Here is a 70,622-nt window from a genome sequence, read left to right as displayed (position 1 = left end):
CTGTCCTCAAGTTTCTCAAGCAGGATACACTGTTGTTATATAACCCTTACTAAGGAATGTAGGGAAAAAAACATTTGTCCTTTCCTCCTCCTTGAGAATTCCAGACCCCTATCTCCTCTTTGAGAGCCCCAGATCCCTCTCTCCTCCTCAGGGACCCCAGACTTCTTATTAACCTGCCTAGGAATTGACTTTCTCACCATCTCATACCAGACACTGGGCGTCCTCCAGAGTGAGCGCTCTAATCATATTTCGTTGTTGTTGTTCATTCACTAAGTCATGTCCGACTCCTTGCGACTCCATGGACTGCAGCACGCCAGGCTTCCCTGTCCTCCACTGTCTCCTGGAGCTTGCTCAAACTCATGTCCATTGAGTTGGTGATACCATCCAACCATCTCATGCTCTGTTGCCCCCTTCTCCTCCTGCCTTCAACCTTTGCCAGCATCACGGTCTTTTCCAATGACTTGGCTTTTGCATCAGGTGGCCAAAGTATTGGAGCTTCAGCATCAGTCCTTCCAAAGAATATTTAGGGTTGATTTCCTTTAGGATTGACTGGTTTGATCTCCTTACAGCCCAAAGGACTCTCAAGAGCCACAATTCAAAAGTATCAATTCTTTGGTGCCTGGCCTTTTTTATCATCCAAGCATACTTAGGAATTGATGAGTTAGAGGAAATGTTTGTGTTTCAGGTCAGTGGGAGCTTATCTAGAAGAAGAGTGGGTAGCTAGTTGTCCCTTGGTCAGAGGGTAATGGGTCACTGAGGGGATCCTGTTCTCCAAAAGAATACAACCTTGTGGCCTTGACCTGCTCCTTCTCATTGCCTCCCACCTGCTTTCTGCTGTCTGCAGCTTGTTGCCTAGCTGAGAGCCATGTCACCCTATGGGAACAGAACCCTCTCAGTGGTGCCTCTGCAGAAGTTTGTGCTGGATGGGTTTGGGGGTGGCCCACACACCCAGGCCCTGCTCTTTGCTCTGTTCCTGGCCCTGTACGTGGTGGCCGTCCTGGGGAACCTCACCATGATGGTGGTCATCACCCTGGATGCCCGTCTGCACTCCCCGATGTACTTCTTCCTCAAGAACCTCTCCTTCCTGGACTTGGGCTACTCATCTGTCATTTACCCCAAGGCCCTGTTTGACTTAATGTCATCGACCAAGGTCATCACCTTTGCAGGCTGTGCCACCCAGTTCTTCTTCTTCTCCACCATGATCACCACTGAGGGGTTCCTCTTGGCTGTGATGGCCTATGACCGCTTCGTGGCCATCTGCAGCCCCCTGCACTACCCCATCTCCATGCGTCCCTCAGTCTGTGCCCGCCTGGTGCTGGGCGCCTACTGTGGGGGCTGCCTCAACTCCATCCTGCAGACCAGCTTCACATTCAGCCTCCCGTTCTGCAGCTCCAACCACATTGACCACTTCCTCTGTGATGTGCCGCCTCTGCTCAAGCTTGCCTGTGCCGACACAACCGTCAGTGAGCTGGTCATGTTTGGCCTCTGTGGCCTCATCATCGTGGGCACCATACTTGTGGTCCTCGTCTCCTATGGCTATGTCACAGTGACCATCCTGAGGATGCACTTAGGAGGAGGGAGGCACAAGCTCTTCTCCACCTGCGGCTCCCACATGACAGCCGTGTCCCTCTTTTATGGGACCGTTTTTGTCATGTATGCCCAGCCGGGAGCTGTGGCGTCCATGGAGCAGGGCAAGGTGGTCTCTGTCTTCTACACCCTGGTCATCCCGATGCTCAACCCCCTCATCTACAGCCTGAGAAACAAGGACGTGCAGGATGCCCTGAGGAGACTGGGGCAGAGACACTCAGCCACGTGACGGAGGGTGGCCGGAGAGACTGGTTTTCCTGAGGGCAGGATAACAGGGCTTTAGGGGAGGCACTGGGTTTAGTTTGAGCAATTAATCCCTCATTCATTTAATTTATTCTTTCATCCTATATTTTATCTAATCCTTCTCGGAAGCATATCCTGGACAAAAAAGTACTGCAAGTGTGAGATGCAAAATGAATAAGGCATTTACTTGCCAACAGAAAATTAATATCCTTCAAAGGTAAGACTCCAATCTCAAAGTCTGGGTAACAGAGTGGGCAGAGTGGTGAGCAGAGAGTCTCTGAAATAGCATATGTGTCCAAATTCAACACCCTTCACTGAAAGACATGAAACTACACAAACTCTGATGCCTCCTCCTTCACTTCACTTCACTTCACTGAATCCATGTAAATATGTGCTCTGCATTCTTCCCTCGTCCACCTAGAAGGGCAGCATTGGTAGGCTCAGCCTTGCCCGTCCTAAGTGATAACATGTGGGTCAGTTACAGGGCATTAGGAAGACCATACTTCCCCTCAATCCTGAAGCAGGCTGTTCCTTACCTCCCCCTTCTGTGCACTGATTCTACCACCCAACAAGACAGTAGGGAGCACCTGTGCTCCTGCTTTAGGTGCTCCTAGTGCTCCCTGTCCTGGGTTTCTCCCCTCAGGAGCCCCAGGGATGCCCAACATCCATAGTTCTACTGATCCTCCACAACCCAGCCTGGCAGGTGACAGTGTCCTGGCTAGTTAAGACCACAGAAAACGGTGCTTTGTTAGCACAGGTATCTCTGAGTAAGGAGGAAGGTCCTGGTATCTATTGCAGAGGCAGGAGTTAGAGAGGGAAGGTGCTCCCTGCTCTCTGTCCCACTCTCCCCAGGGTAGCCTGGACCCTCAGTCCTGACTTGCCTATTCAGAACTCCATCTTCATTGCTCCCTGGACTCAACACACAGCCTGGACTCAGAGCCCAATGGCCTCCTTGTCATTTCTCCCTAAGTCATCCACTCCCATGGTCACTACCAGAAGGTGGTCTCCTGGACACGGTATGGTCTGCACCCTATACGATCAGTGGGGTGTGCCCTGCCTCTGATCACAACTCTCCATCTCTCTGCTCTCCTGCTCAGAACTGTGGGCGAGGGGCTAGAACACCCAAGTCATCTGACTGTGGATCATTATTGCTGAACGGATAGATAATCCAAGGTCTCACTGGATTCTTGATCCCATTGTCTCATCTTCGGGCTTCAAAATTAATTGTAAGTCTTCCATAGATTACTGTATTCCTCTCTCATAATGTCTTCACTCTGAAGAGTGCCTAAATTTTCCATTCTCAAATGACATGCCTCCTTATCAGCTCATGTTATTGAGCTACACTGCGTCCTAGGCCAGGGGCAGCAGCTGGGAGGAGCCATCCCATGCCCGAGGCCAGGGGCAGCAGCCAGGAGGAGCAATCCCACGTTGAAGGTCAGGAAGGGTGGCAGTGAGGAGATACCCCTCATCCAAGGTAAGGAGCAGTGGCTGCACTTTGCTGGAGCAGCCGTGAAGACATACCCCACACCCAAGGTAAGAGAAACCCAAGAAACACGGGAGGTGTTGCAAGAGGGCATCAGAGGGCAGACACACTGAAACCATACTCACAGAAAACTAGTCAATTTAATCCCACTAGGACCACAGCGTTGTCTATTCAATGAAACTAAGCATGCCCATGGGACAATCCAAGACAGGCCCGTCATGGTGGAGACTTCTGACAGAATGTGATTCACTGGAGAAGGGAACGGCAAGCCACTTCAGTATTCTTGCCTTGAGAACCCCATGAACAGTATGAAAAGGCAAAATGATAGGATACTGAAACAGGCACTCCCGAGGTCAGTAGGTGCCCAATATGCTACTGGAGATCAGTGGAGATCCAGAAAGAATGAAGGGATGGAGCCAAAGCAAAAACAATACCCAGCTGTGCATGTGACTGGTGATAAAAGCAAGGTCCGATGCTATAAAGAGCAATATTATATAGGAACCTGGAATGTCAGGTCCATGAATCAAGGCAAATTGGAAGTGGTCAAACAAGAGATAGCAAGGGTGAACATCGACATTATAGGTATCAGTGAACTAAAATGGACTGGAATGGGTGAATTTAACTCAGATGACCATTATATCTACTACTGTGGGCAGGAATCCCTCAGAAGAAATGGAGTAGCCATCATGGTCAACAAAAAAGTCAGAAATGCAGTACTTGGATGCAATCTCAAAAACAGAATGATCTCTGTTCATTTCCAAGGCAAATCATCCAATATCACAGTAATCCAAGTCTATGCCACAACCAGTAATGCTGAAGAAGCTGAAGTTGAATGGTTCTATGAAGACCTACAAGACCTTTTAGAACTAACCTTAAAAAGATGTCCCTTTCATTATAGGGGATTGAAATGCAAAAGTAGGAAGTCAAGAAACACCTGGAGTAACAGGCAAATTTGGCCATGGTATGCAGAATGAAGCAGGGCAAAGACTAATAGAGTTTTGCCAAGAAAATGCACTGGTCATAGCAAACACCCTCTTCCAACAACACAAGAGAAGACTCTACACATCAACATCACCAGATGGTCAACACTGAAATCAGATTGATTATATTCTTTGCAGCCAAAGATGGAGAAGCTTTATACAGTCAGCAAAAACAAGACCAGGAGCTGACTGTGGCTCAGATCATGAACTCCTTATTGCCAAATTCAGACTTAAATTGAAGAAAGTAGGGAAAACCGCTAGACCATTCAGGTATGACCTAAATCAAATCCCTTATGACTATACAGTGGAAGTGAGAAATAGATTTAAGGGCCTAGATCTGATAGATAGAGTGCCTGATGAATTATGGAATGAGGTTCATGACATTCTACAGGAGACAGGGATCAAGACCATCCCCATGGAAAAGAAATGCAAAAAAGCAAAATGGCTGTCTGGGAATAGCTGTGAAAAGAAGAAAAGTGAAAAGCAAAGGAGAAAAGGAAAGATATAAACATCTGAATGCAGAGTTCCAAAGAATAGCAAGAAGAGATAAGAAAGCCTTCTTCACTGATCAATGCAAAGACATAGAGGTAAAGAACAGAATGGGAAAGACTAGAGATCTCTTCAAGAAAATTAGAGATACCAAGGGAACATTTCATGCAAAGATGGGCTCGATAAAGCACAGAAATGGTATGGACCTAACAGAAGCAGAAGATATTAAGAAGAGGTGGCAAGAATACACAAAAGAACTGTACAAAAAAGATCTTTACAACCCGGATAATCACGATGGTGTGATCACTCATCTAGAGCCAGACATCCGGGAATGTGAAGTCAAGTGGGCCTTAGAAAGCATCACTACGAACAAAGCTAGTGGAGGTGATGGAATTCCAGTGGAGCTGTTTCAAATCCTGAAAGATGATGCTGTCAAAGCGCTGCACTCAATATGCCAGCAAATTTGGAAAACTCAGCAGTGGCCACAGGACTGGAAAAGGTCAGTTTTCATTCCAATCCCAAAGAAAGGCAATGCCAAAGAATGCTCAAACTACCGCACAATTACACTCAGCTCACATGCTAGTAAAGTAATGCTCAAAATTCTCCAAGCCAGGCTTCAGCAATATGTGAACTGTGAACTTCCTGATGTTCAAGCTGGTTTTAGAAAAGGCAGAGGAACCAGAGATCAAACTACCAACATCCGCTGGATCATGGAAAAAGCAAGAGAGTTCCAGAAAAACATCTATTTCTGCTTTATTGACTATGCCAAAGCCTTTGACTGTGTGGATCACAATAAACTGTGGAAAATTCTGAAAGAGATGAGAATACCAGACCACCTGACCTGCCTCTTGAGAAATCTGTATGCAGGTCAGGAAGCAACAGTTAGAACTGGACATGGAACAACAGACTGGTTCCAAATAGGAAAAGGAGCACGTCAAGGCTGTATATTGTCCCCTGCTTATTTAACTTCTATGCAGAGTGCATCATGAGAAACACTGGACTGGAAGAAACACAAGTTGGAATCAAGATTGCCGGGAGAAATATCAATAACCTCAGATATGCAGATGACACCACCCTTATGACAGAAAGTGAAGAGGAACTAAAAAGCTTCTTGACGAAAGTGAAAGAGGCGTGTGAAAAAGTTGGCTTAAAGTTCAACATTCAGAAAACGAAGATCATGGCATCCTGTCCCATCACTTCATGGGAAATAGATGGGGAAACAGTGGAAACAGTGTCAGACTTTATTATGGGGGGCTCCAAAATCACTGCAGATGGTGACTACAGCCAGGAAATTAAAAGACACTTACTCCTTGGAAGAAAAGTTATTACCAACCTAGATAGTATATTCAAAAGCAGAGACGTTACTTTGCCAACTAAGGTCCATCTAGTCAAGACTATGGTTTTTCCTGTGGTCATGTATGGATGTGAGAGTTGCACTGTGAAGAAGGCTGAGCACTGAAGAATTGATGCTTTTGAACCGTGGTGTTGGAGAAGACTCTTGAGAGTCCCTTGGACTGCAAGGAGATCCAACCAGTCCATTCTGAAGGAGATCAGCCCTGGGATTTCTTTGGAAGGAATGATGCTAAAGCTGAAACTCCAGTACTTTGGCCACCTCATGCGAAGAGTTGACTCATTGGAAAAGACTCTGATGCTGGGAGGGATTGGGGACAGGAGGAGAAGGGGACGACCGAGGATGAGATGGCTGGATGGCATCACGGACTCGATGGATGTGAGTCTGAGTGAACTCCGGGAGATGGTGATGGACAGGGTGGCCTGGCATGCAGCAATTTGTGGGGTCGCAAAGAGTTGGACACGACTGAGCGGCTGAACTGAACTGACTCTTTTTCTCCATCTCTTTTATTCTACTCACTCTCCTCCTCTTTTCCTCATCTTTCTTCCGTCCTTCTTTATCTCTCTCTCATCTATTTCATTGTTGTCCTTCCATGGAATGCTTCATTTAAATTTGTAAATGAAACAAAAATCACAATGTGTTGTATGTGACTCTAGATTTCTCATCCTTATGTCAGTTTAATGGTACTAACAAAAAGGAATCTGTGGATCTTAGAAGATCCTTAATTCTAAATTTGACTAAATCAGGAAAGCTTGTCTGGTTTTAGATTGAGTAGAACCCTACAGGTTGGCTTTACCCCTGGTTGACCTTTACGCTGAAGATCACTGTACAGTGTTAGAAGTGGTTTATTTGGGGTTTTATCCTGTTAATGCTTTGCATCCTGCTGGTACACAGTTGGTTCTTAGTTCACACCTAACCTACTGCCTGATTACAATTTGAGTTCAGTGTTAACTAGTCACTGAACCCAAAAATATGCATGCTGCTGCTCTAGTATTTTTATTGTCCTTAAGTGGAAAATAAACCCATTACATTTCAAGACCGTACTGTAGTTTTGACGTTGATTCTATACTAACTTTTATGTTTCTACCTTTTAATAAAAAAGGTAGAAAAAATAGCATTTTTTGTTGTAACTAATTTTGAGAGTGCAGTTCAGTAGTGTTTAGCATATTCATCTTGTTGTGGATCAGATCTCTGAACTTTTTGTGTCTCAGATCTCTGATCTTGCAATCCTGAAACTCCATGCCCCTAAACAATAACTCCCTGTTTCCCCATTACCTCCACCACTGGCAGCCACCATTCTACTTTCTGTCTCCACAAATGTGACTTTTTCAGATGCACGAGATAAGTAAAACCTACAGCATTTGTCTTTAGGGGTTTGGTTGTTTCGCTTAGCATAGTGTCCTCAAGATTTAGCCATTCTGCAGCATCTGACTGTATTTCCATCCTTTTTAAGGCTGAATAGTATTCCATCGCATGTGCATATTTTGTTTACCTCTTCATCCACCAAGGAACACTTGGGTTGCCTCCACTTTTCTATGCAGAAGAGTGTTGCTATGTAAATGGGCATGGAAATATCTCTTAGAGAGACTACCTCTTTTCTTTCTTTCTTTTTTTTTAAGTATCTATTCACATGTTTGGTTGCATCATATAGTAATTCTTTTTCAATTTGGGGAGGAACTCTATATTACTCTTCATAGCAGATGCACCATTTTTCTTCCCATCCACAGTGCAAATCATTGCAACTTCTCCACATAATAGCCAACACATGTTCTTTTCTCTTTCATGTCAGCCATTTAATGATTGTAAAGTATTATCTCTTCATTGTTTTTATTTCACTAATGATTAGTGATTTGAGCATCTTCTTATATGTTTGTTGGCAATTTGTAGATCATCTTTAGAGAAATGCCTTCAAGTAATATGAAAATTTTAAATATGGTTATTGGCTTAACTGGAGTAATTTTCATGTATTCCAAATATTATCCTCTCATTGGACATTTGCAAACATTTTCCCCATCCCACAGGTTGCCTTTCCCCACTGTTATTAATATTCAAGTCTTTAATACACACATTGTTAAGTCTGACGTCATCCCACGTGTCTATTTTCTCTTTTGTCTCATATGCTGTTAGCGTCATATCCAGGAAACCATGCCTAAATCTATGATTATTAAGCTTTTCTCTTATGTTTTTTCCCACGGATTTAAGAGATCAGGTCATCCATTTAGGTTTTTATTCCATTTTAAGGTAGTTTTTGTTCATGCTGCAAGGTAAGGGACCAACTTTATACTTGGGTACTTACACAGCTAGTTTTCCAATGACATTTGATGAAGAGGCTGTGTTTTCTCCATGGGACATTTGTTGAAGGTCATTTGACTAAAACCATGAAGGTTTATTTCTGAGCTCTCTATCCTGCCCCATTGTTCAACCAGTCTGTCTTTGTGCCAATACCATACTGTTTTGATTACTGTAGCTTTTATGTTAAGAAATGAAGAAGTTTGAGACCCCCAAATTTCTTTTCAAGTTGGTTTGGGGCTTCCCTGGTGGCTCAGTGGGTAAAGCGTCTGCCTACAATGCGAGAGACCCAGGTTCGATCCCTGGGTCGGGGAAGATCCCCTGGAGAAAGAAATGGCAACCCACTCCAGTACTCTTGCCTGGAAAATCCCATGGACTGAGAAGCCTGGTGGGCTACAGTCCATGGGTTCACAAAGAGTTGGACACGACTGAGTGACTTTCCGTTCCTTCCCTTTGGTCATATAGCCTCCCTGAGACTCTATATGAATTTAAAATGTATTTTCATTTTCTAGAAAAAAATAACATTGTGATTTTGATAAGGGTTTCATTGAATCACAGAACACATTGGTTAATATTGTCATCTTCCAACTCAAGCACTTGGGATATCTTTCATTTATGTTGAATACCTTTAATTTCTTTCAGCTGTGATTTCTAGTTTTATATCCCTAAGTCTTTTGTCCCCTTGGCTAAGTTTAGTCCTTAGTATTTTATTCTTTTTGGTATTTTTGTAAATGGATTGGCTTTATTAATTCCTTTTTATGTAGTTCATTAATAGCGTATATTAGTGCTTCTCATTTTAATGTATTGATTTTATATATTGACACTGCTAAATTTTGTATTTCTAACAGATTTTTCGTGGATATTTAGGGTTTTGTATATATAATATCATGTCATCTGTAAATATAAGTATTTTAAAATTCTTTATCAACTTGGATCTCTTTTATATCTTTTTCGTGCCTACCTGCTCTAGTCAGGACCTCCAGTACTATGTTAAATAGAGGTGGCAAGAGGCATTCTTATTTTGTTCCTAATCTTAGAAGAAAAGCTTTTACTAGTGAGTATGATGTCAGCTGTGGGAGTTCATACCTGGATTTCATTTAGTTGAACTTTTTCTTTCATTTTCTTTTTTTTTTTTAATTTTAAAATCTTTAATTCTTATATGTGTTCCCAAACATGAACCCCCCTCCCACCTCCCTCCCCATAACATTCTTTCATTTTCTATTTGTTTTTTAATATACAATTAAAGGGAATTGAATTTTTAAAACATTCACCTGCATTAATTGAGCTGATCTTGGGATTTTCCCCCAACATCCTCTTAATACACTGAGTTATAGTCTTTGATTTCCAAAACCTCACAAGTTTTCATAGTATTAACTTACATGTAGTCAGTAATACTATTTTCTCTTTCCTCCCCCCATATTTTTATGTATCATGCACATTAATGTTTGTTGTCATCAAAGCAGTCATTTGATAGGAAACAGAATAAATATCTTGTTGTATCACCTTGACTCAAACTTCACACAGAAAAAAAAAGAAAAACCCTAACACCTTCCCCATACTCTTTACCATTCATCCTGAGCCCACGCAGATGCAGGGCTTTGCCACCTCCCATCAAGCAGCGATAAGCATTGACTGAAGGGACCCATTGCCTCCACTTGGCCTCTTGTCAACTCACCTTCACTACCATCATCAAAGAGCATTGTTCAAGAAATAATCAAAGTACACAGACAAATCTCCACCTGGAGAGACTGATTTCAGTGAGAATAGGTTTGGCATCAGTGGCTCAGATCTGAAAACTGTCTCTCGTGGAGGAGCCAGGTCAGTCGTCTGATGAGAATGCGGTGGTTCCTCTTGTGTCAGATGTTTCCAGGGTTCCTGCCCCACCACACCAAGGCCATGGGTGACACTGTCACCAGAGATGATGATCCAGACCTCTGGCCACAGCATCCGCCTTCCTAGTCTCAGAATGGAAGACAAGAACATTTATATTTATACTAACATTATACTTACTTTATGATATACTTATATTTATACTTATGAATACTTACAGTTATAACACAAGTATCATATAATATATAGAATACTAAAATAAAATCCACTTCTGGAACTTTCCATCACCCAAACACAAAGAAATTTTTCTAAATCCCATTTCTTGTCCTCCAAAGTTAAATACTATCTTGACTCTAAAATCAATGCCATTAATTCTTGGTAGAATTTATATACCACAGAACAAATTGATTCTAAAATAGGATCAGTTCAGTTCAGTCACTCAGTCTGTCCAACTCTTTGCAACCCCATGGACCACAGCACTCCAGGCCTCCCTGTCCATCACCAACTGCTGGAACTTACACAAACTCATGTCCATTGAGTCAGTGATGCCATCAAACCACCTCATCCACTGTCGTCCCCTTCTCCTCCTGCCCCCAATCCCTCCCAGCATCAGGGTCTTTTCCAATGAGTCAACTCTTCGCATCAGGTGGCCAAAGTACTGGAGCTTCAGCTTCAACATCAGTCCTTCCAATGAACACTCAGGACTGATCTCCTTTAGGATGGGCTGGTTGGATCTCCTTGCAGTCCAAGGGACTCTCAAGAGTCTTCTCCAACACCACAATTTAAAAGCATCAATTCTTCGGTGCTCAGCTTTCTTTATAGTCCAACTCTCACATCCATACATGACTACTGGAAAAACCATAGTCTTGACTAGATGGACCTTTGTCGGCAAAGTAATATCTCTGCTTTTTAATATGCTGTCTAGGTTGGTCATAACTTTCCTTCCAAGGAGTAAGTGTCTTTTAATTTCATGGCTGCAGTCACCATCTGCAGTGATTTTAGAGCTCAAAAACTAAAGTCTGACACTGTTTCTACTGTTTCCCCATCTATTCACCATGAAGTGATGGGACCAGATGCCATGATTTCAGTTTACTGAATGTTGAGCTTTAAGCCAACTTTTTCACTCTCCTCTTTCACTTTCATCAAGAGACTCTTCAGTTCCTCTTCACTTTCTGCCATAAGGGTGGTGTCATCTGCATATCTGAAGTTATTGGTATTTCTCCCGGCAATCTTGATTCCAGCTTGTGCTTCTTCCAGCCCAGCCTTTCTCATGATGTACTATGCATATAAGTTAAATAAGCAGGGTGACAATATACAGCCTTGACGTGCTCCTTTTCCTATTTGGAACCAGTCTGTTGTTCCATGTCCAGTTCTAACTGTTGCTTCCTGACCTGCATACAGATTTCTCAGCAGGCAGGTCAGGTTGTTTGGTATTCTCATCTCTTTCAGAATTTTCCACAGTTTATTGTGATCTACACAGTCAAAGTTTTTGGCAGTCAATAAAGAAGAAATAGATGTTTTTCTGGAACTCTCTTGCCTTTTTGATGATCCAGCAGATGTTGGCAATTTGATCTCTGCTTCCTCTGCCTTTTCTAAAACCAGCTTGAACATCTTGAAGTTCACAGTTCACATGTTGCTGAAGCCTGGCTTGGAGAATCTTGAGCATTACTTTACTTGTGTGTGAGATGAGTGCAATTGTGAGGTAGTTTGAGCATTCTTTGGCATTGCCTTTCTTTGGGATTGGAATGAAAACTGACCTTTTCCAGTCCTGTGACCACTGCTGAGTTTTCCAAATTTGCTGGCATATTGAGTGCAGCACTTTCACAGCATCATCTTTTAGGATTTGAAGTAGCTCAACTGGAATTCCATCACTTGCACTAGCTTTGTTCATAGTGATACTTCTTAAGGCCCACTTGACTTCACTTTCCAAGATGTCTGGCTCTAGATGAGTGATCACACCATCGTGATTATCTGGGTTGTTAAGATCTTTTTTGTATAGCTCTTTGTCAAAGAATATGTAGAGGACTTTTCACAAAGAGAAAGCAAGAGGGACCATTCCTGAAAAAAAGCTAGATACATTCTAGTGCAAACAGTTGAAACTAGTTTTGTCAAATATCTAAAAAAAAAAAACCAATAAGAAAGGAAACTCAAATGGCCAAAATAATTCAGAAAGTTACTAGAATTCATTGTGAATTTAGGAAACTCAAATTAAAACAAAGCAACATGTATTTAACACACCCAGAAAATGAGGGAATATGGTGAAAACAAAGACTCCCACACTGCTGATTGCAGCCCATTAGTACAATCAGTTTGAGAGAAAAGTGGTCAGATAAGTGTTAATGTAAGAAAGAAGTTTATGCGATGCAGTTGCTCACCAAGAAGAGCAAAATGCTAGAACGATTTATAGGAAGAATAAGTCACCGTCCTTTTGCTTTGGATGTTACAGAGGTAGACAAACCATATTTCTGGAGAACTAGAGAGAAACGAGAGATTGGCAAGGGTAACCTCTCTGCTCACCTTATTAGACAAGACCATGGTCATGGAACACCTTATAGACTGCTCCAGGCCCATGGAACAAGGACCTGTTAAAAGGGAAGCCTTATCTTTTCAGTTGTGTAGAGTAAGGGGATGGCAAAATGATAAGAATAGAAGAAAAGGAGTCTCGATAATGTAAAATTAACATGAAAATTAATGAAACTGAGAAAAAAATATGTCTTTATACTCAAGAATCCTTTTCTAGATATACACTTTAGAGGGGAGTAAAAGATCCATTGTGTAATATGCACTATTGAAAAAACAAATAAAAATGAAGTAACCTAATTGTCTCTTTAAAGAAGATTCTGCTTGTATATTTTTGAGATTCGTTGTTTGTCAGTTGCTTCATTTGCTATTATTTTCTCCCATTCCAAAGGCTGTCTTTTCACATTGCGTATAGTTTCGTTTGTTGTGCAGAAGTTTTAATTTTAATCAGATCCCATTTGTTTATTTTTGCTTTTATTTCCAGTATTCTGGGAGGTGGATCATAGAGCATCCTGCTGTGATTTATGTCAGAGAGCGTTTTGCCTATGTTCTCCTATAGGAGGTTTATAGTTTTGGTCTTACTTTTAGATCTTTAATCCATTTTGAGTTTATTTTTGTGAATGGTGTTAGAAAGTGTTCTAGTTTCATTCTTTTATAAGTGGTTGACCAGTTTTCCCAGCACCACTTGTTAAAGAGATTGTCTTTAATCCATTGTATATTCTTGCCTCCTTTGTGGAAGATAAGGCATCCATAGGTATGTAGATTTATCTCTGGGCTTTCTATTTTGTTCCATTGATCTATATTTCTGTCTTTGTGCCAGTACCATACTGTCTTGATGACTGTGGCTTTGTAATAGAGCCTGAAATCAGGCAGGTTGATTCCTCCAGTTCCATTCTTCTTTCTCAAGATTGCTTTGGCTATTCCAGGTTTTTTGTATTTCCATACAAATTGTGAAATTATTTGCTCTAGCTCTGTGAAAAATACTGCTGGTAGCTTGATAGGGATTGCATTGAACCTGTAGATTGCTTTGGGTAGCATACTCATTTTCACTATATTGATTCTTCTGATCCATGAACATGGTTTATTTCTCCGTCTATTAGTGTCCTCTTTGAGTTCTTTCACCAGTGTTTTATAGTTTTCTATATATAGGTCTTTAGTTTCTTTAGGTAGATATATTCCTAAGTATTTTATTCTTTTCGTTGCAAAGGTGAACGGGATTGTTTCCTTAATTTCTTTTCCTACTTTCTCATTATTAGTGTATAGGAATGCAAGGGATTTCTGTGTGTTGATTTTATATCCTGAAACTTTACTGTGTTCATTGATTAGCTCTAGTAATTTTCTGGTGGAGTCTTTAGGGTTTTCTATGTAGAGGATCATGTCATCTGCAAACAGTGAGAGTTTTACTCCTTCTTTTCCAATTTGGATTCCTTTTATTTCTTTTTCTGCTCTGATTGCTGTGGCCAAAACTTCCAGAACTATGTTGAATAATAGCGGTGCATGCAGCTCAATTCCAGAAAAATAAACGACCCAATCAAAAAATGGCCAAAGAACTAAACAGACATTTCTCCAAAGAAGACATACAGATGGCTAACAAACACATGAAAAGATGCTCAACATCACTCATTATCAGAGAAATGCAAATCAAGACCACGATGAGATACCACTTCACACCAGTCAGAATGGCTGTGATCCAAAAGTCTACAAGCAATAAATGCTGGAGAGGGTGTGGAGAAAATGGACCCCTCTTACACTGTTGGTGGGAATACAAACTAGTACAGCCACTATGGAGAACAGTGTGGTGATTCCTTAAAAACCTGGAAATAGAACTCACTTATGACCCAGCAATCGCACTGCTGGGCATACACACCAAGGAAACCAGAACTGAAAGAGACACATGTACCCCAATGTTCATCGCAGCACTGTTTATAATAGCCAGGACATGGAAGCAACCTAAATGTCCATCAGCAGACGAATGGATAAGAGAGCTGTGGTCCATATACACAATAGAGTATTACTCGGCCATTAAAAAGAATACATTTGAATCCATTCTAATGAGGTGGATGAAACTGGAGCCGATTATACAGAGTGAAGTAAGCCAGAAAGAAAAACACCAATACAGTAAACTAACACATATATATGGAATTTAGAAAGATGGTAATGATAACCCTGTATGTGAGACAGCAAAAGAGACACAGATGTATAGAACAGACTTTTGGACTCTGTGGGAGAGGGAGAGGGTAGGATGATTTGGGATTGGAACATGGCATTGAAACATGTATACTATCATGTAAGAAACGAATCGCCAGTCGAGGTTTGATACAGGATACAGGATGCTTGGGGCTGGTGCACTGGGATGACCCAGAGAGATGATATGAGAAGAGAGGTGGGAGGGGGCGTTCAGGATTGGGAACTCATGTACACCCGTGGTGGATTCATGTCAATGTATGGCAAAACCAATACAGTATTGTAAAGTAAAATAAATAAATAAATAATTTTTTAAAAAGAAGATTCTGCAAGTAATTAGGGTATGTTTCCATGTTTAAAGCAATTGAAATAAGTGAACTAGAACATGGAAAGATTGGGAAAGGTGATCAAGGTCCCTGCAGAGTGCATTTTGACATAGATCTGGAGAGGTGATACACCCCTGAGATAGGAGAGTGAAAGTTTATTGCTGACCTTGCCAGGGAAAAGCAAACTCCCTCACTTCTCTCTTGTGTCAGTCATCAGGGCCACTGCAACTAATTAACACCAAGTTGGCAACTTAGAGCGAGTGGAACCTACTCTCTCGCGGGTCAGGAGGATAGATGTCCAAAATCAAATTTTCAGCAGTTCCTGCTGCCTTTTAAATTTCTTTAAAGAAGTTCTTCCCTGCCTTTTCCTAGGTTCTGGAGACTCCGGGTATCCTTGGCATTCCTTCCCCTATTGCTGTATTGCTCTAACCTCTGCTCAGTCTTTACACGCCCTTTGTCTTTATGTCTCTGTGTCTTTATGTCTCTGTGTCTTTATGTCTCTGAGTCCTTTCCTCCTCTTATAAGGAAATCTGTCACTGGATTTACAGTCCACCTAATCCAGCATGACCTCATCATAACACATTCATTTTGAAAGACCCTATTTTCAAATAAGATCAATTTCTGGTTTGGGGGGTGGACTTCTTTTTTGGAGGGAGACACTATTCACCTTATCATAGCGATGTTCTCTATGCTTCAGGGGAATTTACACTCTACAGTTTCTGAGTAGAGTGTTCTATCTATACCCAATAATCTCATTTAGGTAACATATTGAATCAAATCTAACATATGACTACAATTTTTCTGTTTGCTTATCAGTTACTGAGACAGTATGATAAACCATGATTTGGATGTTTGCATTTCTTTTTAATTCTGTCAGATTTTTCTTTATATACTTAATCTTTTTCAGTTTCATACAAATTTAAAATTTTCACATCATCCACTTGAATATTGAGTATTGAAAACTGAATATTTCATTATGAGTCAGTCAGTGCTAGTCACTCAGTCACATACAACTCTTTGTGACTCTGCGGACTGTAGCCTGACAAGCTCCTCTGTCCATGGAATTTTCCAGGCAAGAATGTTGGAGTAGGTTGCCATTTCCTTCTCCAATTTCATTACAATATGTCCTTTTAATGAAAAAGGCACATGTACCCCAATGTTCATAACAGCATTATTTACAACAACTAGGACATTTTGGGGGGCTCCAAAATCACTGCAGATGGTGACTGCAGCCAGGAAATTAAAAGATGCTTACTCCTTGAAAGAAAAGTTATGACCAACCTAGATAGCATATTGAAAAGCAGAGACATTACTTTGCCAACAGAGGTCTGTCTAGTCAAGGCTATGGTTTTTCCAGTGGTCAGGTATGGATGTGAGAGTTGGACTGTGAAGAAGGCTGAGCGCCGAAGAATGGATGCTTTTGAACTGTGGTGTTGGAGAAGACTCTTAAGAGTCCCTTGGACTGCAAGGAGATCCAACCAGTCCATTCTGAAGGAGATGAGCCCTGGGATTTCTTTGGAGGGAATGGTGCTAAAGCTGAAACTCCAGTACTTTGGCCACCTCATGCGAAGAGTTGACTCATTGGAAAAGACTCTGATGCTGGGAGGAATTGGGGGCAGAAGGAGAAGGGAATGACCAAGGATGAGATGGCTGGATGGCATCACCAACTCAATGGACATGAGTCTGAGTGAGCTCCAGGAGTTGGCGGTGGACAGGGAGGCCTGGCGTGGTGCGATTCATGGGGTCACAAAGAGTTGGACACGACTGAGCGACTGAACTGAACTGAGGACATGGATGTAATCTAGATGTCCATTGACAGATGAATGGAGAAAGAAGCTATGGTACATATATACAATGGAAAATTATTCAGTCATAAAAAGGAATGCATCTGAGTCAGGGATAATGAGATGGATGAACCTAGAGCCTATTATGCAGAGTGAAGTCAGTCAGATAGAGAAAACCAAGGATCATATATTAGTCCATATATATATAATCTATGAAGATGGCACTGATGCATGTATTTGCAGTGCAGCAATGAAAACGCAGATGAGGAGAACAATCTTATGGACATGGGGTCGGGGGGAAGGAGAGGGTAGGACAAAGGGAGATAGTAGCATGGAAACATATTCACTACCATGTGTAAAATAGACAACTAGTGGGAATTTGCCCCGTGACTCAGGGAACTCAAACCAGGACTCTGTGACAACCCAGAGGGGTGGAATGGAGTGGGAGATAGGAGGGAGTTTCGAGAAGAAGGGGACATGTGTGTACCTATAGCAGGCTCATGTTGATGTATGGCAGAAACCAACACAATATTGTAAAGCAATTATCTTCAATTAAGAATAAATCAAAAATGTTTAACGGATTTTAAAATGTCCTTTTATGAGCAAAATTTTCTCCTGAAATCCACTTTTTCTAATAATTATTGAAATATAGCAGCCTTGGCTTTTTCAGGATATTTATGATACTACATTTTTCAACTTTTTACTTTCACACTTCCTATATTTTAATATTAATTATATATCACCTTTATACTTTGTTTTGGGGTTTCTGTCCAGGATTAAAATATTTTGTTTTAATAGATATACTTACTCAACCTGCATTGAGGGAAGGGCCACATTATAAATGAGATAGCGTTTTGCAGCTTCTGCAGACATGGAGTCCTGCCCATCGCTCTTTATCACACCGACATACAAGGATGAAGCAGAGGAGGGAGGGCTGCAGGCCAGGAGGTCACACCTGTGGTCCTGAGGAAACCTTTCCCAGATGGCCACTGGTCCTTCTAAAATGACTTGCTTCTTCTCCGGTGGACCACAGTGCTCCCACGGGGATTTCTGGCTTCCTGCCCCTTCTGGTTTGGACAGAGATGTATCAGAGGAAGTTTGGCCACAGGACTGCATCTTCCTGGGATCCAGGGAATTGGGGGTCCCAGTGCACTCCCAGGCCGTCTCACCTAATTGGCCAATTGAGGATGAGAGTCCCAGCTGTGCCCAGTGGAGAGCATCTTCCCCAGAAGAGGGACCAAAAGATGCAAGTGCCATGAATACTATCCAGCTGAGGGGGCAAGACAGAGCAACAGGTGAGCTGAGCCAGTCTTCTGCTGATACCAAGAGCCAAGCACTTCCTGCTGCAGGCACTGGGAGCACATGGCCTGCCTGTCACTGTGACCTCAGGTACTCCCTTCTGTGCCCTCCCCACTCTCACTTCCCTGCACAGGAGGCCAGAGCTGAACAGGGTGGAGGAGGGTGCTCAGCACCACGTCACTATCATCAGCACAGACCTGGGTCAGGAGTCCTCCCCAGGAGCACAGGGTCCTGGGTGGGTCATGCCCCTCCTGACATCACAGGAGCAGTGTGATCATCACTCAACAGATTGTGGTCAGCATCACTGACAGGTGAGTCCTGGGAGCCTGGACCTGGACACATCACCACCTAAAGCCCCATGGACTGGGCAGGGCCAGTCAAGGCAGAAGTTCTGGACTTTAACGACAGTAGAAATAATTAAGGGGTCTTGTATCACCATAGGTTTAAGTTCAGTCACCTGAGATCTTGCATTTCTGGCCAGCTTTAGGTGATGCTCTTTCTATCAGACCTCAGACCACACTTGATAAGCTACGGTTTACAAGGAATAGATGCAGAACACAGTCTTTAAAAACAGAGGCTTGTAGACAACACTGGATTCTTCTGCTTCCCCCATTAAGGCATTTATCAGGCTCAACTCACAGGCAGGTTTACTGGGGCCAGCACTACAGTCACACTGAGTTATCTCAACAACCAAAGGAATGTGTGAGTTTATTTTTTTAAAAAAACCAAGAGCTTGACTTCCCAAATGAAGATGTTGACCTCTGTTCTTGTGCTTCCCCAGGCATCCTAAGGGTCACTGTTTTGATGACCTAGGGCCACTGAGGTGGATGAATGGTCTTGGGAAACAGAACAGAAACAGGAAGCTGGGAAAACTAGTGGACACAGGAGCAAGACAGCCAGCCTGTCTTGAGTAAAATGGGGGTGGAAGATGCAGGATTAGATATTTGAGCAGGTGCGGGAATGGCACAGCTCAGGACCATCCCCATGGGAAGGGAGAGCATGTCCTGCAAAACAAAGACAAGGAGATGGAAGCCGTCCTTACGCTGGAGACTCTCAGCTCAGCAGGACCCCTGGGGCCATCTCATAGAGTGACTGTTTCAAGCATACTCAGGATTAGTAAATCAGAGGAAATGTTTACATTTCAGGTCGATCTGGGCTCATCTGGAGAACTGTGTAGCTGGTGGTCTCTTCGTCAGTGAACACTAAGGTGCTGAAGGGCCCCTGTTATCCAAGAGAAAATGACCTGGTGACCTAGACTGACTTCCCCTTGCTGTCTCCACTTGCTCTCTGCTGTCCAACCCTTGTTGCCCAGCGCGGGGCCATGCAATCCCCCCAAAATGGAAACCTCTCAGAGATGCCTCTGCAGGAATTTGTGCTGGAGGGATTTGAGGGAGGTCTGCAGACCCAGGCCCTGCTCTCTGCTCTGTTCCTGGCCCTGTACGTGGTGGCCGTCCTGGGGAACCTCGCCATGATGGTGGTCATCACCCTGGATGTCCGTCTGCACTCCCCGATGTACTTCTTCCTCAAGAACCTCTCCCTTGTGGACCTGTGTTACTCGTCTGTCATCGCGCCCAAGGCCCTGGCCACCTTCCTGTCCTCCTCCAAGCTCATCACCTTTGCAGGCTGTGCCACCCAGTTCTTCTTCTTCTCCATGATGGGCACCACTGAGGCATTCCTCCTGGCCGTGATGGCCTATGACCGCTTCGTGGCCATCTGCAGCCCCCTGCGCTACCCCATCTCCATGTGCCCCTCGGTCTGTGCCCGCCTGGTGCTGGGCTGCTACTGTGGAGGTTGCTTCAATTCCATCCTGCAGACCAGCTTCACATTCAGCCTCCCGTTCTGCAGCTCCAACCACATCGACCACTTCTTCTGTGATGTGATCCCCCTGCTCCAGCTCACTTGTGCCAACACGGCCATCAACAAGCTAGTCATGTTTGGCCTTTGTGGCCTCATCATCGTGGGCACCACCCTTGTGGTCCTCACCTCCTATGGCTACATCACAGTGACCATCCTGAGGATGCGCTCAGGAGGAGGGAGGCACAAGCTCTTCTCCACCTGCGGCTCCCACATGACAGCTGTGTCCCTCTTTTACGGGACTGTCTTTGTCATGTACGCCCAGCCGGGGGCTGTGGCGTCCATGGAGCAGGGCAAGGTGGTCTCTGTCTTCTACACCCTCATCATCCCGATGCTCAACCCCCTCATCTACAGCCTGAGAAACAAGGATGTGAAGGATGCCTTGCGGAGACTGGGCCAGAAGCACACAGCCACGTGAAGGAGGGGGACCAGAGAGACCCAGTGTCCTGAGGGCAGGACATGAGGGCTGGGGGAGACAGAGGTTTGGTTGGAAGTATTTGCTCTTCATTCATCCAAGTGATTCTTTCATTCATTTCATTCAACGCTGTGGCATGGACCCCACATGCAAGTGTGAGGTGAAGAGATCAGATAAGGAACCAGAAAAATGATGGTGAGTGATGGGGCAAGACCCTAATCTTAAAGTTTGAATAACACAACTGTCAGAGCAGTGAACAGAATATTGAAACAGAAGTTATGTCCCAAGTTCAGCAACTTCCAGTGAAGGTATGTAAGTAGATAAAACTCTCAGGCCATTCCTATCCCTCCTTCCCTAAATCTACTGTAAATATGAGGTTGGTAATCTCCCCTGAACCACCTAGAAGGGGAACCTGACGACACTCAGCCTGGCCCCTTTCTTGGTGATAGCCTGGGTCACCACAGCCAATTAGGGGGAGTTAGGAAGAGCGTGCTTCCCCTCAATCCTGCAGTGGGCTGTTCCTCCCCTCCCCTCCCTCTTCTGTTCACTGATGCTGCCACCAAACAGGGCAGCAGGGAGCACCTGTGCTCCTGCTTCAGACGCCCCTAGTGCTCCCTGTCCTGAGTTTCTCCCCTCAGACAGCAGCAGGGAGTCAACGTGGATGTCTCATACCCAAGGATCCAGTGACATTCTGCCACACAGCCAGACTACTTCTGACCACAGAAAATGGTGCTTTGTCAGCTCAAACATCTCTGAAGGTTCTAATGGCTGCCCTAGAGACAGGAGATGGAGAGAGAAGATGCCTTTTCTCGGCAGAGAGCACAGCTCCCTGCTCTCTGTCCCACACTCCCTGGGAGATCCTGGACCCTCTGTCTTGACCTGCCCAGTCAGAGCGCCACCCTCATGCTCCATGGACGCAACACACTGCCTGGATCCGGAGCCCAGTGGCCTCATTACGCCTCCCTTTGGGGGGTCATCCACCCCCATGGTCACCATGAGGAGGCAGCCCCGTGGACACAGGGGTGCTCTCTACCCTGGATGGTCAGTAGGGATGTGCCCTGCCTCTCTAACCACAACTCTCCATCTCCTTCTCTGCCCACTCGGGAGGACTGTGGGGAGAGGCTGACAGCTGACTTATCTGATTGCTGCTCACAGGTGCTCAGTCGGAAGCTACTCCAAGGTGTCTGCTTGATTCTTGTCCCATTTGTCTCATCCCTGAGCATGCTGACATATATTACTCTGTTCCTCTGATATAATGCATTTCTTTCCTTGAGAAGTTCCCACAGTGTTCTGCTCCGTGTCTGGCATGCCTTGGCATCTTCTCATGCTACACGACTGTTCCTTCTTCCAAACTCTGCCCCTCGTTCTCCGCTAGTCGCCCTCCTCCTCTTCCTCCCAGCCTTTCCCCTCCTCCTCCTCCTTTCTCTTCTTACATTTCTCTTCCTCCTTCTCCTTTTTCTCTATTTCTCCTTCTCCTCCTTCTTCTCCCTTCTCCTCTCTTATTCTTCTTTCATTCTGTGGATTTTCAAAAGGATGTTCCTGGATTTATAATATCTTAATCTTAATTCCTGGACTTATAATATCGTAGGGCCTTCCCTGGTGACTCAGCTGGGAAAGAATCTGCCTGCAATGCAGGAGACCCCAGTTCAATTCCTGGGTCAGGAAGATCCCCCAGAGAAGAGATAAGTTACCAACTTCGATATTCTTGGGCTTCCCTTGGGCCTCAGACAGTAAAGGATCTGCCTGCAATGAGGGAGACCTGGATTTGATCCCTGGTTGAGAAGATTCCCTGGAGGAGGGCATGGCAACCCACTCCAGTATTCTTGCCTGGGAAATCCCAAGGATAGAGAAGCCTGGTGGGCTACAGTCCATGGGGTCACAAAGATTCGGACATGACTAAGTGACTAAGAACAGCACATAGAATCTGAATCCAAAATGAGAAAAGGAAACACATTTTTTCTCTTACAGAATAGTACAATTATCATTGCTACGTAAATTTAATTATACATATGATAAGGGATCAGTGGTTCTAGTAGAAGAGCATTAATTCTGACTTTGGAATAAATTTAGGAAGTTCATCAGATAGTCCATGGAGTAGAAATTCTCCAGTAGTCTGGGAAACATGACTTCTAAAAGCCCTGCACATCCCCACTTGTCTGTGTCACCCAGATTTCAGATTGTAGTGACCATCTCTTTACAATTTTACCAGCAGTTTATTTGGTTTGTTCATCCTATACATGCATGGCATCCTGTGCCACATTGCAGGTTCTCAGCACATATCTCCTGGCTGATTATAACTTGAGTTCAGTGCTAACTAGCCATTGTACTCTGAAATACACCTGACATAGCTCTAGTTATCTTAAGTGTAGAATAAACATCTTAAATTTGAAGACCATGTTGTAGTTTTAATTGTTTCCTTACTTTTTTAAAAGATTCACAATTTTTATTGTGTTTAAAATAACATTTCTGTTGTAACCAATTGTAAGTGTACAGCTTGTTGGTGATGTTCAGTTGCTAAGTCACGTCCGACTCTTTGTGACCCTGTGGACTGCAGCACACCAGGCTTCAGACTTTCCTGTCCTTCACTATCTCCCTGAGTTGGCCCACGCTCATGCCCATTGAGCTGCTGATGCCAACCATCCAACCATCATAGGTGTACAGTTCAGTATTGCTCAATGTATTCAGCTTGTTGTGTAACAGATCTCCAGAAATTTTTCATCCTGCAAAACTGAGCTGCATGCCCCTTCAGCAACAACTCCTTATTTCCCCCTAACTTCCACCACTGAGAGCCAACATTTACTTTCTATCTCTAGGAAAGTGCCTACTTTAAATTCCACAGGCAAGCAAAACACAGAATATGCCTTTTTCTCTCTGGTTATCTTACTTGGCATAATTTTTTCAAGGTTCATTCATATTGCTGTAAATGAACATATTTTCATATTTTAAAGGTTGAGTAACATTCCGTCCTGTATATACACCACATTTTGCTCATCTATTCATCTATCATTTTGTTTATTCAACACCTAGGTTACTTCTACCTTTCACCTATTGTCAAGAAGGCTGCTATTGTTGTCCAAATATCTCTTATAGAGACTGCTTTCTAAGTTCATACATGCAGTTACTGGATCATATAGTAAATGTTTTTTAATCTGGGAGAAAATCTCCAAAGTACTTTCCATAGTAGTTGTATCAATTTACAGTCCCATCAACAGTGCAAAAATCTTCCAATTTCTCCACTTCCTAGTCAGCCTATCTTCTCTTTGTTTCTTTTTAAGAGTAGCCATTTTAATACTTGTGAAGTAGTTATCACATTGCTGTTTTTTATTTTAATGTCACAGAAAATCAGTAAGGAAACAGTGCTTTTAAATGACTTATTATACCAGATAGAATGAATTGCTATCTACAGAATATTTTATCCCGAAATAGCAGAATACACATTCTTCAAAGTGCATGTGGAATATCCTCTAGGGCAGATCACATGCAAGGCCACTGGATAAGTCTCAAGAACTTCAAGAATACTGAAACCATAACATGCCTTTTTTCTGACCACAAAGGTATGAAACTAGAAACCAACTACAAGAGAAAAAAACTGCCAAACACCCCACAAACACAGAGGCTTAAACAATACGTTCCTAAACCACCTATAGGTCAGCGAATTAATCAGAAGAAATTTTTAAAATACCTGGAGTCAAAGGAAAAGGAAAACACATCCATAAGTAATATATGTGATGCCCCTAACACAGTTCTAAGAGTGAAGTTTGTAGCAATACAATCTGATTCATAAAATAAGAAAGATATCCAACAAACAATCTAATCTTACACCAAAAGAGAATAGAAAAAGAGAATAAACAAAATCCAAATTTACTAGAAGAAACAAAATAATAAAAGTCAGACCAGGGACTTCCTTGGAAGTGCAGTGGTCAAGACTTCATCTTCCAATGCTTAGGGTGCAAGTTTGATTCCTAGTTGGGGAGCTAAGATCCCACATGCCTTGGGGCCAAAAAAAAAAAAAAAAACCCATAAAACAGAAGCAATGTTGTAGCAAATTCAATGCAGACTTTACAAGTGGCCCACATCAAAAAAAATCTTTTTAAAATATCAAGCCACAAATAAATAAATCAGACTTTAAAAAAATAGAAAAGATCAATGAAACCATAATTGATTCTTTGAAAAGATAAACTAAGTTGATAAGCCTTTAGCCAGATACATTAAGAAAACAGAGAAGGCCCAAATAAATAAGCTCAAGTATGAAACATGGAGAAGGCAATGGCACCCCACTCCAGGACTCTCACCTGGCAAATCCCATGGACGGAGGAGCCTGGTGGGCTGCAGTCCATGGGGTCGGTAAGAGTCCGACACGACTGAGTGACTTCACTTTCACTTTCCACTCTCATGCGTTGGAGAAGGGAATGACAACCCACTCCACTGTTCTTGCCTGGAGAATCCCAGGGACTGGGGAGCCAGGTGGGCTGCCGTCTATGGGGTCGCACAGAGTCGGACACGACTGAAGCGATTTAGCAGCAGCAGCAGCATGAAACAGGAGAAGCTACAACCAACACGACAGAAATGCAAAACATTTTAAGAGATTACTATGACCTGTTATAAGGCAATACAACTGGCAGCCTGCAAGAACTGGGCAAGTTCACAATCGTGTGACTTCCAAAGACTGAATTAGGAAAAAACAGAAAATCTAAAAAGGTCCAAAATGAATAAGAAGATTGAATCAGTAATGAAAAACCTAAGAAAAAAAAGCCACAGGCCAGATGGTTTCATGGCGAATTCTACCAAACACTAAAGAATTATCAATGCCTATACTTCTCAAACAATTTCAAAGTACCGAAGAAGAGGGAACACTCTCAAACTCGTTAAGTCCAGCATTACCCTGATACAAAAGCCAGATAAGGTCACAACACGAAAATGAAACTACCAACTACTATCTCTAATGAGCATAGATGCCAAAATTCTCAACAAATTACTATAAAACTGAATTAAGCAATTAAAATTATCAGTCATATACCATATTCAAATTGGATTTATTCCTGGGGTACACACAAATAAAACAAAGTGATACAAGACACTAGCAAGTTGAAGAATACAAACTGGATGATCATCTCAGGCCCTCAGCCAGAACAGTGAAGGTATTTTGCCGACCGAGCGACTGAACTGAACTGACTGAACTGCCAGGTGAAAGCAGACGGCTTCACCGCCCTCCTGTGTCAGACCCACCATAACAAATTAACACGAAGCGTGACTAAGCACGGCCGAGAGGAGCTACCCAACGTCTGAGGTCAGGGGCAGCGGCCTAGAGCGCAAGGCTACAATGGCACAGGAACGGCCGAGAGGGGCTACCCCGTGTCCGAGGTCAGTGGCGGCCAGGAGGAGCTATCCCACATCCGAGATCAGGGGCGGCAGCCGGGAGGAAATACCCCGCGTCCGAAGTCAGGGGCGGCGGCCGAGAGGAGCTATCCTGCTTCCAATGTGAGGGGAAGCCGGGAGAAGCCACCTCGCGCCCGAGGCCAGGGGCAGTGACCCTGAGGAGCCACCCCAAGCCGAGGCCAGGGACGGCAGCTGGGAGAAGCCACCCACGCCTGAGGCCAGGGCCGGCGGCCAGGAGGAGCAACCCGAGGAGCGGTGGCTGAGCAGGCACAGGGGGCCCTAGAGGAGCTATCCCACGTTGAAGGTCAGGAATGGCAGCAGTAAGGAGATACCCCTCATCCAAGGTAAGGAGCAGCAGCTGTGCTTTGCTGGAACAGCCGTGAAGAGATACCCCAAGCCCAAGGTAAGAGAAACCCAAGTAAGATGGTAGGTGTTGCAAGAGGGCATCAGAGGGCAGACACACTGAAACCATACTCACAGAAAACTAGCCAATCTAATCACACTAGGAATACAGCCTTGTCCAACTCAATGAAACCAAGCCATGCCTGCGGGGCAACCCAAGACGGGCGGGTCATGGTGGAGAGGTCTGACAGAATGTGGTCCACTGGAGAAGGGAATGGCAAGCCACTTCAGTATTCTTGCCTTGAGAACTCCATGAACAGTATGAAAAGGCAAAATGATAGGATACTGAAAGAGGAACTCCCCAGGTCATTAGGTGCCCAATATGCTACTGGAGATCAGTGGAAAAATAACTCCAGAAAGAATGAAGGGATGGAGCCAAAGCAAGAACAATACCCAGCTGTGGATGTGACTGGTGATAGAAGCAAGGTCTGATGCTGTAAAGAGCAATATTGCATGGGAACCTGGAATGTCAGGTCCATGAATCAAGGCAAATTGGGAGTGGTCAAATAAGAGATGGCAAGAGTGAACGTCGATGTTCTAGGAATCAGCAAACTAAAATGGACTGGAATGGGTGAATTTCACTCAGATGACCATTATATCTACTACTGCAGGCAGGAATCCCTCAGAAGAAATGGAGTAGCCATCATGGTCAACAAAAGAGTCTGAAATGCAGTACTTGGATGCAATCTCAAAAACAACAGAATGATCTCTGTTCATCTACAAGGCAAACCATTCAATATCACAGTTATCCAAGTTTATGCCAGAACCAGTAACGCTGAAGTTGAACGGTTTTGTGAAGACCTACAAGACCTTTTAGAACTAACACCCCCAAAAGATGTCCTTTTTATTATAGGGGACTGGATGCAAAAGTAGGAAGTCAAGAAACACCTGGAGTAACAGGCAAATTTGGCCTTGGAATGTGGAATGAAGCAAGGCAAACACTGAACAGTTTTGCCAAGAAAATGCACTGGTCATAGCAAACACCCTCTTGCAACAACACAAGAGAAGACTCTACACATGGACATCACCAGATGGTCAACACCGAAATCAGATTGATTATATTCTTTGCAGCCAAAGATGGAGAAGCTCTATACAGTCAACAAAAACAAGACCAGGAGCTGACTGTGGCTCAGATCATGAACTCCTTATTACCAAATTCAGACTCAAATTGAAGAAGGTGGGGAAAACCACTAGACCATTCAGGAATGACCTAAATCAAATCCCTTATGATTATACAGTAGAAGTGAGAAATAGATTTAAGGCCCTAGATCTGATAGATAGAGTGCCTGATGAACTATGGACTGAGGTTCATGACATTGTACAGGAGATAGGGATCAAGACCATCCCCATGGAAAAGAAATGCAAAAAAGCAAAATGGCTGTCTGGGGAGGCCTTACAAATAGCTGTGAAAAGAAGAGAGGTGAAAAGCAAAGGAGAAAAGGAAAGATATAAGCATCTGAATGCAGAGCAAGAAGAGATAAGAAAGCCTTCTTCAGCGATCAATGCAAAGAAATAGAGGAAAACAACAGAATGGGAAAGACTAGAGATCTCTTCAAGAAAATTAGAGATACCAAGGGAACATTCCATGCAAAGATGGGCTCGATAAAGGACAGAAATCGTATGGACCTAACAGAAGCAGAAGATATTAAGAAGAGGTGGCAAGAATACACGGAAGAACTGTACAAAAAAGATCTTCATGACCCAGATAATCATGATGATGTGATCACTCATCTAGAGCCAGACATCTTGGAATGTGAAGTCAAGTGGGCCTTAGAAAGCATCACTACAAACAAAGCTAGTGGAGGTGATGGAATTCCAGTGGAGCTGTTTCAAATCCTGAAAGATGATGCTGTGAAAGTGCTGCACTCAATACGCCAGCAAATTTGGAAAACTCAGCAGTGGCCACAGGACTGGAAAAGGTCAGTTTTCATTCCAATTCCAAAGAAAGGCAATGCCAAAGAATGCTCAAACTACCGCACAATTGCACTCATCTCACATGCTGGTAAAGTAATGCTCTAAATTCTCCAAGCCAGGCTTCAGCAATACATGAATCGTGAACTCCCTGATGTTCAAGCTGGTTTTAGAAAAGGCAGAGGAACCAGAGATCAAATTGCCAACATCTGCTGGATCATGGAAAAAGCAAGAGAGTTCCAGAAAAACATCTATTTCTGCTTTATTGACTATGCCAAAGCCTTTGACTGTGTGGATCACATTCAACTGTGGAAAATTCTGAAAGAGATGGGAATACCAGACCACCTAACCTGCATCTTGAGAAATCTGTATGCAGGTCAGGAAGAAACAGTGAGAACTGGACATGGAACAACAGACTGGTTCCAAATAGGAAAAGGAGTACGTCGAGGCTGTATATTGTTACCCTGCTTATTTAACTTCTATGCAGAGCACATCATGAGAAACGCTGGGCTGGAAGGAAACACAAGCTGGAATCAAGATTGCTGGAAGAAATATCAATAACCTCAGACATGCAGATGACACCACCCTTATGGCAGAAAGTGGAGAGGAGCTGAAAGGCCTCTTGATGAAAGTGAAAGAGGAGAGCGAAAAAGTTGGCTTTAAACTCAACATTCAGAAAACGAAGATCATGGCATTCAGTCCCATCACTTCATGGGAAATAGACGGGGAAAGAGTAGAAACAGTGTCAGACTTTATTTTTTGGGGCTCCAAAGTCACTGCAGATGGTGGCTGAAGCCATGAAATTAAAAGACGCTTACTCCTTGGAAGAAAAGTTATGACCAACCTAGGTAGCATATTCAAAAGCAGAGACATTACTTTGCCGACTAAGGTCCATCTAGTCAAGGCTATGGTTTTTCCTGTTGTCATGTATGGATGTGAGAGTTGGACTGGGAAGAAGGCTGAGGGCCAAAGAATTGATGCTTTTGAACTGTGGTGTTGGAGAAGACTCTTGAGAGTCCCTTGGACTGCAAGGAGATCCAACCAGTCCATTCTGAAGGATATCAACCCTGGGATTTTTTGGAAGGAATGATGCTAAAGCTGAAGCTCCAGTACTTTGGCCACCTCATGCGAAGAGTTGACTCATTGGAAAAGACTCTGATGCTGGGAGGGATTGGGGGCAGGAGGAGAAGGGGATGACCCAGGATGAGATGGCTGGATGGCATCACGGACTCGATGGATGTGAGTCTGAGTGAACTCCAGGAGATGGTGATGGACAGGGAGGCCTGGCTTGCTGCGATTCATGGGGTCACAAATAGTCGGACACGACTGAGCGACTGAACTGAACTGAACTGAACTGTGACTTATAACAGGCATCCATTCTCTAACAGACCAGCAGGGATGCTGCCCTTGAAAGCTATAGGAAAATGACAACATCCTGGAATTCTCTTCCCTGTCCCTGCATCACCCCAGTCTCAGCCCAGTCTTCGCGTGCCCTTTGTCCTTTTGTCTTTGTGTCTGTGTTTCCTTTTCTCTTCATATAAAAACACAAGTCTTTGTATTTCTGTTAGTCGCTTGGTGGCATCCGACTTTTTGTGACCCCGTGGACTGTAGCCTGCCAGGCTCCTCTGTCCATGGGATTCTCCAGGCAAGAATCCCAGAGTGGGTAGCCATTCCCTTCTCCAGGGGATCTTCCTGACCCAGGGAACAAACCTGGGTCTCCTGCATTGCAGGAAGATTCTTTACAGTCTGAGCCACCAGGGAAGTCCTTTGGATATAGGGTCCTTCTAATCCAGTACGGCCTCTTCCTAACTAATTCATTTGGAAAGACCCTATTTCCCAAGAGGGTAATAGTCCGAGTCACCAGGACTTCTCAGGTGGTGAAGAATCCACCTGCAAAGCAGGGGACCCCAGTTCAATCCCTGGGTCAGGAAGATCCCCTGGAGAAGGGATAGGCTACCCACTCCAGTGTTCGTGGGCTTCCCTGCTGGCTCAAATGGTAAAGAACCCACCTGCAACGCAGGAGACCTGGGCTCGATCTCTGGGTTGGGAAGATCCCCTGGAGAAGGGAAAGGCTACCAACTCCGATATTCTGGTCTGGAGAATTCCATGGACTGTATAGTTCATGGGGTCACAAACAGTCGGACACAACTGAGCGACCTTGCCATCCTCTTAGCATAGTGGTTGAGTATCCCTGCTTGTCATGTGGCAGACTGCGGCTTAGTTCCCTGATGGGGAAACAGCATGCCCTTTGGGCTGCCCTGGTAGCTCAGCTGGTAAAGAATATGCCTACAAGGCAGGAGACTCCAGTTCCCTTCCTGGGCTGGGAAGATCCCCTGGAGAAGAAAGTGGCAACCCACTCCAGTATTCTTGCCTGGAGAATCCTATGGACAGAGGAGCCTGGCGGTCTGCCATCCATGGGGTCGCACAGAGTCAGACACGAGTAGCGACCAGCACGTTCAGAGGCTCTACCTGCCTGTTAAGTGTGCACATGTCAGGGTGGATGACGATGAGCCGTGGTGAGGGGAAGGAAATTCAGATCTTTGTGAGCCATTGGAAGAAAATAAGTTGTACATTTCTGGAGGAAATAGACTGTATTAATTAAAAAAAAATAAAGACAAAGCAAGCTGTCTACGCCATAATAACCCGTGATGTGGTTGTAGGACCCTAGCCCACAGAAATATTAGCAGGAGCCCAGAATGAACGTAGGTTGAGTCGTGCTTTGGGAGAGGAAGGAGAGTGAGGGAGCAGCCGTCAGGACGGGAAACCCGTGATGCTGGCTGCGCCCACACAGGGGAACACCGCGGAGAAGTTCAGAACCGACCCGGGAAGACCCCCTTGCTAGGCTGTCTGTTAAGTGAAGGCCCCAACTGCAAGCTAAGGACAGCATGACCTGATTCACACAAAGACCCTAAAAGAAAGGCTTCTCGCATGCAGACACACACCCAACTGCTAAGAGAGGCAAGGCTTTATTGGGGCCAAAGAAAAACGCATTTCCATTTTACCGCTGTGCGCTCAGCTGCTCAGTCATGTCTGACTCTTTGCGTCCCCAGGGACTGTAGCCGCCAGGCTCCTCTGTCCGTGGGATTTTCCAGACAAGAATAGTGGAATGGGTTGCCATTTCTTTCTCCAGGGGATGTTCCTGAGCCAGGGATGGAACTCCCATGTCCTACACTGACAGGTGGGTTCTTTACCACGAACGCCACCCGGGAAGCCTCCATTGTCCTGTAGCGCATCGTAATTTTTGAATTTCATCAAGCATGTGTTTATTCTGAAATTTCACACACAGACACACACACACAGGGAGAATTTTAGACATGCCAGCAACAACAAAAACAAAGAACAGAGGGGATTCAGAGTCCATTTCCACGTCCCATTTTTCAAGGGGGAAAGGATGTGCTCACATTTCAGGCCTGTGAAGGCAGTCTCTGTGTCTGGAGTAGAGAGGGCCGTGTGCTGGCCTGGGCACAGACTGCCCACCTGCCCCCCTTCCTCATACTGATGACCTCCAAGGATGGGCAGGAGTGAGGGCTGAGGGCCAGGAGGTCACGCCTGCCCCCTGGGGAGACCCATCCAAAGAGGGGCACTGGGCCCCTCTAACTTGTCTGTGTTCCTCTCCTGTTGGCCCCTCACTGCTTGCTGAAGACTTCAGGCTTCTTGTCTGTCCTGCCTTGGGTTGAGAGGGGTCAGGGGAAGATTGGCCTCGGGACTGCAGCTCCTGGGACCTGGGGGTTGGAAGTCCCAGTGCACTCGGAGCCCAAGCCTCACCTAATTGGCCATCAGAGGCCTTGAGTCCCAGCCCTGCAGGTAGAGAACGCCTTGCCCTGCTGAGTGGCCCAGAGGTGCGGGCAGTGCATGGACGGGCAGGTGAGCTTCCTCCAGGATCCAGTAGTTCCCACTCCAGAATCCGGGGCACCAGTCCAATGCTCCCTGAGACCCCAGGTACCCCCTAGGAACCCCTCATTCTCCCTTCACCACACAGGAAGGCGGAGCTGACAGGGCAGAAGACAGGGGTCCTGGTGCCGACTGATTATCATCAGCACAGACCTGGGTCAAGAGCTCAGGAGCCCCTGGGAGAGCAGTTCCTGGCTGTGTGGGGCTGGCCAGTCACAGCCCTCACCTGGACAAGGTAAGGTCAGGGCAGCCACCCTCAGGGTGCAGGAGTGGGGGAGACCATGTGGGTAAGAGGGCAGGGCCGTGTATACAGTAAGCACTCAGGTCTGCTCTCGGCAGGGGAAGTGCCTGGCCAGCCCTGGACTCATCTCACGGATAAGGCCCCAGTCCAGGCTCAGAGGCAGTGACGCTGAGATGGGAACCCTGGCATGCAGGGGAGAGAAACAGGAAGCACCCTCATTAGCCCAGGGAGTCCCGGCCCCTGCGCTGCTCCCAGCCTGTCCAAGACCTGGCGGGAAGAGGCGCCCAGGACACATTTCTGAGATTCATGAAGAGTACACGAAGGGGCAGAGAGTGCAGGATTAGATACGTGAGAAAAAGTGGAAAGCTGGCAGCGTCGCTGAAAAGACAGGCGGCTGCAGTGCCATTTCTGCACTCCAGACTCAGCTCTGCAACCGTCCTGGCACCCCACCAACTCCGCGGTGACTATTCAGAGTCCCCACAGGCTGAGTGCCCCCTGCATATTTGTGAATTAGCGAGTCAGAGAAAATGTTGCCTTTTCAGGTCAGTCTGAGCTTGTCTGGAGGACTGAGCACTGAAGGGTCCCTGTGCTTCAAGAAAGTATGACCTTGTAACCTTCACCTCCTCCCTCTCCCTGCCTCCCGCCTGCTCTCTGCCCCATGTCCCCCAGCTCACGGCCATGGCACCCCACAGAAATGGAAACCTCTCAGAGATGCCTCTGCAGGAGTTTGTGCTGGAGGGCTTTGAGGGCGGTCTGCAGACCCAGGCCCTGCTCTTTGCTCTGTTCCTGGCCCTGTACGTGGTGGCCGTCCTGGGGAACCTCGCCATGATGGTGGTCATCACCCTGGATGTCCGTCTGCACTCCCCGATGTACTTCTTCCTCAAGAACCTCTCCCTTGTGGACCTGTGTTACTCGTCTGTCATCGCCCCCAAGGCCCTGGCCACCTTCCTGTCCTCCTCCAAGCTCATCACCTTTGAGGGATGTGCCACCCAGTTCTTCTTCTTCTCCATGATGGGCACCACTGAGACTCTCCTCCTGGCCGTGATGGCCTATGACCGCTTCGTGGCCATCTGCAGCCCCCTGCGCTACCCCATCTCCATGTGCCCCTCGGTCTGTGCCCGCCTGGTGCTGGGCTGCTACTGCGGGGGCTGCTTCAACTCTGGGGTGCAGACGATCCTCACATTCAGCCTCCTGTTCTGCAGCTCCAACCACATCGACCACTTCTTCTGTGATGTGATCCCCCTGCTCCAGCTCACTTGTGCCAGCACGGCCGTCAATGAGCTGGCCTTGTTTGGCCTGTGTGGCCTCATCATCGTGGGCACCACCCTCGTGGTCCTCACCTCCTACGGCTACATCACAGTGACCACCCTGAGGATGCGCTCAGGAGGAGGGAGGCACAAGCTCTTCTCCACCTGCGGCTCCCACATGACAGCCGTGTCCCTCTTTTATGGGACGCTTTTTGTCATGTATGCCCAGCCGGGAGCTGTGGCGTCCATGGAGCAGGGCAAGGTGGTCTCTGTCTTCTATACCCTGGTCATCCCGATGCTCAACCCCCTCATCTACAGCCTGAGAAACAAGGACGTGAAGGATGCCCTGCGGAGACTGGGGCAGAGACACACAGCCACGTGACGGAGGGTGGACAGAGAGACAGTGTCCTGAGAAGAGGACAAGAGGACTTGAGGGGAGGCACTGGGTGTGGTTTGAGGAATTCATTCTTTATTCGTCTAATTCATTTTTCATCCAGCATTTTATCCAGCCCATCTTTGAAGCACATCATGGACCACACACTACGAGTGTGAGATGCAGAGATGAATAAGGAACTGTGTTTGCCACAAAAGATCTAAGGGCCCTCAGTGGGGCAAGACGCTAACTTGAAGTTTGTGTAACACAGTGGGCAGAGCCATGACCTGGGGGTCTTTGGAGCGCAGTATGGGTCCCAGTTCCACATCAGTTGGTGAAGGTATGTGGACTAGACAAACTCTCTGACTTTATCTCTCAGTTCTTTATCGAATCTAATGGAAATATGTACCCAGCAATCTACCCTGGGACAACTAGCAGGGGGCATCAGGACACTCATCCTGGCCCCTTCCTTGGAGATAGCCTGGGCATCCCCACAGCCAATTAGGGGAGTTTGGAAGACCATGCTTCCCCTCAATCCTGAGCGGGGCTGTTCCTCCCCTCCCCCTTCTGTTCACTGATGCCACCACCCAACAAGGCAGCAGGGAGCACCTGCGCTCCTGCTTCAGACGCTCTCAGTGCTCCCTGTCCTGGGTTTCTCCCCTCAGACAGCAGCTGGGAGCCCCAGGGAGCCAACGTGGATGCCTGACACCCAAAGTTCACCGTCCAACCTGACAGGTGACACTGTCCTGACTTCTTGTGACCCTAAGAGATGGGGCCTTGTCAGCACAGACATCTCTGAATAAGGATGGAGGTCCTGGTGCTGCTGCAGAGAGCAGGGGATGGAGAGGGAGGGGGCACTTTCTTGGCAGAGGCACAGCTCCCTGGCCCTCTGTCCGCACTCCCTGGGGCAGCTGGGAGTCCCATTCAGAGCTCCAGGCCCCTGCTCCGTGCAGCCAACACACAGCCTGGACCCAGGGCCTATCGTGTCTCCCTGTGGGAGCGTCGCCCACTCCCATGGTCGCTCCTAGGAGGTGGTCCTCTGGGCGCGAGGGGGGTCTGTTCCCTGTAGGGGCTGGAGGACGTGCCCTGCCCCTCTGATGACAGCTCTCCACCCCCTCTCTCCCTGAGCCACGGGGGCGGGGAGGGTTGACAGCTAAGTTATCAGACTGCTGCCCCCCATTACTCAAGTGGAACCTCCTCCAGGCTTCCTGCTGGATTCCTATTCACATTGTCTTTGGGCTCCAAAACTAGTTCTGCGTCTGCCATAGATTATTGCATTCATCTGATAACAAAAGTTTACTTGTGGGTTCCCCAAGCGTCCTGCTCCACAGCGACAGCCCTTGCTGGCGTCTCATGCTACAGCTCTTCCCTCTCACATGCACTATCCTCTGTCTGTCTGCTGTGATTTTTTTTGTCATTCCATGGAATGTTAGAGGAATATTCTTGGGTCTTCTACTTGATCCAAATTTGGGATATGCACACATATAATATATATTCATTCCATGCACAAGTGTAGATTTATCTTAATTCTGTAGAATTTAAAGTTACACATAGTAAGAAATCACTTAAGGGTTCATCGTAAAACAGCATCTGTCTTGAATTAGGAATAAATAAAAGGTCTGACTTTAGATGGAACAAAAACTTGACAATAGTCTGCAGGAGAAATGTAAAATTAAAAAAAAATTAAAAAAAAAAAAAAAGAAAATCGTAGATTGTTTCTTCCTAAATTGCCTGCACTTCAGCTTGTGGTGATGGACACAGGCCAGTGTCAGAGGCAATTCATTTCGCTTTGTTCATCTTATGCAATGTTTTGTATGCCAGCTCCACAGAGTAGATTCTCAGTGGCACATATCTACTGGATGATTATAACTTGAGTTCTTTGTTAACTAGTCACTGAACTCCAAAATACACTTGGCATAGCACGACAGTTATGAGCTTGGATTTGGCAGTGATTTCCTGGATATAATTGAAAAGCGCAGGAAACAAAAGTGCAAATAGACACAAGGGACCACATCAGACCTGAATGTCTGTGCGTTAAAGACTTAGATAACAGCGTGAAAAGGCAGACACAAGGGACCACATCAGACCTGAATGTCTGTGCGTTAAAGACTTAGATAACAGCGTGAAAAGGCAGCCTGTGGGACTGGAGAGAATCACCACAACTCTCATGTCTGATATGGGGTGACATCCAGAGTATGTGAAGAATTCCTACAACTTAAGACAAATAATCCTGTTAAAAGTGAGCAGAGGATTTGAATAGTCATCTCACTGAAGATGATCTACAGATGGGCAACAAACATGAGAAGATGCTCATCACCACTAATCCCTGAGGAAATGAAATCAAAATCGCAAGGACATACCGCTTACATCCATGAGAATGGCTAGTATTAGAAGCGAAAAAAGGAAAACAGGGGGAAATATAACCAGCGCTGTAAAGGGTGCAGATCAGTTGGAGCCCTTCTGCACTGTCGGTAGACAGTAAAGTGATGCAACCATTATGGGCAGAATTTCCCCAAAAACCTAAAAAGAGAGTCACCACGTGATCCACATTTGAGTATGTATCCAAAATAATTAGAGACAGCTCTCTAAGAGATATCCGCACACCCAAGTACATAGCAGCTTTATTTGTGGTGGCCAAACGGTGGAAGCAAGCCACGTGCTTGTTGTGGACAAGATGATGAACAAAAGGATGCACATACCTATGAAGGAAAGGCACCCACCTTAAAAGGGGTGGAGACCCTGTTACCAGACGCAATGCAGACGAAGCTTAGGACACTGTGCTAGTGAAATCAGCCGGACACAAAAAGACAAACGCTGCATGATTCTAACATGAAGTCACATTCACAGAGACAGAAGGGAGAAAGGTGGTTCTCAGTGGTGAGGTAAGGAGGGGGTGGGGCCGGATAGAGAATTGTTTTTAAGGGAGTTGAGTCCAAGATTGGAGAAGGCAATGGCATCCCACTCCAGTACTCTCGCCTAGAAAATCCCATAGGCGGAGGAGCCTGGTAGGCTGCAGTCCATGGAGTCGCTGAGTCGGACACGACTGAGCAACTTCACTTTCACTTTTCACTTTCATGCACTGGAGGAGGAAATGGCAACCCACTCCAGTGTTCTTGCCCGGAGAATCCCAGGGATGGGGAAGCCTGGTGGGCTGCCATCTATGGGGTCGCACAGAGTCGGACATGACTGAAGCGACTTAGCAGAGCCCAAGATAAAACATTCTGGAGACTTGTTGTGCAGAAATGTGGATATACAAAACACTACCGAGCTAAGTGGGTTTCCCCAGTGGTGCTAGCAGTGAGGAGCCCGCCTGCGAGTGCAGGAGACATGAGGCGCAGGCTTGAGCCCCAAGTCAGGGAGACCCCCCGAAGGAGGGCATGGCAATCCACCCCAGCACCCTTGCCTGGAGAATCAGTCCATGGGGTCGCAAAGAGTTGGACACGACTGAAGTGACTGAGCAGGCACTGAACTGTACACTGAAAATTATGTACAATTTTCAAGATTTCTTTGTGGTCAAAAAAATATACAACATGAAATTAACCATTGCAGTCTTGCCTCGCTGCTCTGATTAGGACTTCCAGCACCAGGTTGAATAGACATGGTGAGCGTGGACATGCTGTCTTGTTTCTGATCTCAGTGGGAAAGCTTTTGGGCTTTGATCAAGTATGAAGTTGGCTGTGGGCTTTTCATATATGGCTTTCATTATGTTTAGGTATGTTTCTCCTATTACTACTTCATTGAGTTTTTTTTTTTTTTTTACTGTCAGGGTGTTGACTGTTGTCAAATGCTTTTTTGAATCAGTTGAATCATCGTGTGGGGGTGGGGACTGGGGGGGAGTTATCCTTCATTCTGTTAATGGGGTATAGACAGTGATTGATTTTCTCAAAACACCTCTTATCATGGCATCTGGTCCCATTACTTCACGGCAAATAGATGGGGAAACAGTGGAAACAGTGTCAGACTTTATTTACTTGGGCTCCAAAATCACTGCAGATGGTGACTGCAGCCATGAAATTAAAAGACACTCCTTGGAAGGAAAGTTATGACCAACCTAGATAGCATATTCAAAAGCAGAGATATTACTTTGCCAACAAAGGTCCATCTAGTCAAGGCTATGGTTTTTCCTGTGGTCATGTATGGGTGTGAGAGTTGGACTGTGAAGAAGGCTGAGCACCAAAGAATTGATGCGTTTGAGCTGTGGTGTTGGAGAGGACTCTTGAGTCCCTTGGACTGCAAAGAGATCCAACCAGTCCATTCTAAAGGAGATCAGCCCTGGGATTTCTTTGGAAGGAATGATGCTAAAGCTGAAACTCCAGTACTTTGGCCACCTCATATGAAGAGTTGACTCATTGGAAAAGACTCTGATGCTGGGAGGGATTGGGGGCAGGAGGAGAAGGGGACGACCGAGGATGAGATGGCTGGATGGCATCATGGACTCGATGGACATGAGTCTGAGTGAACTCCGGGAGGTGGTGATGGACAGGGAGGCCTGGCGTGCTGCGATTCATGGGGTCGCAAAGAGTCGGACACGACTGAGCGACTGAACTGAACTGAACTTACATTCTAGCTCTGAAGTGACCTTCTATCCTGCCTCTTTTTGCCTCTTCCCCATCCCTCTCTCTCTCTCTCTCAGTAGAGAAAGAGACAGATAGATAGATGATACATAGAATGTTTTGTCATTCAAGTGTGTTTCTGTAGAAAATGTGGAATTGGGCATGTTGTATCACATGTTGTATCACTGACACAAATTTAAAAAGGAAAATCCATAATAATTTTCAAACACAATGTACCTCCATGCCCCCGACCCCACCAGGATACAGGGCTTTACCATCTCCTCTTGGCTACTCATCAGCCTTGACCGATGGGCCCCTTACCTCCACTTTGATTCTTTTCAGCCCATTTTCAATGCCATTGGCAAAGAAATATGATAGAAAAAGAAGGAAAGTCAAATGAAAACACTTTGATAAATTACTGGAACCCATTTGCTGTTAGGAAATCAAATTAAAGTAAAAGAGAAGAGATTAACTGATCTACCAGGAGGCGAAAGGATGAGGAAAACAGGGACTCCCACATTGCTGGATGCTCTTCACTGGTGTGATCATTTTGAGATGAGTGGCCGGATGAGTGGATAAAGAAGGAAGAATTTCATACGATACCATTGCTCACCAAGAACAGAGAAAGGACAGAATGATTTACAGCAAGAACAATTCACACGCCTGTCCTTGTGAAAGCTGTGGACAGTCCAGACACACAGGCTTGGTGAGGAAACTGCAACAGAGGAGAGGGCTTGTCACGGGTAACCTCCCTGCTGGCCCTCAGCCAATCCTGTGTCACTAGGGCACTGATAGGCGCTTCAGTCCCACGGAACCAGAGCCTCTTAAAAGGGAAGGCCTCCATCCTTTGAGTAGAGTAACTGGTTAACGAAAAGAAAGATGCAAGAAAAAGAACCTCCATAACGTAAGATTAATATGAGAGTTAACGAGATTGAGAAACAATATGCCTTTCTACTCAGGAATCCACTTCCAGATATATACACTTTGGAGGGGGAAAATGTCCATTGCATAATTTTCATTATTGAAAAACCAAATTAAAAAAGGAAATGGAAGTAACCTAAAAGTCTCTGTAAAGAAGACCCCACAAGTAGTTGGGGGCATAATTTCACTTTTAAAACAATTGAAATAAGTGAACTAGAACATGGAAGGATTTGGAATTGTGACCAACGTCCCTGCAGAGTGCATTTAGACATAGAGCTGGAGAGGTGACATAGCCCTGAGACGGGAGAGTGAAGGTGTATTGCTGACCTTGCCGGGTGAAAGCAGACTGCCTCACCACCCTCCTGCGTCAGTCACCAGGACCACCACAACCAGCTAACACGAACTTGGTGACTTACAGCAATAAGAATTGACTCTCTCACAGGCCTGGAGGATAGATGTTCAAAATCAAGCTGTCAGCAGTGTCTGCTGCCCGTGAAAGTTCTAGGAAAACATACGCCTCTTCCTGGAGGCTCCTGGTATCCTTGACATCCCTTCCTTCCCCTTTGCTGCACCATCCCAACCTCTGGCCAGGCTTCACATGCCCTTAGTCCTGTGTCTTTGTGTCTCTGTATCATTTCCTCTTCCTGAAAGGACACCAGTCATTGGATTTAAGGACCTTTTAATCCAGCATGATCTCATGCTAACTTATTTGGAAGGACCTTATTTCCAAATGAGGTCACATTCTGCATTCCAAAGTAGATGATTTGGGTGGAGAAGATATTATTCGCCTTCGTACGTGAACTTCCATGTGCTTCCATACACTCTACAGTTGCTGAGTGTACTGCTCTATCTATGTCAAGTAGGTCCATATGGTTGATATTTTAATTCAGTTCAAACATCAACATTCAGAAAACGAAGATCACAGCATCTGGTCCCATGACTTCATGGGAAATAGATGGGGAAACAGTGGAAACAGTGTCAGACTTTATTATGGGGGGCTCCAAAATCACTGCAGATGGTGATTGGAGCCATGAAATTAAAAGATGCTTACTCCTTGGAAGAAAAGTTATGACCAACCTAGATAGCATATTCAAAAGCAGAGACATTACTTTGCCAACAAATGTCCGTCTAGTCAAGGCTATGGTTTTTCCAGTGGTCATGTATGGATGTGAGAGTTGGACTGTGAAGAAAGCTGAGCGCCAAAGAATTGATGCTTTTGAACTGTGGTGTTAGAGAAGGCTCTTGAGAGTCCCTTGGACTGCAAGGAGGTCCAACCAGTCCATTCTAAAAGAGATCAGCCCTGGGTGTTCTTTGAAAGGAATGATGCTAAAGCTGAAACTCCAGTACTTTGGCCACCTCATGTGAAGAGTTGACTCATTGGAAAAGACTCTGATGCTGGGAGGGATTGGGGACAGGAGGAGAAGGGGACGACAGGAGATGAGATGGCTGGATGGCATCACCAACTCGATGGACGTGAGTTTGAGTGAACCCCGGGAGATGGTGATGGACAGGGAGGCCTGGCGTGCTGCGATTCATGGGATCACAAAGAGTCAGACATGACTGAGCAACTGAACTGAACTGAACATACTATTTATTAGCTGCTTATTATTTGATAATTGTTTTATCAATTACTGAGAGGTATACAAAATATCAACTATGATTTGGATATATGCATTTGTTTTTAATTCCATCAGTTTTTGTTTTATACATTTAAAGTTTCTATTCAGTTCAGTTCAGTCGCTCAGTCATGTCCGACTCTTTGTGACCCCATGAATTGCAGCACACCAGGCCTCCCTGTCCATCACCAATTCCCGGAATTCACTCAGACTCACGTCCATCGAATCTAGGATGCCATCCAGCCATCTCATCCTCGATCGTCCCTTTCTCCTACTGCCCCCAATCCCTCCCAGCATCAGAGTCAACTCTTCGCATGAGGTGGCCAAAGTACTGGAGTTTCAGCTTTAGCATCATTCCTTCCAAAGAAATCCCAGGGCTGATCTCCTTCAGAATGGACTGGTTGGATCTCCTTGCAGTCCAAGGGACTCTCAAGAGCCTTCTCCAACACCACAGTTCAAAAGCATCAATTCTTCCTCTTAGTCATATACAAATTTTTTAATTTTCACATTATCCAGTTGAATTTAACTTTGTGAAATGCCTCTTTATAAACTTTTTTCCCTGAACCCTACTTTGTGTAATGATTATTGAGCCACATCAGCATTCTTTTCTTAGAATGTTTGTGACACAACTTTTTCAGGCTTTTATTTATATACTGTCTTTACCTTTGTCCTTTGGTTTTTATTTCTATTCCAAATTAAAATATTTTTTAAACAGATACCTTTACTCGTTATGGACTGAGTGCGTGACCCCATGAAGCACAGAGACAGCTGTGCTGCTGCCCCAGGGAAGTATTTCCTGCATGCCACCCTCCTCATCACTACACAGGGTGGAGGTGGAGGAGAGCAGGGGCTGAGGCCAGATCACACCGGCTGCCTGGGGAGACTTTTCAGAGGAGGCGCACTGGGTCCCTCTAACTTGTGTTCCTCCCCTGCTGGCCCCCCACTGCTTCCTGAGGACCTCAGGCTTCCCGCCTCCCCTGCCTTGGGCCGAGGGGGGTCAGGGGAAGATTGGCCTCAGGACTGCAGCTTCCTGGGAACCAGGGAGTTGTGAGGCCCAGTGCACTCAGAGCCCAAGTCTCACCTAATTGGCCATTTGTGGCCTCAAGTCCCAGGTGTGACAGGTGGAAGAGGATCTTCCCCAGCAGGCACCCCCAGGGTCCAGGCACCTCACAGACGATGGGACAAGATGTAGAGGGGCAGGTGAGCTGAGTTCATCCCCTTCTCTGCTTGCACCAAGCCCCAGGGACCTCCTGCAGCCAGGCTCTTGGTGGGACCCCAAGTGCCCCTCCCACCCTCGGCTCACTGCACAGGAAGCCAGAGGCAGGAGAGGCAGGAGCCCTCAGTGTCCACTGTTCTTCATCAGCACAGGCCCGGATCAGGAGCTTGGGAGACCCTGGGAAACCAGATCCTGGCTGTATGCGCTTGGGTGTATCATGACCCTCACCTGGAAAAGGTAAGGCCAAGGCAGCCGCCCATCAGGGCTGCAGGAGGGTAAGAGCGGCAGGGTTCTGTCTCCACTAAGTAGCTAGGGCTTGTTCTCAGCAGCTGGAGTGATGTCCACTTCCCTGCCTCCCTACCCCGACCTCAGCTTCAAGGTTGTGAAAGTAGCACCTCTTTAGCCAGCGAATGAGTCCTCTGAGCAACTTGTTCAGGAGCACATTCCGATTCAACAGGTGTGTTTGACTGGAGCGTCTGCATTTCTAACCATCTCGCAGGTGGTGGTGATGCTCCTGGTCCCTGGACCACACTTTCAGTTAGGAGGGTTAGCACCGAATGTTAGTACAAGCTATGTTCCACTGCAGAGAAGTGTCCAGCTGCTTTGACCTCATTAAGTGCATCCCTTAGGCTCGGATTAAAGGCTTCCTCACGTCACCGATGCCCATGGATGACCCTGGGTGACCTCAGCAGCCTGGAGCCCCCTGCTTGTTTGTTGTTCAAAAACACAAACAAAGAGCCTGGCTTTGGAAATGGGAATTTCTCTTTGTTTTCAGCTTACCAGAAGGAGTCACTATTTTATCATGCTAAGGGCTTGTCAAGAGAAATGGTCAAGTAATACTGAGCACAAAACCATAAACTCAGAATCTTTGAGTTCACCACAGAAACGCCTGCTTCTTGGGGTGTGGGGGTGAACAGGTGAGCCACACTAGCCGCCTGTCCCCACTACGTGTGACGATCCCTGGGGGTGGGCAGCAGGGATCCATCAGCTTAGTGCCAGCAGGATACAGGGCAGGCCCCCTTCTACCCCTCCACCCATGCCCCTGTCAGCACAGCAGCTCCATGAATCAACAGTGGCCAACTGATATCTGTTGCACAGCCCTCCTCTGACTTTCTGAATGGTCTGTGCTGTGACAAAGGCAGGGAGCAGAAAGACCCCAGAGAATTCCAGAGAACAGACAAAAGCCCAGATCTCCGTAGTTCCAAATGGAAAAGGCGGTCCTGAAGTGATTTCCTGAGCAAGGAGTGTGAGTCGCCAGTGATATTGATAGGGAGGACATGCCCGTCTCTTGAAAGTTGGACTGTTCCTGTTCCGTGATTTGGCAAACATCTGCACGTGGGCAGAAAGCCCCAGGAGAACCTCAAGGGTGCAGAGAGCTCTGCGGATGAAAGGCCACTGTGGTCCAGGCTCAGAGGCCATGATGCTGAGACGGGGCTCAGAATCTGCAGGAGAGACAGACACAAAACACCCTCATTAGCCCGGTGATGGCAGGTCTTTGCTCTCCTTCCAGTTTGGCCTGGAGATGAAACCATCACTAGGTCAAGTCCTGGTGGGCCGGGGTCCTCAGTAAACGTTTCTGGAATCAGTGAATGAGTTTATAAGGAACAGAAAGTATAGGATTAGCTATGGAGCATAGAGTGGAAATGGCAAAATTCAGGAGCATCCCTGAGGGGAGGAGAGCATTAACTTCAAAGGAGGAGACAGGGGGCTGCAACTCCATTCTTGCCCTGGAGACTCTCAGCTTTGTAACCCTCCTGGCACTCACCCCACACCTGTGGTAACAACTCAGAGGATTCCACAGAGTGAGTGCTCCATGCATATTTATGAATTTGTGAGTCACAGGCAGCACTGCCCTTTCAGGTCAGCCTGAGCTCATCTGGAAGGAGACCTGGGCAGCTGGTGGCCTCTTGGTCAGTGGGCAGTGAGTCATCAAAGGGTCAAGACCATGTCACCCCACAGAAATGGAAACCTCTCAGTGAAGCCTCTGCAGGAGTTCGTGCTGGATGGATTTGCGGGTGGCCCACAGACCCAGGCCCTGCTCTTTGCTCTGTTCCTGGCCCTGTACTTGGTGGCTGTCCTGGGGAGCCTCGCCATGATGGTGGTCATCACCCTGGATGCCCGTCTGCACTCCCCGATGTACTTCTTCCTCAAGAACCTCTCCCTTGTGGACCTGTGTTACTCGTCTGTCATCGCCCCCAAGGCCCTGGCCACCTTCCTGTCCTCCTCCAAGCTCATCACCTTCACAGGCTGTGCCACCCAGTTCTTCTTCTTCTCCCTGCTGGTCACCACAGAAGGTTTCCTCTTGGCCGTGATGGCCTATGACCGCTTCGTGGCCATCTGCAGCCCCCTGCGCTACCCATCTCCATGCGCCCCTCGGTCTGTGCCCGCCTGATGCTGGGCTGCTACTGTGGGGGCTGCCTCAACTCCATCCTGCAGGCCAGCTTCACATTCAGCCTCCCATTCTGCAGCTCCAACCACATCAACCACTTCTTCTGTGATGTGCCGCCTCTGCTCAAGCTTGCCTGTGCTGACACTACCATCAATGAGCTGGTCATGTTTGGAATCTGTGGCCTCATCATCGTGGGCACCACCCTCGTGGTCCTCACCTCCTATGGCTACATCACAGTGACCATCCTGAGGATGCGCTCAGGAAGAGGGAGACACAAGCTTTTCTCCACCTGCGGCTCCCACATGACAGCCGTGTCCCTCTTTTACGGGACTGTCTTTGTCATGTACGCCCAGCCGGGAGCTGTGGCGTCCATGGAGCAGGGCAAGGTGGTCTCTGTCTTCTACACCCTGGTCATCCCGATGCTCAACCCCCTCATCTACAGCCTGAGAAACAAGGACGTGAAGGATGCCCTGCGGAGACTGGGCCAGAAGCACACAGCCACGTGACGGAGGGTGGACAGAGAGACAGTGTCCTGAGGGCTGGATGGAGAATTCAGAGACAGTGAACCATGAGGAGCCCCTCAAACCTCTTCCACTTCTGAATGGAATGGGATGTCTTGAGGACTCTGATCCATGTATTCAATCACATTGCTTGAAGGCATTTATGAAGCAGACATTCACTATGTGTGAGATGCAGAGATGGACAAGGATGCTCTGCACCCAGAACTCTCCACGTTGCAAGAAGGAGCAGTGAGTCAAGTCACATGAAGACTGAACGAACAGGGCAGGAGGCGGGGGCGGGTCTCATCCCCTTTGTGTATCATGGTTCTCTGGGCCATTCCATGGGTTTTGGTAGGAAAGAAGTCAGATATTCATGCATTGATCAAACGTGGAAGAAAAGGTGTTTGCACGCAACATACCTCCATCTCCCAACCCCACCTGGGATGCAGGACTTCACCATCACCTGTTGGCAGGACATGACCGTCCACCGAGGGCCCTCTGCCTCCAGTTGGCCTTTTTCAGCCCACTTTGGGCACCATCACCAAAGAGACCTGTTTAAGATGATAATGGCCAAGATGTTCCCCACGGTCAGTAGGGATGAGTAGGAATAGGCTTGGCTTCAGCGGCTCAGGGCTGACGAGCTGGGCCTCTTGGGGAGGAGCCAGGTCAGTGGTCTGGTGAAAGTGGGGGTTCCACTTGGGGACAGAAGCTCCCCTGGGCTCCTCCTCCATCACACCAAGGGCACAGATGACACTGTCGTTAGGGATGATGACCGCGGCCACAGCACCACCCTCCAAGTCCCGGGATGGAAGACAGGAAGCAGAAGCACAGGCACAATTTTGATGTATCTTCAGAAAAAATACTCAAATCATATCCACTCAGGGAGTTCACCGCCACCCAGGTTGAGAATGAGAAATCCACCCGATTTTTACAAGATCTTCTCCCGTCATTTCACTTGTCAGCTCCCAGGGTTAACGTGAATCCTGCTTCTAACACACAGATTAGTTTTGCCTACTGTGAACATTCAGTGAACATCGTAGAATTATCCAGTTTATCTTCGGTGCTTTTTTTTTTTTTGGTTAACATAGTTATGAGATTAACCCATGTGACTGCCCGTAACGGTAGTTCTAATTTTTCATTACTACATAAGATTCCACCATATGAAAATATCATAATTTATCCATTCTACCACTGATGGCCATTCGAGTTTATTCAGTTCAGTTCAGTTGCTCAGTCGTGTCTGACTCTTTGCAACCCCATGGACTGCAGCACGCCAGGCCTCCCCGTCCATCACCAACTCCCGGAGTTTACTCAAACTCATCTCCATGGGGTCAGTGACGCCATCCAACCATCTCATCCTCTGTCGTCCCCTTCTCCTCCCGCCTTCAATCTTTCCCCGCATCAGAGTCTTTTCAAATGAGCCAGTTCTTCACATCAAGTGGCCAAAGGATTGGAGTTTCAGCTTCAGCATCAGTCCTTCCAATGAATATTCAGGACTGATTTCCTTTAGGATGGATTGGTTGGATCTCCTTGCTTCTACAAAATTTTTTGCATGTCTTTTGCTGTGAGTGAGTTACTGTTTGGCATTCTTAGGAGCTGAATGCTCTTGCTTTTGATTAACTCTAAAGTTTTACCAAAATGGAAAAGCAATTTTCATCCCACAAATAGTGCAGGAGAGTCCCTGTTGCTGTGCACCATCATGGACAAGCCATTTGTTGTTGTTCAAGCATTAAGCCGTGTGCAGCTCTTTGAGGCCCCAGGGGCTGCAGCATGCCACCGTTCCCTGTCCTTCACTCTCTCCTGGAGTTTGCTCAAATTCATGCCCAATGAGTCAGTGATGCTGTCTAACATGGACACGCTTTACTGTCTATACAGTCCATGGACTTATCCAGACCAGAATACTGGAGTGGATAGCCGTTCCCTTCTCCAGATCTTCCCAACCCAGGGAATCAAAGCCAGGGCTCCCTCATTGCAGACAGTTTCTTTACCAGCTGAGCCCACAGGGAAGCCCATTGTCTAATAGGGACAAGCCATATTGTCTGCTTCATCAGTTTTAGCCTTTCTGCTGGGTGTGTGGTCATATACCATTCCAACTTTCATTTTTATTTTTTAAATAAACAATTTTGAACATTAAAAAAAAATAGACTCTCAGACATATGCAGGGGTTAATAGTCAGCCACCTATTGCTCTGGCTAAGCCATGAGAAAATCACCATGGGAAAAGAATAAAAGCAAAATATAGCAATAAGCATAACCCAAATAAGAGTACATCAGGTTGATCAGTGGGGGTTGTCATGCCCTGCTAAGCTGAGGAAAAACACATAGTGTGGACCTTGGAACGCCTGGTCAGCGCAAGTTCAGCACGCTGCTCGTGCACACACCGAGCTCTCCCAGGCTCATGTGGGTCTATGACCTCCAGCGAGGCGACAACCCCTGCACAAGAAAATTACAAGGACAGTTTAGAGCAATCGATACAGTGGGAGACATGACCAGGGACACAGGTGGCCGACTTCACCACAACACAGCACCTCCTTTCTGTTGCCAAGGCACTAAATAACAGCGATGTGGCTGCAAGGAACAGGGCTCTGGACCCAAGAGGTCTTGGGTCCCCCAGTCCCATCTTTAAAACTTTAATTCTGTCTCTAGTTGCTTTCTCCCAAACTGTGTGTCAACCACTTTCGATCCCTATGTGCTGTGCTGGTTACAATAGACAGAAAGGCTCATGGTTACCAGGGGGTAAGGGGTGAGGGACAAACTGGAAGACTGGGATTGATATCTATGCACTACTATATGTAACTAGCAAGGAGCTGCTGTACGGCCCAGGGAACTATACTGCACACAGTGATCAGCGCAGGTAAACGATGACACCAGAGTGAGTACATGTACACGTGTAACAGAATCCTCTTGCTGTACGCCCGAAAGGAACACAACGCAGCTGAAACTAACACTGCAGACGTAAACCAACTATACGCCAATAAAACTTATAAAAGCAAATTCTAGGCATTTGTGGCCTAAATATATTTCATAGGTACTTATACCTAACAGGAGAGAAAAGAAACATATATTTTTGACAAAATTCAAAGTATAATAACAATTGAACACTGTTTTTTGTAATACAAGTCTACCAATGAGAAAAGTTGCAATTCTTTTTAAGGAGGAAGTTTTCCCCGTCTCTAGTGGCTAATGAGCTGGACCCTATTTTCACATATTTAGCAGCAAACTGAATGCTCTTTTTGAGGAAGCATATATGTTTTGCCAGTTTTTTTTTCTTTTTCACAAAGATCATAGAAATTCTTATTTTGGTATGAGCCCTTCATTGGTTACATGGTCCCTGAATATCTTCTCTTACTTTGTGGTTTCCATATTTATACCTGTATTGGCCTTTAAAATTGTTTTTGATGAACAGAGGTTCTTAAATTTCATGACTATCAGGCACTTCTTCCATGGCTACTTCATCCTGCGGCATGTTTAAAGAAATATTGTCCGTGCGAGATCCAAAAGTATCTCTTTTATGTTCCAGTAGAACCTTTTGTCTGCTTAGTCCTTCATGTTAGAACTGATAACTCGCATGTCATTAAATTGGGGGTTTTATGTAGAATGGCTTTATTTCTTCACACGGTCACCCCACGGACCACGTTTTAAATGCTCTTCCCCCGCTGCTGTATAGGGTCATCTTTATCATAAACCAAGTGCCTCTGTATACGTGGGTCTGTTTCTAGGGCTTATTCTGCTACTGTTTATTCTTATGCTATTTTATATTGTCTTATTAAATATTTAAAAAGTAAAATATAAATCCCTCGGCATGTATGAATAAACGTAACAAATGATATACACTACCTTTCGAAATAAAATTTTAACCGTTACTGAAAGACGTGAAAGGAGTCCTGAGTAAATGCCGAGACGCACCATGAGCTCGCTACACGGTGCCCGAGTGTCCTGACGGTACGGAAGCTGGCTTACCGCGGGGGGAAGGATGAGAGAGGCAGAGGGGAGGGAGAGGCAGAACGGCCAAAGGAAAAGCTACAGCCTTTACACAGCTAAGCCGTTCTTGGGAGAATCACAGCATCACTTCTGCCGTGTTCTGCTCCTTAGAAGGAAGTGACAGAGTCCTCGAGGGAGAGACCCAAACAGCAGCATGAGACAGGAGGCAGAGGCCTCAGGCCGCCCTGGCAGCCACCAGCCCACGACACAAATCATGGACTCGAAGGGAAACTAGAGATATCAAATGCTGCTCTTGTCATTTAGTCGCTAAGGCTAAGTCGTATCTGACTCTTTTGTGACCCCATAGACTGTGGCCCATCAGGCTCCTCTGTCCATGGGATCCTCCAGGCAAGAATACCGGAGTGGGCTGCCACTCCTTTCTCCGGGGATCTTCCTGACCCAGGCATCAAATGCACACCTCTGGCGTCTCCTGCATTGCCAGGTGCCTTCTTTACTGCTGCACCACTGTGGAAGCTAAGAAAAGCAGAGAAAAAGAAAAAGGACAAAGATTACTAATGTCAGAAATTAGAGAAAGAACGTAGCTGCTGACACCATGGACAACAGAAGGATAATAAACTCCACCTGGACCATTCTTCTAGATTCCACAAGCATGCTAATATACGCTTGTTTCTCTCCTTATGACTTGCTTTACTCTGTATGACAGATTCTAGGTCCATCCACATCTCATAAATCAGCCTATCTTGTTCCTTTTAGTGGCTGCATAATATTCCATTGTATACTTGTACCACATGGAGACAGTGAGAGACTTTATTTCCTTGGGCTCCAAAATCACGGCAGATGGTGACTGAAGCCATGACATTAAAAGACCTTTGATCCTTGGAAAAGCTATAAGCAACCTAGACAGTGTATTCAAAAGGAGAGACGTTACTTTGCCAACAAACGTCCATCTAGTCAAACCATGATTTTTCCAGTAGTTATGTATGGATGTGAGTTGGACCATAAAGAAAGCTGAGCGTCAAAGAACTGATGCTTTTGAACTGCGGTGTTGTAGAAGACTCTTGAGAGTCCCTTGGACTGCAAGGAGATCAAACCAGTCAATCCTAAAGGAAATCAGTCCTGAATATTCATTGGAAGGACTGATGCTGAAGCTCCAATCCTTTGGCCACCTGATGGAAAGAACTGACTCGCTGGAAAAGACCCTGATGCTGGGAAAGATTGAAGGCAGGAGGAGAAGGGGACGACAGAGGATGAGATGGTTGGATGGCATCACCAACTTGATGGACATGAGTTTAAAAGCAAGCTCCGGGAGTTGGTGATGGACAGGGAAGCCTGGCGTGCTGCAGTCCGTGGGGTCACAAAGAGTCAGACACGACTGAGCGACTGAGCTCATTGACCACATCTTCTTTATCCATTCATCTGCAAGAACAGACACAGATGTGGAGAGTGGACATGCGGGTACCAGTGGGGGAAGAGAGGGCGGGAGGCATCGGGAGATTAGGGCTGGCATACATGCGCTACTATGTCTACGACAGAGGGCTAGTAGGAGCCCGCAATAGAGCGCTGGGGGCCCCGCTCAGCACTCTCGTGTTGGCCTGGAGGAGTGGGATGGGGCAGGGAGGAAGGGAGGCCCAAGAGGGAGGAGCCATGTGCATGCACAGGCGATTTACTTCACTATTACCAGAAACTAACACGGCATTGTAAAGCAACTGTATTCCAATAAAAAAAAGTTAATTAGAAAAAGGATAATGAAATAATACTAAAATTCTATGCCCAATAATTTGATAGCTTAGATGAAATGGACTAATTTCTTGAAAGACACAATCTGTCAAAATTCACACAAGAAGAAACTGACCATCTTGTCATGGCTGCATCTTTTCAAGAAACTGAAGACAGAGAACTGCCTTGCAAAACAGACGCACCAAGCCCAGACGGGAAAACGGGCGGGTCCTGCCAGATGCTGAAGAAAGAAGTTATAGCAGTTCTCCACCACATCTTTCAGAGGGCAGAAGCAGATAACTCCAAGCTCATTCTACCAGGCCAGTGTTCTAATACCGAAACCAGACGCAGACATCACCTATGAATGGGGGGCAAATTTCAGGGCCTAACACAGAGAGTCTTAAAAAAAGAAAACATAATAAGACCTACCTTGTAGAGTGGTTGTGGGATGAGTGATAAAATGAGGTAAAGATCTGAGCAGGGAGCCCCTGCCCCGCAGTCCACAGGGAAGAACAGCCAGTCCCGATCCATGCTCACAGCCTGCTCTGCAGGGCGGGCGTGTTGGCTGCACACTTTGGGACTATTCACCACGACGCGTGAAGAACACAGTTCACACTGCGGCGAAGTCACCCGGGCGTGGAGGCGGGCCAGGGCAGGGGCGGGGGGCACTTGATCGATCGACGCATGAGTTTCACTCTAGTCAGTGGGAAAGGACCGTTGCTCCGTCACCTCCCTGAGTGTCAAGCATCACCTCAGATGCTCAGGGGCCAAGCGCAAGTCTCTGTGTGCAAACCTCCCCTTCCCGTCTCTTGCCCACACTTGCTTAGGTTGTCTGGGTCTTACTGTTGGTTTCTAGGAGCTCTCCATACACTCTGAGTGAGCCCTTTGTTAGGACCTGTACTGCAGGGCTCCCCCATCTGCAGCGTGGCTGTCCCTCGATGCCATCTTGTGCTGAGAAGAAATTTTTCACTTTGTCTTGCACGGGGTGTCTTTATATCCTTCATTTGTGTAGAGGAGAAACACGCAGGCAAGGGCATTAACCAGTTTCCTCCAGCTCCCATGTCTTAGAGGGCAGAACCAGGGGCCCTGTCTAATGTCTAAGGCAGGGACTCTCCATGGTTCTGGGGCGAAGCCCACTCCACCCCACTTGGAGAGCCAGCCCGGGGAGGGCCTGTCGCCTCCATGATCCTCGGTGTATTGACTGGCAACTGAGTACATGGCCCTCCTCCCTGGAGCATTCAGAGGACATGGTGGAATGTAAGTGCTGTGCTCAAAGCCAACTTTCAATGAGAGGCATCCTTGGGGCTTTGTTATGGTCATCAGCAAGATGCCAAGTAAAGAAAGCAATCCAGCAACTGCGCCAAATGTCCTTTCATGGCAGGTTGGCGGATTTCCTGTCTCAGCAAGGACTCCAGCAGGCTCCTTCAACATTTACTTAACTGCTCTAGACACAGCTGGAGACAGAACTGAGCCCTCCAAGTGACAGGATAAACTAGGTCTCAGCAAAATAAATGCTAAAGTTGAGTCAAAGGAAATTAAAAAAAAAACAAAACAAGCAAAACCAACAGCAGTGGCCAAGGGCTGCCGGCTGCGCCACCTCCTGGCCCCACACAGGCCCCTTCCTGCAGGAAGCCTCCACCTGCCTGCCGACCCCAGGTGCCCTTGAGGGTACAGAGTCAGCTCTGTGCTGTCAGGACGCAAGCCAGTTCTCAGCGGAGCAGAAAATACTGCGGGGCAGGGCAGACTCCCGCTGAACACACACCCCAGCGCTGTGTCTCTCCAGGCTCCAGGCTCCAGGACCCAGCCGCGAAATCAGTCCCTCCTTTACAGCGAGTGGTCCTTGACGACGAAGGCCAGGCCTTCCTGCTCCGCCTCAGCTGCAGACCGGGAAACCAGCCTGGGGCAGATGCAGGACACGGGAGGGGAAAAGCCTCCTGAGCACTGCCCTCCACCCCCGCGCCCCTCATGGCTCGGGGCCCCCTCTCCTTCCCACTGTCCCACCTCTAGGCCCTGCACACACCTGGGCCGCTCTCCTGCCCTCTCCTAAGGCCCCTTCTCCCACTCACCTCAAGGTCTGGGTTCCCTACAAGGGCCTCCTCCAGAGAGGGAGGCCCCTGACTGCCTGACCCCCCACCTGCCCTCAAACCCCCCACCTGCCCCACACCTGCACACTGTGTTTTCACAGGCTCTTCATTTATCGCCGTTCCCCTCGGGGCTGGGAGCACCGTCTTTTCTGAAACATTCACACACGTATGATCATATATGTACACGCGTGTCATCACAGCCTATGGGCCACGGTGGGTGCGGAGGAGGAGGTGTCCCCACACGTGTGCATTTGCTGTTGTTTGGTCACTAAGTCGTATCTGGTTCTTTTCTGACCCCATGGACCATTGCCCCCTAGGCTCCCGTCCATGGGATTTCCCAGGCAAGAACACTGGAGTGGGTTGCCATTTCCTTCTCCAGGGGATCTTCCAAACCCATGTCTCTTGAATTGGCAGGTGGATTCTTTACCACTGAGCCATCAGGGAAGCCCCCTGCACATGTGCATGGAAGTGTTAGTTGCTCAGTCATGTCTCTTTGTGACACCATGGACTGTAGCCTCTGTTCATGGGACTCTCCAGGCAAGAACACTGTGAGTGCGTAGCCATTCCCTTCTCCAGGGGATCTTCCCGACCCTGGGATCGAACCCTGGTCTCCTGCACTACAGGCAGATTCTTTACCGTCTGAGCCACAGGGATGCCCTGCACACATGCATCAGTTCAGTTCAGTCGCTCAGTCATGTCCGACTCTTTGCGACCCCATGAATCGCAGCACGCCAGGCCTCCCGGTCCATCACCGACTCCCGGAGTTCACTCAGACTCACGTCCATCAAGTTGGTGATGCCTTCAAGCCAACTCATCCTCTGTCGTCCCCTTCTCCTCCTGCCCTCAATCCCTCCCAGCATCAGAATCTTTTCCAATGAGTCAGCTCTTCGCATCAGGTGGCCAAAGTATTGGAGTTTCAGCTTCAACATCAGTCCTTCCAATGAACACCCAGGACTGATCTCCTTTAGGATGGACTGGTTGGATCTCGTTGCAGTCCAAGGGACTCTCAAGAATCTTCTTCAACACCACAGTTCAAACACATCAATTCTTTGGCGCTCAGCTTTCTTCACAGTCTAACTCTCACATCCATACACGACCACTGGAAAAACCAAAGCCTTGACTATACGGACCTTTGTTGGCAAAGTAATGTCTCTGCTTTTTTATATGCTGTCTAGGTTGGTCGTAACTTTCCTGCCAAGGAGTAAGCATCTCTTAATTTCCTGCCTGCAGTCACCATCTGCAGTGACTTTGGAGCCCAAAAAAATAGTCTGTATGTCAAATGAACAGGTATAAAGTGCCAGGTAACAGCCCCTCTCCTGCCTCTCAGCTTCCCCACCCACAGGGGCCTGTGTAATCCCCCCCAGGCCCAAGGCCACTCTGCAGGGGACGCGGGGCTCCCCGAGGTGTGCCTGCCCCACCACTTCCTCATCCATGATCACTCATTCTGTTTCCATATTGTTTCCCTGAGGAAAAAATGCAAGAGCCAACGTCGTGTCTGGGCTCTGCCAGGCCTCCAGTCTTCATCACGGTCACTGTATCTCTTCCACAGAGACCACGATTCCCCCTAGTCCCACCCTGCCCCCGCCAGCATGGGCATCCCTCATCACTCAAGGCCTCTGCCCTCCAGCGAGGAAAGTGGCGTCCTGCTGCCTCAATGGACATTTCGCTGACTTCCTGTGACTCTGAGCCCCTCTAAGGGCTCCCTGGCCGTCTGAGTTGGTTCTTCTGTAAACTGGTGTCTCGGTGCCCATCAGTCTCCAGTGCGCGCCTCCTTCGTGCCAGTCTGTAAAAGTTCTCTGCATCAGCAAATGTTAACAGTCCAGCCCTTTGGGACCAGGCTTCCTGTCTTCCTTCCTAATCTGCTGAGTGTCTCCTGGCTTTGTTTTTGGTCTCGGTGAGACAATGCAGCCCTTGACCAACAGCTGGCACCCTGCAGCCCCCCAAATGCCGGGTGACCTGGGCAAGTGTGCGACAAGAAGACAGCATTTCCACAGGACAGGAACTCCAAGGGGAGGAGCCTTGGCCTCTGGCCTCTCGAGGGACAAAGGGGCTCTTCATTTCAGCACCTTTTTCTCATCTTGACATCAAGCAGAACTCACAGTGCTCAATTTTCTAGTCAGTAATGCGCTTCCTCACAGTGTCACTTGCTTTGGAAGCGTCCCTAACTCAGCTGCTCACGTGTGTGGAGGCCAGACTCCTCTCCCGGCGGTCTCCTAAGCCCTGATAAAGCACGTAAGCCTCTCTCCACTCAAGCGGCCAGGGCAGAGGCTGAGGGACAAATATTTTCCCTCTGCCCAGGAAGACTGAGAACTGTAAGGGCAGGGAGAGCAGATGGTTCCTCCGAAGACCTCCACTAGTCTCCACAGCTCAGAGCATCAGAACAGCTCTTCCTGCAACTTCCTCCCCAAACCCAAATTCCCCAGAGCTCAACCCCAATAACCCACGTGCTTGTTCACGTGGTTTCCACAGGCTCCCTGCATTAGGAGCTCTCACTTCCAAGAACCTGCAATTCAACAAGGATCCAGACACTCCACTTTAGCAGACAATTCTCTACAAGTACAATCCCGCCACGGCCACGAGCGGGGGTCCTCCTCCCAGCACCTCCCCTCATCCGCAAGGGCCTTCCCAATCCTGAGGTCTGAACATGCACGGCCCTCACAGCTCACAGTCCAAAGCGCGGCCACTGCTGATGGCCAAATGCCCCGTCCTTCCCCACAGAGCCTTCTGGGCCTGCAAGGACCCCACTGAGGAAACCAGACTGCCCGGTACATGACCTCAAGAACAGGCCCTGAGACACTTCTCCCTGGAGTCAGGCTGTGCGGCTCCTGCTGGAGGCCCTGCCGTTGAGTCTGACGTGGAAGCAGCCTGGGGTCCCAGGGCAGGGCCTCCCGTGATGGGATCCCCAGACCCTCCTAACCTGGTGTTTCCCGGGATGCTGCCCTCCTGTCGGCCCCTTGAGCTGCCCTGGACAATTGGTCCTCCCCGCCGGGGGCCAAGTTCCACCAGGAGGGGCATGCGAAGAGCAGAAGCCCATTTGGCACTCACGAGATGACGGTTCTCAGTAAACACAGCTTTCACAGCCAGGCCGTCAGGCTGCTCCATGTGGCGGTTCTCACAGCAAGAGGGGACAGCCTGACTCATCCACTAAGCAACTCTGCTCTGCTCGGAGCTGTGGGAACCAAGTCCTGTGCCCTGGGTCGTCCCTGATCGAAGACACATTCCTCGAGACTGATGTGAGATCCGAGTGTTCACAGCCATTACCAGCTGCTGAGCTGGACCAGTAAGAAACTGCCCCCAGAGACGCTAGGCTCTCCTCTGAAATGGACCAAGCCACACATTTCTCAGGTGGAGGCGTCTCCTTCAGTTATCACCAAGCTGCCTGTTTTCTCAAGCCTCGGGTCTGGGGGCAGCAGCTGCTCTGATGTCAGAGCCGAACACGAGGCCCAGCAGGGGAGCCCATGGGCCAGGAGCAGGGTCTCACAGGGTCTCACACAAGCGCCACCTCAGCAACTGTGGGCTGTCAGAGTCACTCAAGGTCCCAATGCAAAGCGCAGTGTGTGTTTCTATGAGGAGCCCTGCTTCTCTCAGCACGGAACACACACGGGGGCATACACACGCAGATGTCCAGGGATCGCAACATTCACTCAAAATGCAAGAATCAAAGTCACCCTGCAAGAAATAACATCACTTTATTTTAACTGAAGTTAAGGACAAAAGCTGGCCACATTCAAGAGTTTAACAGGCCTCCTCCAGATGGCTAAAACCTTCTTCTCTTTCTTGGCTAATCATCTCCTAAATTTTAGCAATTCCCACAAGTTCTCTGGAACCATCTGAAACTGTCCTTTAAGGAGCCCCACCACACCACCACGTGGCGAAGCTCGGCCAGACGCAGCGCTGGGCACACCTCACTGGACATCATCATCGTCAAAGAGATCTTCAAAATCTACAAAACGAACAAAACCACAAGCTGATGGTCACACAAGGGCAGTAATGGAGGACAAAACATGAAGGGGTCATGCGGTCGTTCAGAACCAGAGAGAAAACAGAGGGCAATCTGATCAATGAGCTCCCCGTGACGGGCTCCCAACTTCACCCAACTAGGGCCGACGCAGCCCAAGAGGACAGCGGTACAGCAGGCACCTTGGTCCAGTTTCCGTTTAGACAACCTCGAGAAAACACGCAGTGTGCTCTGGACCCTGTGGGCGACCCTCACAGCCAGGACCGTGAGGGCAGCGCCCGCACCTGTGAGCACAGCCGGGCTCCACTCGTGTGGACGCTGCGTGGAGGTGAAGGGGTGGCTGACGGAAGCCCCCCGGAGGCTCGCAGCCTGAGAGTGGAAACGCGGGGAGGGGTGGGAGGGAGGTGGTGGAGGGACGAGCGCTGTGAGAACTCGGAGCCTGTGACACTCCCCTTAAAAGAGTCGGACCTATACTTAGCTTCAAAATCACAGCCCGCCCCCGTTCCCACCAGAAGAAACGCCACAAAATCAGGGTGCACCGCATCTGCAAGGGGGAAAACCTAGTTCAGGGCTTTTTTGTCCTTCTGTGTACTTCTGTGTAAATTTTCTAAACTTCCACCACGGGTATTACCTCCACAATGAGGGAAAAACACACTACAATCCCACTCACGGGTAGCGTGCACTGAGGATGTGCAGAGTAAACGAACCAGAAAGAGGGCCACCAGTCCCCATGCAGCTGCTTTCCAGGGACGGTGGCGCCAAGCACCCCCAGCCCTTGCAGGTGCCGCTTCCTGAGACCCGGCCTGGAGGCGCCCCTGGAAGCACTGTGCCCACCCATCAGGCTCCCTTGGCTGAGCTGTCCCAGCCTGCCCCGTCTCGAAGGCACTCCTGTTTTGTAAGATGTGAGTGAGGACAGCAGGCCCGGTTCAGGGCTACAACTCACTGCCTCAGGGACAAGAGACCATCAAAACCGTCTGTTCAGTGAGTGAAAAGGGCTCAGGACAAGCGCCTCCACAGGCCACTGGGCATCCTGGCAGGGAAGCGCCTCCCACAGGCCAGGACCGTCACAACCTGCCAGGCGGCGTGCCCAAGCTGAAGCCCGAGCTCCTTCCCTTTTCTGCCACGATCGGCCTTTGGGGGAGAAAGGCCCTCATCCACTCCTGTGCTCATCAGGCAGGGCAGCCTGGGTCCCTCCCTCAGAAGCTTCTGTCAGAACTAAAGGGCTGCTGTCGAAAATCCATGAACATGAACCCTAGATACAGCCAACTGCCTCTAAGCCCACAGGCTGGCAGAGGAGGAGTGGGGTTGGGTCATGCCGGGTTGGCGAGCACACACTCCTGCCCGGGTGAGGCTCACGGGCGGCTCCGGAGAATGCTGTGACCTCTGCACCCCATCCCCCCACACCTGCTCCCCTAAAGAACTTAAATGCTACTCAGTTCCAGGGGCCCAACTGTCACCTCCTGTCCTCATGAAGCAGGCTGGCTTTTCTGTTCAGCCAACGAAGCCTGAACAGAACAGAGAATATGGGCTCGGGCGTGAGAGGGGTCTGGGGCCAGCCAAAACCAACATGGCAAGATCACGGCCTGGCTGCCACTGGCCAGTGACCGAAGTTCTGTGTAGCCACAGGCGCCCTGCATGAAAGAAGGATGATGAGAGAGGAAACACCACTGAACTCCCTGAGAGAGCAGCCCTGTGTTTCTACTTACGATTTAACCCTCGGTAAGGATTAATAAATCTGTAGGAACACCACCCTAAGAAATCAGAAGGGAACAAGAGAAATACCCCCTCAAACGTGGATGAAGACTTCCTACAAACTTCGTTTTTCACTGTTATTTCGTAAAATTCCACCCATGCTCCTCAACTAACACTGAACTCGAACACGAACAGCTGCTGGTCTCAGAGAAGAGGCACGGGGGGAGCAGGAGGGCAGCTGTCGCTCCGCACAGGCACCGCGGAAGAGCACCCGGGTGAACGGAGGAGCCCAGAGCACAGCCGTCAGGAGCGCAGAGAGAGCCCAGCGGGTGGACGCTGCCAGTCTCGGGCTCAGACTCCACACCTGGCACAGGAGACGGGAGCTCCTCTCCCTTCTGAAAAACGGGGGAGCCTATTTCCCACAGCTGCACCGCGGTCTAAGAACGAGAGAGGACCTGGCCACAACCCACGTCACTCATCTCGCGAAGCTGCTCCACCCCATAACCTGCAGAAGAAACACAGGCTGAAACTGGCAAGCCAACCCCAGTGTCCTCACCGTTAAAAAAGTCTGCGTGAACTGCCTTTTCATTGGCTGCCAAGTCCATCAGGAGCCCGGTGCTGCCTCCTGCCTGGTTGGAGGAAGGAAAGGTTATGTCAGCGGGGTTCTCAGAGAGAATGAAGGATAAGTGCCTTGCGGGCTCCACACCACTGCTGGGCAGAGAGTGTCCAGGTCAGGACCAGATTCAGTCCAGGGAGGAAGTGGCTGGAGCAGGGGTGAGGCAGGCAGCATTTGGAGGAATGACGGGAAGGTCCCCTCAGGTCTTGGGTTCCTAGGCTCCTCCGTGCCTTTGACAGAGAATCCTGCCTGGAGGGCAGCTCTCCTGCACACACCGCGGGAGGGGACTCCTATCCCCACTGGCCTGGCCACCGAGGCCCCCACTGAGCCCACCGATCCCTCTGCTCTCGATGCCCCCTGCTTCTTCGGAGAATTAAGCCGTTTCCCCTGAGAAACTGCCCTGCTCACGTGGGGCTCTTCTGCTGGAGGTGCCATCACTGGCCACCCCTCAACACGGGCAGTGAAACAACGGCAGGACCGAAGCTGGGCGGCGCCCTGAGGGCTCTGAGTCTCTCAGGTCGCATGGGGACACTGGAGCAGAGGCCTCTGGGGGCGGCACCCTGGCCAGCCGGCCCCCAGGCCCCTCTGCACCCCGACTCCCAGCAGCCCCCAGGCTGTCTGTCCACCTCCTCCGGCTCAGACAGCTGAGCACCTCTTGAGTCCCCCATAGAGCTGCGGGGGGCTGCTCTCAGCAGCCAGGGTTCTCAGAGGCCTCCTCTCTCTTCAGTTAGCTAGCGCCCCCCACCCCTCACCCCACTGGAAGCCCTGCAGGGACACTGGTGTGGACTTGGTCCCTGGAGGCCTGGCCTTCATTCAGACCCTCTCCCGGCTTCCTGTTCTCGGTTCACACCACCCCACCCTACCCTCTCTGCCCATCTACGGAGCCCACCACCCCCACACTAGAGCCTTCCAGGGACCCCACACCTGCCCAAGGCGGCGCCTGGAGTGAGGGCTGAGAATCAGCGTTAGAGGAGGGGCGACAGCCGCCTGCAGTGGGGTATGGAGAGCCCACCCATCCCAGGACAGCGGGAAGCAACTCAAGATCCGCTGCCCTCCGCCCGCGCCCCCACCTCCCGGCTCCATCCCCCGCGCGTTCTCTCAGGCCCCTAAAGGTCGGGCCCGCACGTTAAACCGTATGACCGTGCCTTCCCTTAGACGCCCTCCCCCGTCCCCATCCCACCCAGCACGGCCTCCGGCACCTGGGTGCAGTCAGCTGCACTCCTAAGGCTTTGCCAGGCCACCCCTAAGCCCTGGGAGAGCTTCTAACAACCTGCACCGCCAACCTCCCCATACACTTGGGGCTGGGAATGGCTCTCTCCGTAGCTGTAGCTATCTCCTGGGGCTGTCCCCCCGCCCCGGGGCTGGAAGAAAGAGAAACGGAGGCCGTGCCCCTGGGGGGCTGGCCTGACACTTGGAGACCGCGGAGCACCAGCACCACAGGAGCCTCCTGTAACCCCCAGGAGCGGGGGAGGCAGAAACGCCGGGCCGGGCACGGCGCTGCGCACGGCCCCCACGGGCGGCCCGCTCCCCGCTCCCCGGCGGGCGCCCGCTTCCCTCCCGAGCCCCGCGTCAGCCGGGCCCGCGCCTCCCCGCCTCCCAGACGGGCGCTCGCCCCCGCCGCCCGGCAGCACGCCCTCCAGAGCGGGGCCCACATCCGGGGTGCCCCCCAGGCGGCGCGCACCGACGCTCACCTCAGCCCCGGCCGCCGCCCACAGGCTTCCCAGGGGCCCGGCGCTAAGGCAGGCACCGCGGGGAGGGCGAGCGCGGGGCCCCGCAGGCCGCTGCCTTCTCCGGGCCCAGCCCCGAAGCGCGCCGGAGAGCTGGCGCCCCGGCCCGGCGCGGCCCGCCTCACCTCGTCCAGGTCCACATACGGCCCCGCGCCCTCGGGAAACATCTCGTCCACCGCCGGCTTCATCTCCTCACGCAGTCCCGGCGTCCCCGGCTCACTTCCGGCCCGCTGACTGCCTCTTCCGGTGCGTGCCCCGTCGTGGCAAGTCTAGACGCTGGAGGGCGGTCCGACTCTATGGTTTCCCCCCCCTCCCCCGCCCCCCCCCCGCCCCCCCCGCCCCCCCCCCCCCCGCCCCTATCGCCACCAACACCATTTGGCGAGTCTAGACTCCGGAGGACCTTCAACTCTATGGTCCCCTCCTACATTCGTCCGGATTAGGGCAGGTCGGGGGAGGACAGTCCTGGTCTGGCCTGGGGTGGACAGGGTCTTGGCTGCCTGTTAGCACGTAAGAGAAGCTGCTTGATGACTTCACGGTGGCCCGCCACCACAGACAGTTTGGCCCTAATGGGCTGGCACAGATAGGTGCCCAAGAAATTACCCATTAAAGAATGCTAGTGGTGAGCAGAGTGAAGGGCAACCAGAGAATGGAGAAAATATTTGCAAACTGTGTATCCGATAAAAGGTTAATATCCAGAATGCACAGACCTCCTAAAATGCAACAACAAAAACAAAGTGGCTCGTTAAAAATCAGCAAAGCTCGCAAATAAACATTTCTCCAAAGCAGGTTTATAAATGACCAATAAACCCTTGAAAAGATGCTTGGCATCACTGTTCCTCAGCAAAAGGCAAACCAAATAAGAGATACCACCTCACACCCATCGAGATGGCTACTATCAGCACCCCAGAAAGTAACAAGTGTTGGGGGAATGTGGGGAAATGGGAACACTTGTGCACTGCTGGTTGGGATGTAAAATGGTGCAGCTGTTCTTGAGAACAGTATGGAGTTTCCTCAAAGATTAAACAGATTTGCCAAGCATTAGCCCACCAGGCTCAGCAGTCAGTCCATGGGATTCTCCAGGCAAAAATTCTGGGTAGGTTGCCATGCCCTCCTCCAGGGGATCTTCCCAACCTGGGGATCGAACCCAAATGTCTTACGTCTCCGGTGTTGGCAGGCGGGTTCTTGACCACTAGCACCACCTGGGAAGCCAGATTTGCCATATGGTCCAGCAATTCCACTTCCGGGCATATATCCGGAAGAACTGAAGGCAGGGTCTCGAAGAGATAGTATTTGTACATCCGTGTTCACAGCAACATTCATCACGACGGCTAAAATGCGGTTCTTCACGATGACTAAAACGTGCAAGCAACTCAAATAGGTATGAGTCAACATTTGAATGTGCATCCATGCAATGCACTATTATTCCACCTTTAAAAGGAAGGAAATTCTGACTGCTTCTGCAACGCGGAAGAACCTTGAGGACACCATGCTCAGTGAAATCACCAAGAATCAAATATATGATTCCACTTATATAAGGTTTGTAGAGTAATCAAATTAATAGAGACAGAAAATAAGACAGGGCAGATCAGGAAGCAACAGTTAGAACTGGACATGGGACAACAGACTGGTTCCAAATAGGAAAAGGAGTACGTCAAGGCTGTATATTGTCACCCTGCTTATTTAACTTATATGCAGAGTACATCATGAGAAACTCTGGACTGGAAGAAGCACAAGCTGGAATCAAGATTGCCGGGAGAAATATCAATAACCTCAGATATGCAAATGACACCACCCTTATGGAAGAAAGGGAAGAGGAGCTAAAAAGCCTCTTGATGAAAGTGAAAGAGGAGAGTGAAAAAGTTGGCTTAAAGCTCAACATTCAGAAAACGAAGATCATGGCATCCGGTCCCATCACTTCATGGGAAATAGATGGAGAAACAGTGGAAACAGTGTCAGACTTTTTTTTTTGGGGGGGGGGCCTCCAAAATCACTGCAGATGGCGACTGCAGCCATGAAATTAAAAGACGCTTATTCCTTGGAAGAAAAGTTATGACCAACCTAGATATTATATTCAAAAGCAGAGACATTACTTTGCCGACTAAGGTCCGTCTAGTCAAGGCTATGGTTTTTCCTGTGGTCATGTATGGATGTGAGAGGTGGACTGGGAAGAAAGCTGAGCGCCAAAGAATTGATGCTTTTGAACTGTGGTGTTAGAGAAGGCTCTGGAGAGTCCCTTGGACTGCAAGGAGATCCAACCAGTCCATTCTGAAGGAGATCAGCCCTGGGATTTCTTTGGAAGGAATGATGCTAAAGCTGAAGCTCCAGTACTTTGGCCACCTCATGCGAAGGGTTGACTCATTGGAAAAGACCCTGATGCTGGGAGGGATTGGGGGCAGGAGGAGAAGGGGACGACAGAGGATGAGATGGCTGGGTGGCATCACTGACTTGATGGACATGAGTCTGAGTGAACTCCGGGAGTTGGTGATGGACAGGGAGGCCTGGCGTGCTGCAGTTCATGGGGTCGCAAAGAGTCGGACACGACTGAGCGACTGAACTGAAACTGAACTGAAGGGGAAGAGGAGTTAGTTTTTGTTGGGGACACAGTTTCAGTTTGGGCAGAGGAGCTAGTCTGGGGGTGGAGGGTGAGGACTGTTGCATATCAGTGCGAATGCACTTGACGCCTTTCAAAAATAGCTAAGATAATGAATCTTATGGTATCTTTATTTTGTCAAAAGTTTTTTTTAAAAAGAATGTGAATGAGAAGGGAGGGCAAGAGGGAGGGGGAAGAGGGTAGGGAAGGAGAGCCGGAGATGTTTGAGTGACAGGTTTAGAAGTGGGTGGGCCTGGGGGGCTGGGCTGCGGGAGAAGTAGGGGTGGGGGAGGGGAGGGTGGCTCCAGGGAGACAGGAATTGAACAGGGACTGAGCTGGGACTGTTGCCTGGGTCGGGCGTGGGTGGACCAGGGAGGAGGGAGAAGCGACTGGACGTGTGGGTGAGCCTCCAGTGTCACTGCGACACGAGTCACCTCAGGTGCCCGAGTGAAAGTCAGACCAGGGACGCTGGGGTCCGCGGCGCCAACAGGCTCCCCTCCTGAGCGGTTTCAAAGCGCGGAGCCCCCATTCCCGTGCAGAGGAGAGGTCTCCAGGAGAGCTGGGCACAGGGAAGCTAATGTTTACAGAGGGGCAGAACCAGCACGGTGATGCCGCAGAGGTGGAGCAAGGACAGGGCGGACTGGGGGACCCCAAGGGCAGGCGGGCTGCGGGCTGTTGCCGGTGATCACTTCCAGCCCACGTCCTCTGAGAGTCAAAGGGCCCTATTCGTGAGTGCTCCAGGCCAGAGGTGTGGACGAAGAATGCGGTGTCATATCGTAAATAAACAACGTGAGGCCATCAGCCTCTGCAGCTGCCCTGACCCTGCACCCAGAGGGGGTTCAGAAGGAAGAACGGCAGGATGCTGGCCCCAGATAGCTGAGGTGCTCATCAGGGCAGTGGATTCAGTAAGCCCAGATTCTTGTATCTTCCCAAACAGAGACAAGCACCAAATCCACTAACTTTTTACGTCCGGTTTTCTTTGATTAGCAGTGCTCTTTTTCATGTTCCAACTGCCTCGTCTTTTTTGGCAAAGACTCTTATATGCTCTGGCTCCTCCCTTACCTCTTCAGGACAGCCCGTCAAGGTGACCTGGGAGGCTGTCTCCGCAGCTTGAGGCCGCGGAATGTCTGCCCTGCCAAGATCGAGGCCCCCAGTCCCAGCCCTTTGTTCACACAGACGGGGAAAGTGGGAGCAGTGACAGACTTTATTTCGTTGGGTTACAAAATCAGCATCGAATATGACTGCAGCCATGAAATTAAAAGGCGCTTGCTCCTCGGAAGGGAAGCTATGACAAGCCTAGACAGCGTATTAAAAAGCAGAGACATCACTTTGTCGATAAAGGTCCATCTAGTCAAAGCTATGTTTTTTCCAGTAGTCAGGTATGGATGTGAGAGTTGGACCATAAAGAAGGCTGAACACCCAAGAAATGCTGCTTTCGAACTGTGGTGTTGGAGACGACTCTTGAGAGTCCCTTGGACAGCAAGAAGATCCCCCCACCAGTCAATCCTAAAGGAAATTGACCCTGGATATTCGCCAGGACTGATGAGGAAGCTTAAGTTCCAATATTTTGGCCACCTAATGTGAAGAACTGACACATTGGATAAGACCCTGACGCTGGGAAAGATTGGGGGCAAAAGGAGAAGGAAGTGGCAGAGGATGAGATGGTTAGATAGCATCACTGACTTAATGGACACGAATCTGAGCAAACTCTGGGAGAGAGTGAAGGACAGGGGAGCCTGGTGTGCTGCAGTCCATGGGGTCGCAAAGGGTCAGACACAACTGAGCGACTGAACAACAGCAACATGTCTGCCAAATAAAACACAGTTCTGAACTTTTAGGTTATGCCTGTTTCCCAGTCAACATGGGCCCCAACTGCTCGGCACAGTGGGCGGTAGTCCCCCAGCCACCATCACCCGAGGCAGGGGCGAGAAGACAGTGGCGAGAAGACAGTGGCGTGGGCGGTGCTTGCGGTGAAGCGGGCTGTGGGGCGGGGAGTGGGGGCTCCGACTGTGGGGGAGACTGGAGGGGCGCACAGAGGAGAGAGGAAGCTGTGTGCGCTCAGGTGAGAGGGGAGGGTCACAGCCAAGTCTGAGTCCCAAGTGGGGAGCAAGCTGCTCCTGGGGCCACGAGCAGGCAGGCAGGGTGTCCACTGAGGGTGGGTTGGGGATGGGGGTTTCTTCTTCTGAGAACAGGAGGAGGGCAGCTAGGCCTTGAAGACATGGAATGCAGCCGTGTGTCCTGAGCAGCTGTGGGTGTGTCCGAGAGGGGACACAGCTCCAGCCAGGGCACCCCGGGACCTTCCTTTGGAGGCACGTGGGGTGGGTCCTCGGAGCGGCCCGCGGGGGCACTTGGGACCTTCGCTCTCCAATGCTCGGCGTAACTGGGAGCACGAACATCCGAGTGGCATGTAAATGACGCAGGTGGTCCCCAGGGGGGAGTGTGTGCACGTGCACACAGAAACACATACACACACACACACACACACACACTCATGAATTAACACACAGGTCAATGCCAAGGGAAGCCTGCTGTCCAGAGGGGTGAAGGTGCCTTTTGTCTGGTGTGTTTGGTTGAGGCCCAGTTGCCACAGGTGGGCTATCACAGGAGCCAGGAATTTTTGTGTGTCTGCAGTTAATTTACAGAAACCAACTTCAAACTAGCTTGAAGGGAGAAAAAACAAAGCATGTATTGGTTTCTCCCAAATGGACTGGCTAGGCCAATAGACTCTTTCTCTTGAGAATTTAAGCTGGGGCACGGGAAAGGAAGCTGCCCATGACCACAAGAGGTGGAGCAGAGGGGAGGGCAAGAAGCCTTGCTGGACACCTGGAGCCAGGAGGTGGCTCTCGAGGCCGCCGCCTGGGCACCGTGGCCACCTCCCCCACCTCACCCTTCTGGGGCCCTTCCCCACCTGGCCTGGTGTCTGTGCCAGAGGTGGAGAGACAACTCTCAGAGTGACCTTCCTGCCTCATACGCTAAAGAGCAGGCCTTGAAACTGCACAAGGATAAATTCATTTCCATCACGTATTTCCCCCAAACATAGCACGCAGCACGCAAGCTTCCCGAGGCCTCACACAGTTCTTATTACGTGTGCTGGTCTCTGTGGCTAAATGCCAGCACAAAACCTGGTGTCTAAAGTTGAATGAGCTTCCCAGGTGGCTCCAGGTAAGGATCCAGCTGCGAACGCAGGAGATTCAGGTTTGACCCCTGGTTCGGGGAGATCCCCTGGAGAAGAAAATGGCATCCCACGCCAGTATTCTTGCCTGGGAAATCCCATGAGCAGAGGACCCTGGGCTGCAGTCCATGGAGTCACAGAAGAGTCAGACCCGACTTAGCTAGCAACTGAACAACAGCAAAAGTTAATAGTAAGTGCTTTCTGTTGTTTCACTGTAAAACAAAAGCTGGCTGTGGCCCAGGAAACCAATTGCTTCACCATCTGACCCAAGTGTGACCTGCAGCTCTTGCACCTGGGCGGTGGGGTCCCCACCATAGAGCAGCTGTCCCAGGGCAGGAGCGCAGTCCCTGACACCCTGTCCGTGCTGTCTGTGTGGCCTTCCGCTCCTCGGTGCCCAGGATGGGCAGCCCACTCCCCCCACCCCCGAGTCCCTGAGCCTGCAGCGCCGGCGGTCACATTCTGGGGGCCTTCTGCTTGCAGACCCAGCACCCAAGCCCCTGGAGATCCTCAAAGACCAGCTTCCCCAGGGTGAGCTCAGCATGACGGGTGGCGCCTGGGCAAGGCCTCCAGCCCAGGGTGGCCACTGCAGGTCTGCTTGCTGCCCGGCTCGGTGGCCAAAGGCAGGGGCCCTAGGACAAGCCTGCCTGGACAGGATCTGGGTTCTGTCAACAAGCCAGGCAGTTACCTGGTGTCTGTGTGCCTCAGTTTCCCCACCTGCATTCCAGGGCCCCTCCTAGGTTCAGCGGAAGGATGGGGGAGAATCGCAGCTGGTGTTCCGTGGACAGAGCCTATTGTCTGAGCTCCCTGCCGGTCAAGACGGGCCAGGCTGGTTCATCAAGCAAGAGGAAGAGGGGCTGAGTGGAGCCACTTCTCCAAAGAAAACCAAGACCCACCGGGGGTATGGTGCACTCAAGTCAGGAGTTTATTGAGGACGAGGCCGCCCAGCTCCCATGGGGCGGGGGGCCCCTGGCCCGGATGCTTACTCCTCCCTGTAGGGGACGTGGAAGCCCAGGGTGGTCCCCAGGGGGAAGTGGGCGAAGAAGGTTCGGGCCATGTCCTCCAGCTGGGGGTAGGCCCCCAGGGCCTGGAAGTGCTGCACGTAGTTCCAGAAGTCAGACACGGAGAAAGGCCAGTAGGGCATGGCCGGCAGCTCGGCATAGGGGTCTGGAGGAAGGCACCCGGCTCAGGGGCTGGGCCAGCCCACAGTGCCCAGGGGCGCAGAGCCTGATCATCCCAGGAGTGGGCTGTCGACCCTGCCCCTCTGAGCCCCTGGTGTCTGGCCCCGTCGTCCTGGAGACACTGAGCAGGTGGAAACACCGTGGTGGGATGTGGGGGCGTCTGGGGGAGGACCCAGAGGAGACCCTGGCCCCCAGGCCTGGACACTCTGCCCCGAGATGGGGAGTCTGAGGTGGGCATGCCTGGTCCTGGGGGGCGCAGGGGGTCCCTCCTGCCCGGTGTGTCCCCAGGGAAGAGGCTCCAGTCCCTCTCCCTCTGGGGCTCAACCTCCAGCTGACCCAGGGCTTCCGCTCCACCAGCTTGGGCCAGAGGCCGACTGCCACCCGGCCCCCCTTCTGCCAGGACTGGGCACCCAAGACCAGAAACAGGACCCACACCACCCCCGAGGCCAGAGACGAGAGCAGCACGGTACCTCCCTCCTCCTGCAACGGCTTGGCCCCTGCGAGGGAAGGGAGAGCAGTCACCCCGAGGTGCCCGGGCAGGACCCCACCACCGACCGGGACAGCACAGGACGGCAGGCGGCCCCCACCTGCCAGAGGCACCAGCAGCAGGCACAGCGCCAGCCCGGGCAGCAGGCAGGCCGGCATCTTCCCCAGGGCGATCGATGCACGCAGGCCCACCTGCAGCCAGAGGAAGCCAGACAGGTGAGACCACCCATGCCCCGGGCCCCCACCTCCCCCCCGACCCCGCCCCGCCGCCGCCCCCGGACCCCCGCCTCCCCCCGACCCCACCCTGCTGCCACCCCCGGGTCCCTGCTGCCCCTGCCTCCCCCCCACCACCACCCCCGACCCCCGCCTCGCCCCCGCCCCTAGGCGGGCACCTCCCTGGAAAACAGCTCCTGTAAAAAGACAAGTTCTCAGTGTCCTCAAGGCAGCGGCCTTGAGTTCTTGATGGCAGTGGCCTCGTCCTTCTGGGGCTAAGCCCAGGCTTCAGAAGCAGTGGCCTATCTCTCTGAACTACTTAGGGGCGGACCCGGGTGTTTGCCCTCCTGGTAGTTACCTTGCAGCTGCTCTCGCCCGGCCCTGCAGCCTGAGGGGCGCCTGCCGCAGGCACTCAGGCTCCTCTTTATAAAGGGCCAGGGACAAGACGTCACCTCTGTGAACCGTCAAACTATTTCATCCCCGCCCAGAGGACTGAGGGCTCCTGTGTCCCTGGCAGACTGCCAGGAGTCCGTCCACTTCTGGGAGTCTGATCCAGAGATCAAATGGGAGAAAGCTGTCTTTGCACAGAACGAAGATGTTTAGGACCGAATTCAACATCGTTTCCCAAAATAAACCACTTCCTTTCTACCAGGAGGAAAACAGCCTAAGTCTGATGGGGTTTCAGAAACAGGGCAATCACAGGGCTGCGTCAGGGACATGCAGGCAGGAAGGGACCCTTGGGGAGCCACCAGCAGCCTCTGCCCACAGGTCATTCTTGAACCCAGAGACGACAGGAAGGGAGGGTGTCTCCAGACCGGCGCCTTCCAGGTTCCCTGCAGTGATGAAGTGTCTCCAGGCAAGACAGCTACTCAGGGGGTGACCATCACGGTTCCCCAGGTGTGGGGTACTGATCCCCCGACAAGGAAGAAGGGTTGTTACCAAGGCCACCCTCGCTCTGCTCTCTGAGAGATGAGGTGTTAAGGCAAGGAAAACAACTTTATTTGGGAAGCCAGCTGACCAAGAAGACAGCAGGCTGTCCCCTCAAAATAACCATCTTTTTGGGGTCTGGATGCCAGGTTCTTTTATAGATCAGAGATGGGGGGAGGGGAGAAGCAAAGTAAAAAGGCCATTAACCTTGCAAACTTCTCCTAGAATGGCAAGCCTCAGGCAGGGGACATGTTGACTTCTTCCTTCCTGCGGTCTGCTGGAGGACCGGGTTCTGAACGAAGGCACTTTGGTTTAGTCAGGTGGAGCGGCAGGATTCTCCGAGGCAGCCCATTCTGTATGATCCTACTAACAAAAGCGACGGAAAGCAAGTCAGACAGTTCCACCGTGGAGTCAGAACTGGCCTCTTCCCTGCAACGGGGTGTCTTCTGGCAAAGAAGACCCGGCAGAGTTTAGGGGTTCCGGTCCCAGCTTCACCAGCAGAGGTGGTCTGCTCAACCTTCCTGCCTTGCGGCCACACTCCAGACCGGACCCTGGGCTTTGTTCTTAGAAACCCGGGTTCTGTTGTGCCTACAGGAGAGGAATTCTCTTAGGGCAGCTGTGCTGGGGTCTTCAGCAGGGCGCTCTTTGACTGTATCAGGGTCCCCAGGACCACCCTCACGTTGGCTGGGGGGACCCCCAGGACTCAGCTGAAATTCAGGACAGAGAAAGGATACAAAGAGACATCAGTGAGAGGAAGAGGCAGGCGGGGACAGGTCGGGGACCAGGCGTGAGCTTCCAGAGCCCCGCACCACACCCACACACCCCGTCCCCGCCGCCAGCCAGCCAGCAGGTGCTGTCTTCCCAGGAGCCCATAGACACATGGCACCAGGGCTTTCACTGGGGGTGGGGGTGGGGGTAACAGGCAGCTGTGCCTGGGAAAGTTCCAGACCCCCAGAGGAAGTGCTCAGCTGGCAGAAGCCTCACTCTGCACAGATGTTTAGAGGCCTTCCTCCTCCCCAGGGACCCTCCCCGAGCTCCAGCCCAGGGCCAGC

At 49.2% G+C, this 70,622-nt stretch overlaps 5 protein-coding genes and 1 pseudogene across 5 annotated transcripts; 4 read left to right on the top strand and 2 right to left on the bottom strand.

Annotated features, from left to right (window-relative positions):
• On the top strand, positions 813 to 5,019 carry LOC102184399 (olfactory receptor 12-like; the record flags this gene model as incomplete). Its single annotated transcript, XM_018046551.1, has 2 exons — positions 813 to 1,807; positions 5,005 to 5,019. Coding segments are annotated over exons 1-2 (957 nt in total), but the record flags the coding sequence as incomplete, so codon positions are not given.
• LOC102184688 (olfactory receptor 12-like) lies at positions 19,687 to 20,637 on the top strand. The gene has a single exon (XM_005678849.2). The coding sequence runs from the start codon at positions 19,687 to 19,689 to the stop codon at positions 20,635 to 20,637; it is 951 nt and encodes a 316-aa protein (XP_005678906.2).
• On the top strand, positions 33,134 to 34,399 carry LOC102184970 (olfactory receptor 12-like). Its single transcript, XM_018046550.1, has one exon. It carries the CDS (start codon positions 33,134 to 33,136, stop codon positions 34,082 to 34,084), a length of 951 nt encoding a protein of 316 aa, XP_017902039.1. The 3' UTR covers positions 34,085 to 34,399.
• LOC102185239 lies at positions 41,891 to 45,508 on the top strand (annotated as a pseudogene).
• COPS9 (COP9 signalosome subunit 9) lies at positions 56,682 to 61,258 on the bottom strand. The gene is made up of 3 exons (XM_018040093.1): positions 61,130 to 61,258; positions 59,218 to 59,290; positions 56,682 to 56,954 (listed from the first exon to the last, which is right to left on the bottom strand). Exons 1-3 carry the CDS (start codon positions 61,190 to 61,192, stop codon positions 56,917 to 56,919), a joined length of 174 nt encoding a protein of 57 aa, XP_017895582.1. The 5' UTR covers positions 61,193 to 61,258; the 3' UTR covers positions 56,682 to 56,916.
• On the bottom strand, positions 67,666 to 69,035 carry OTOS (otospiralin). The gene is made up of 4 exons (XM_018046549.1): positions 69,002 to 69,035; positions 68,532 to 68,622; positions 68,415 to 68,441; positions 67,666 to 67,930 (listed from the first exon to the last, which is right to left on the bottom strand). Exons 2-4 carry the CDS (start codon positions 68,587 to 68,589, stop codon positions 67,746 to 67,748), a joined length of 270 nt encoding a protein of 89 aa, XP_017902038.1. The 5' UTR covers positions 68,590 to 68,622; positions 69,002 to 69,035; the 3' UTR covers positions 67,666 to 67,745.

This window comes from Capra hircus, chromosome 3 (assembly GCF_001704415.2).
Source record: "Capra hircus breed San Clemente chromosome 3, ASM170441v1, whole genome shotgun sequence".
NCBI classification, from domain to species: Eukaryota; Metazoa; Chordata; class Mammalia; order Artiodactyla; family Bovidae; genus Capra; species Capra hircus.
The sequence above is the reverse complement of the archived record's forward strand: the minus strand, read 5'-3'. Positions and strand labels throughout refer to the sequence as shown.

Excerpts from the sequence above, each read along its gene's own strand:
- COPS9 (XM_018040093.1), bottom strand. The coding sequence starts at position 61,192 with ATGAAGCCGGCGGTGGACGAGATGTTTCCCGAGGGCGCGGGGCCGTAT. Across the intron at positions 59,291-61,129 it reads CGTATGTGGACCTGGACGAG|GCAGGAGGCAGCACCGGGCT; the intron begins GTGAGGCGGGCC and ends TCCTCCAACCAG. Across the intron at positions 56,955-59,217 it reads TCACGCAGACTTTTTTAACG|ATTTTGAAGATCTCTTTGAC; the intron begins GTGAGGACACTG and ends TTCGTTTTGTAG.
- OTOS (XM_018046549.1), bottom strand. The coding sequence starts at position 68,589 with ATGCCGGCCTGCCTGCTGCCCGGGCTGGCGCTGTGCCTGCTGCTGGTG. Across the intron at positions 68,442-68,531 it reads GCTGCTGGTGCCTCTGGCAG|GGGCCAAGCCGTTGCAGGAG; the intron begins GTGGGGGCCGCC and ends CTTCCCTCGCAG. Across the intron at positions 67,931-68,414 it reads GCCGTTGCAGGAGGAGGGAG|ACCCCTATGCCGAGCTGCCG; the intron begins GTACCGTGCTGC and ends GCCTTCCTCCAG.
- LOC102184688 (XM_005678849.2), top strand. The coding sequence starts at position 19,687 with ATGCAATCCCCCCAAAATGGAAACCTCTCAGAGATGCCTCTGCAGGAA.
- LOC102184970 (XM_018046550.1), top strand. The coding sequence starts at position 33,134 with ATGGCACCCCACAGAAATGGAAACCTCTCAGAGATGCCTCTGCAGGAG.